General features: G+C 43.2%; 2 protein-coding genes and 4 non-coding genes across 6 annotated transcripts; 5 read left to right on the plus strand and 1 right to left on the minus strand.

The window, feature by feature from the left end:
* The first annotated feature begins 27,967 nt into the window (after window positions 1–27,967).
* On the plus strand, window positions 27,968–31,869 carry LOC103639924 (heat shock 70 kDa protein 4). Its single transcript, XM_008662604.4, has 2 exons — window positions 27,968–28,342; window positions 29,969–31,869. Exons 1-2 carry the CDS (start codon window positions 28,129–28,131, stop codon window positions 31,702–31,704), a joined length of 1,950 nt encoding a protein of 649 aa, XP_008660826.1. The 5' UTR covers window positions 27,968–28,128; the 3' UTR covers window positions 31,705–31,869.
* Window positions 28,851–28,952, plus strand: LOC111590730 (small nucleolar RNA Z194). The gene has a single exon (XR_004855771.1). It is a non-coding gene; the product is annotated as a small nucleolar RNA Z194 (small nucleolar RNA).
* On the plus strand, window positions 29,017–29,098 carry LOC111590684 (small nucleolar RNA Z195/SNORD33/SNORD32 family). The gene has a single exon (XR_004855726.1). It is a non-coding gene; the product is annotated as a small nucleolar RNA Z195/SNORD33/SNORD32 family (small nucleolar RNA).
* On the plus strand, window positions 29,390–29,473 carry LOC111590686 (small nucleolar RNA Z196/R39/R59 family). Its single transcript, XR_004855728.1, has one exon. It is a non-coding gene; the product is annotated as a small nucleolar RNA Z196/R39/R59 family (small nucleolar RNA).
* Window positions 29,530–29,669, plus strand: LOC111590745 (small nucleolar RNA F1/F2/snoR5a). Its single transcript, XR_004855785.1, has one exon. It is a non-coding gene; the product is annotated as a small nucleolar RNA F1/F2/snoR5a (small nucleolar RNA).
* A 2,013-nt stretch (window positions 31,870–33,882) lies between the features above and the next one.
* LOC103639934 (uncharacterized) lies at window positions 33,883–43,759 on the minus strand. The gene is made up of 7 exons (XM_035961605.1): window positions 43,639–43,759; window positions 43,039–43,295; window positions 42,745–42,957; window positions 42,551–42,643; window positions 42,320–42,445; window positions 40,699–40,912; window positions 33,883–33,908 (listed from the first exon to the last, which is right to left on the minus strand). The coding sequence occupies exons 1-7, from the start codon at window positions 43,757–43,759 to the stop codon at window positions 33,883–33,885; spliced, it is 1,050 nt and encodes a 349-aa protein (XP_035817498.1).
* Between the last annotated feature and the right edge of the window lie 28,330 nt (window positions 43,760–72,089).

Below are 72,089 nucleotides of genomic sequence, written 5' to 3' on the forward strand. Positions count from 1 at the left end.
ATTAGCAATTACTAGATGTAAGTAAATACCAAACCTTAAATAAAGTAATAGAACAAATTTAATAATAAACCCATGCATATGCAAATGACAAAATTGAATTTAAGTTCCATAATTTAATCATCAGAGAGTCCTGAGCTGCTCATGACCGTGAGCTCGGCTAGTATACCAGTTTTACACTCTGCAGAGGTTGTACCCTTTACCCACAAGTCGTGTATCCCATGTCGCCAGGGTTAGCTAGGCCCTTAGACACTACCGAGGTGAATGGCTAGGGATCCACTACGAGGCCTTTACAAAGTTCCACTAGCTTCCGAAAACCCGCTACAGTTTATGGGAAGAGCACTTGCAAGAATCCCCCGTCCGACCGCCATCGCAGCTAAATCAACCCGAGAACCTCCTTGCATGCAACTCCCCTACTGCCCTTGCCCCTTTCGGGTAAGGTAGTCTTCCACTAGCTTTCCTAATTAATCAGCCAAGGGCGTCCATAAACCCTTGTGGTGGCACGTGTTTCTCAAGTTAAGCTCTATGTTCCAATTAACATTAATGATCTTGACATGAACATAAATAGAATAACAACAAGAATTGGAACATAGATATAATAAATGATTATCCCAAAACCATGTAAAGCATTAGCAAAACTACCCAAGTGATTCAGGGGTAAACAAGGTAATGAGATAAACAATCTAGGGTGTCCTATTGGGTCCCATCAAAATTAACCTATGCATGGATAAATGATATTAAAGAACATTATTGGGTAAAAAGTGGTCAAGGGCACAACTTGCCTTCAATGAGCTCCTGCTCAGCTACTTCAACCTGCTGCTCACCAGGATCCTCAGCAACGGGCTCTTCTACTCGCCACAATACAAACAAGCACAGTGCATATAGAGAAATTAACATTACACCAAACATATAAACAAAATACACAGAGATATTCTACACATTAAAATAAAAGTCTAGGAACAGTAATCATAATTTTTGGAGTTATAGAATTTAAGTTACGAATTTTCAAAGGTTTCATGTGTTTTAAATAGGATTAAGTGAGAAATAAATTCTCTTACTGTTTTCATGACAAAATAGAGACTCTAAGTGTTAGAGAATTAAATTACAAAAATTTAGAAACTGGAATGGATTAATTTGGAGTTAGTATGAATTTTCTATGAATTTATTAAGTTCTAGTAATTATTTTCATATTAAAAATCCATTTTCTATTTCATTTATTCGAATTAAACGGGTTCTGGACTGGGCCTCATTTTCTGCAAAGTATAGGGGGCTCGGGGTAAGTATTTCTAGACACAGAGAACAGTTGCGTAGGACGGCGGGTTAGTTATACAAATATATAGGGGCCAAAGTGTAAATCCGCGCCCGCGAAGGGGTATGGGAGGCTCTGGTCCACTGGATCTGACGCGGACGGCTCAGATTAAGTCATCGTGGTTAAAGGGCCCGCGCTACCTGAGCCCCACGATCCGCGATCAACGGTTCAGTTTCTATGAAGCTTGTGCAACCCGGAACCGTCCGATCCCATCCTACGGCTCCGATCTAATCGCCTAGGAAACACTCCCAATTCTAATCCAACCGCCCACACATCATCCTACGGCCCACCTGGCACCCGCCATTTTGTGACGGGGAACAGTAGCGACGCCGCTGCTTACGGCGGAGTTTCGCCGGAGCCGCGGGTTTTGGCGACCCCGGGCTTGATTCGAAGCATAATTAGGTGATAAACAATGCAGAGGAGGTATCGAATCGGTCCAAGGAGCATTACCGATGGATGGGAGGCTGGATGAAGCTGTCCACGCGGCGTCGCGGCGAACAGGGTCTCCGGCGAGAAATCCCCGTGGACACAGCAAGGTACTCCTCGATTGCCCCCCTCCCACCGCCTCTACACCGTCAGTCCGAGTTCCGGGTGGCCACGATGGAGGACGAACCCCACTGGGGGCGGTTATCCACGGCGGCGGTGGATAGTCTTTGTGTGGAACGCGGCGGCGCAGGTGTTGGCGTGGCGTGGGGGCAGCGAAGCAAGGGGGCTCGTGCGGACGAGGTCGTGTGCCGATACTTATAGGCGAGGCGGGGAACTGGGCGACTGAATGGTACTTGATGCATGCGGCGAGGTAGCGGCAGGTGCGGAGATTCAACAGGCGAGCGCGGAGGATTTGGGGAGGAGATCAGCAGTGCCGCGCCAACCGGGTGGTGGAGCTGAGTCAATGGGCCCACAAGCCAGTGAGCCAAGGCGTTAGGGGAGACCGGCCAGGCGCGCGACAACATCGCGGTATTCGTTGGCGCAGGCCTCGATGGAGAGGATGAAGACGGAGTCGCGCGCGTCTTCGCCGCTCCGTTCGGGGAGAAAGACGGTGACGCCCACCTCCCTGATGTGTGGGGCCGCGGTCCAGTGAGGAGATGAGAGCGAGCGCGAGGAGAGACTGCCCCGAGGGCCCTCGTGTCAGCGCACGCCCGCGCGTGAGGTATGGGCCGCGCGAGGGAAATCCCCTAGTGGGCCGAATAGCCACCAGTGAGCCCATTATCCGTTTTTTTCCTTTTCTTTTTATTTTTCCTTTAATTTCCTTTTTCCCTTTTATTTCTATTTTACAAATTCAAATTCCAATTCAAATTAAATTTCAACTTGTGGCAAATTCACTCTCAGATTATCAGTACAATTTGGACATACCTAAAAGTGTGATGAATTTATTTATTTATAACTTTATTTTGTGTTGTATAATATTTCTCTCTTTCTTTCTTATTTCCAATTCTATAAATTGTGCCTTTGGGATAAATCTAAATTCTCAAATTATTACTATGTATTTTTTTTTAGTGTCACCATTATATTTACTCAATGCACAAACAAAACTCCAATATGATGCATAGCTTTTCTTTTTTTTTGTTTTAGTAAAGAATTATTCTCTTTTAATTAGGTTTAGTCACATGACTCAAGGAGTAGATGGCGAATCACATAAGGAGGTCAACTCTTTTATAAGTCTTATAATTTGGGTATTACAAATCCTACCCCCCTTAACAAGAATCTCGTCCTCGAGATTTAGGAAGGACTAGGGAAAAGATGGGGAAAGTCTATGCGAAGCTCTTCTTCTCTCTCCCACGTGGCTTTATCTTCGTCATGGTGACTCCATTGTACTTTGCACATCTTTATCACCTTATTTCTTGTAACTCAAGTCAAAGTATCAAGAATCTTGATCGGATACTCTGTGTAAGTCAAGTCACCCTGAACACTAAGCTCTTCCATTGGTAACTGTTCCTCGGGGACACGGAGACACTTCTTCAGTTGGGATACGTGGAACACATTATGCACATCAGATGGAGTAGCAGGTAACTCGAGTTGGTATGTCATCTCCCCAACTCGCCTAAAGATCAAGAATGGTCCAATATAGCGAGGGGACAATTTGCCCTTGACTTTGAATCTCCTCATTCCACGAAGTGGTGACACCTTGGGGTACACATGATCACCTTCCTCAAACTCCAGTGGTATTCTTCTATTATCAGCGTAGCTCTTTTGCCTGGTCTGAGCTACCCTCAAATTCTCTTGAATTATACGAACTTGTTCTTCTGCCTCTTGAATAAGTTCAGGTCCAAAGAACGGTCTTCTTCCAGTCTGATCCAATATAGAGGAATCCTGCATTTCCTGCCATATAGAGCCTTGAACGGTGACATCTTCAGACTGGCCTGGTCAATATTATTATATGAGAACTCAGCATAAGGTAGACTTTTATCCCAACTTCCACCATGCTGAAGGGCACAAGCTCTCAACATATCTTCCAATACTTGATTAGTCCTTTCAGTCTGTCCATCAGTCTGAGGGTGATAAGCTGTACTGAAATTCAACTTTGTACTCATATTCTCATGAAAGCTTCTCCAAAATCTTGAGGTAAACTGTGAACCTCGATCAGACACGATCTTCTTTGGTACTCCATGTAAACACACAATCCGAGCCATATATAACTCTGCTAGCTGAGAACCTTTATAAGTAGTCTTGACAGGAATAAAGTGAGCCACTTTAGTCAATCTATCCACAATCACCCATATAGCATCATATCCTTTCTGGGTGCGAGGCAATCCAGTAATAAAATCCATACCAATCTCTTCCCATTTCCACTCGGGTATCTTCAGTGGATGCAGTAGTCCGGCTGGCCTCTGGTGTTCAGCCTTAACTCTTTGACATACGTCGCACATAGCCACATGTGCAGCTACATCTCTTTTCAATCCATACCACCAATACTTCTGTTTCAAATCCTGATACATCTTAGTACTACCAGGATGAATAGAATAGTCCGAGTCATGGGCCTCCTTTAAAATAGTCTCTCGAATGCTTTCAATATCAGGAACACATATCCTGTCCTTGAACCAAACAGTGCCTTGCTCATCTTCCGTGAATTCCGGAACTCGACCCACAGTAATCAGATCCTTAATTTCTTTTATTTTAGCATCATCAAGTTGACCTTTGCGGATTTCTTGCTCCAAAGTAGGTTCCACATCAATCGTAACTCCTTTAGTATGAGCAACTATCCCCAGGTTGAGTCTCCTGAAGTCCTCAATAATCTCATCAGGTAGCTGGGCAACAATAGCTGAATGAACATGCTCCTTTCGACTCAAGGCATCTGCAACCAAATTTGCCTTGCCCGGGTGATAGTGAATCTCCAAATCATAATCCTTAATAAGCTCCAACCAACGGCGTTGCCTAAGGTTGAGATCCTTCTGAGTGAATATATACTTCAAACTCTTATGATCCGTATATACTTGGCACTTGGTCCCCATGATATAGTGTCTCCAAATCTTAAGCGCATGCACAACGGCTGCCAATTCCAAGTCATGAGTGGGGTAGTTCAATTCATGTTTCCGTAACTGACGAGACGCATAGGCAATCACATGTCCTTCTTGCATGAGCACACATCCTAAGCCTTGGCCACATGCATCACAATAGATATCAAATCCTTTCTGTAGGTCTGGCATAACCAATACTGGTGGCGACATCAATCTTTTCTTCAATTGATCAAAGCTGTCTTGACACTTCTCGTCCCACTTAAATTCTCTTCCTTTCTCCAAAAGCGAAGTCATAGGCTTAGCAATCTTAGAAAATCCTTCAATAAATCTCCGATAATATCCTGCTAATCCTAAGAAACTCCGAATCTCAGTAACTGTAGTGGGTACTCTCCACTCCATTATCTCCTTAACTTTAGCAGGATCCACTGAAATTCCTCCATTAGAAATAATATGACCAAGAAATGGCACCTCGCCAATCCAAAACTCGCACTTGCTGAACTTGGCATATAGCTGGTTATCTCGTAGCTTCTGTAGCATCAATCTCAGATATTCCTCATAATCACTATCACTCTTAGAATAGATAAGAATATCGTCGATGAATACCACGATAAATCTGTCCAAATACTCCATAAACACCTTATTCATCAAGTTCATAAAATAAGCTGGTGCATTGGTTAATCCAAACGACATAACAGTGAACTCATATAATCCATATCGAGTCGAGAATGCCGTCTTGGGAATATCCGATGGTCTAATCCTCATCTGATGGTAACCGGATCGGAGATCAGTCTTCGAGAATACCCTTGCACCTCTCATCAGAATAAATCCTCAATGCAGGGTAATGGACACTTGTTCTTCACAATGGCATCGTTAAGGGACCTATAATCCACGCACATCCCTTGCGATCCTTCTTTCTTCTGTACAAATAGAACCGGCGCTCCACAAGATGAAGAATTCGAACGAATGTACTTAGCCTCTCGTAATTCTGTTAATTGCTTCTTAAGTTCCTTCAATTCTTCTAAGGACATCCTGTATAGTCGTTTAGAAATAGGAGCAGTCTCAGGTAAGGGATCAATGGCGAACTCAACTTCCCTATCTGGTGGCATCCCTAATAACTCCTCTGGAAAGACATCCGGAAAATCCTTAACTGCACGGATGTTGTCACCCACAAACTTCTCATCTACTAAGAATGTCGCTAGTCTGATGGTGGTAGTTACTGCAACTTCAACTTCAAATCTTTGTCCTTTGGAACTGGTGAGTTCTACGGTTCCCTTAGCACAGTGTATAAACCGCCTTTGCCTTTCTTAACCATGACATACCAAGGATCACGTCTATAGTGCTCTCTTCTAACACTATAGGGGTAGCCTATCTGGGTTAGAAACACAAGGTAAGAAAGGAAGAATTGTTGACAAGGCGAGTAATTACGAGAAATGTTACTGCGAGGGATTTATTAGCTAAGCGGATTAATATTTTACCTACCATAGCTAATTTAATACCTTATGGTGGTACATGCTAAGATGTCCATATATAATATATCAATCAATCAAAGAAGCAAATCAGACAATTAACATCAGAACAATCAAACAACATTTTTAAAGAAAGTAGTTTTGAATTCTGTCTTAGGTTCCCTATATCTTAAAAGATCATAGTGGTAGGATTCCAAGGTGTGAAATCCATCTTGTCTTAGAGTAGAAAAGATAAGATCAACCAGAGTAGAACAGTAGAAGGTGAGACAAGATCAAGATGAGATAAGTATAGAATGAGTCAGGGTAAGGTAAGTAGGAGAGGGTTTGTCCATTTCTATCTAGGTTTCGTCCTACAGTCAACATTTCCTCTGATACCACTTCTGTCACACCCGGCTTTAAGGAACAAAGCCAGGTGCATCTCATACATGCGCCAAGAAGACAACACATATAATAACAGAGTGTATAGAGATAAATGTCATAAAACATCAGAGTATTTATTACATAGCGGAAGACTTATTACAAAATAAAATAATAAAGATAAAACGAACTAAGGATCGTCGGCGCCAATGTCAACTGAGAAACGCCACCTAGATCAGATCATACTCCTCGCCTTGTGGCTCCTCCTGAACCATCTGCTCTTCTCCTGTGGGGGGTGTGAGACAGCAAGGGTGAGCTCACACATGATCATCGCTCAACAAGTTGTGGGGAATAATGTGACATGAACTCACCAAAGGTGGGAGCTCATGGAGTGTAAGGCTTATCAAAGAGAATGGTTAAAGCTGAGCATTGCTTTTAATGTTGGTCAAACTTTTATTAGCAATTACTAGATGTAAGTAAATACCAAACCTTAAATAAAGTAATAGAACAAATTTAATAATAAACCCATGCATATGCAAATGACAAAATTGAATTTAAGTTCCATAATTTAATCATCAGAGAGTCCTGAGCTGCTCATGACCGTGAGCTCGGCTAGTATACCAGTTTTACACTCTGCAGAGGTTGTACCCTTTACCCACAAGTCGTGTATCCCATGTCGCCAGGGTTAGCTAGGCCCTTAGACACTACCGAGGTGAATGGCTAGGGATCCACTACGAGGCCTTTACAAAGTTCCACTAGCTTCCGAAAACCCGCTACAGTTTATGGGAAGAGCACTTGCAAGAATCCCCCGTCCGACCGCCATCGCAGCTAAATCAACCCGAGAACCTCCTTGCATGCAACTCCCCTACTGCCCTTGCCCCTTTCGGGTAAGGTAGTCTTCCACTAGCTTTCCTAATTAATCAGCCAAGGGCGTCCATAAACCCTTGTGGTGGCACGTGTTTCTCAAGTTAAGCTCTATGTTCCAATTAACATTAATGATCTTGACATGAACATAAATAGAATAACAACAAGAATTGGAACATAGATATAATAAATGATTATCCCAAAACCATGTAAAGCATTAGCAAAACTACCCAAGTGATTCAGGGGTAAACAAGGTAATGAGATAAACAATCTAGGGTGTCCTATTGGGTCCCATCAAAATTAACCTATGCATGGATAAATGATATTAAAGAACATTATTGGGTAAAAAGTGGTCAAGGGCACAACTTGCCTTCAATGAGCTCCTGCTCAGCTACTTCAACCTGCTGCTCACCAGGATCCTCAGCAACGGGCTCTTCTACTCGCCACAATACAAACAAGCACAGTGCATATAGAGAAATTAACATTACACCAAACATATAAACAAAATACACAGAGATATTCTACACATTAAAATAAAAGTCTAGGAACAGTAATCATAATTTTTGGAGTTATAGAATTTAAGTTACGAATTTTCAAAGGTTTCATGTGTTTTAAATAGGATTAAGTGAGAAATAAATTCTCTTACTGTTTTCATGACAAAATAGAGACTCTAAGTGTTAGAGAATTAAATTACAAAAATTTAGAAACTGGAATGGATTAATTTGGAGTTAGTATGAATTTTCTATGAATTTATTAAGTTCTAGTAATTATTTTCATATTAAAAATCCATTTTCTATTTCATTTATTCGAATTAAACGGGTTCTGGACTGGGCCTCATTTTCTGCAAAGTATAGGGGGCTCGGGGTAAGTATTTCTAGACACAGAGAACAGTTGCGTAGGACGGCGGGTTAGTTATACAAATATATAGGGGCCAAAGTGTAAATCCGCGCCCGCGAAGGGGTATGGGAGGCTCTGGTCCACTGGATCTGACGCGGACGGCTCAGATTAAGTCATCGTGGTTAAAGGGCCCGTGCTACCTGAGCCCCACGATCCGCGATCAACGGTTCAGTTTCTATGAAGCTTGTGCAACCCGGAACCGTCCGATCCCATCCTACGGCTCCGATCTAATCGCCTAGGAAACACTCCCAATTCTAATCCAACCGCCCACACATCATCCTACGGCCCACCTGGCACCCGCCATTTTGTGACGGGGAACAGTAGCGACGCCGCTGCTTACGGCGGAGTTTCGCCGGAGCCGCGGGTTTTGGCGACCCCGGGCTTGATTCGAAGCATAATTAGGTGATAAACAATGCAGAGGAGGTATCGAATCGGTCCAAGGAGCATTACCGATGGATGGGAGGCTGGATGAAGCTGTCCACGCGGCGTCGCGGCGAACAGGGTCTCCGGCGAGAAATCCCCGTGGACACAGCAAGGTACTCCTCGATTGCCCCCCTCCCACCGCCTCTACACCGTCAGTCCGAGTTCCGGGTGGCCACGATGGAGGACGAACCCCACTGGGGGCGGTTATCCACGGCGGCGGCGGATAGTCTTTGTGTGGAACGCGGCGGCGCAGGTGTTGGCGTGGCGTGGGGGCAGCGAAGCAAGGGGGCTCGTGCGGACGAGGTCGTGTGCCGATACTTATAGGCGAGGCGGGGAACTGGGCGACTGAATGGTACTTGATGCATGCGGCGAGGTAGCGGCAGGTGCGGAGATTCAACAGGCGAGCGCGGAGGATTTGGGGAGGAGATCAGCAGTGCCGCGCCAACCGGGTGGTGGAGCTGAGTCAATGGGCCCACAAGCCAGTGAGCCAAGGCGTTAGGGGAGACCGGCCAGGCGCGCGACAACATCGCGGTATTCGTTGGCGCAGGCCTCGGTGGAGAGGATGAAGACGGAGTCGCGCGCGTCTTCGCCGCTCCGTTCGGGGAGAAAGACGGTGACGCCCACCTCCCTGATGTGTGGGGCCGCGGTCCAGTGAGGAGATGAGAGCGAGCGCGAGGAGAGACTGCCCCGAGGGCCCTCGTGTCAGCGCACGCCCGCGCGTGAGGTATGGGCCGCGCGAGGGAAATCCCCTGGTGGGCCGAATAGCCACCAGTGAGCCCATTATCCGTTTTTTTCCTTTTCTTTTTATTTTTCCTTTAATTTCCTTTTTCCTTTTTATTTCTATTTTACAAATTCAAATTCCAATTCAAATTAAATTTCAACTTGTGGCAAATTCACTCTCAGATTATCAGTACAATTTGGACATACCTAAAAGTGTGATGAATTTATTTATTTATAACTTTATTTTGTGTTGTATAATATTTCTCTCTTTCTTTCTTATTTCCAATTCTATAAATTGTGCCTTTGGGATAAATCTAAATTCTCAAATTATTACTATGTATTTTTTTTAGTGTCACCATTATATTTACTCAATGCACAAACAAAACTCCAATATGATGCATAGCTTTTCTTTTTTTTTGTTTTAGTAAAGAATTATTCTCTTTTAATTAGGTTTAGTCACATGACTCAAGGAGTAGATGGCGAATCACATAAGGAGGTCAACTCTTTTATAAGTCTTATAATTTGGGTATTACAGTCATACTATACAAGTAAGACCTAACATACCTGCATGGACACCTCCACCTCCATATCCACCTATGCCATATCCGTACACATATTTACCTCCGCCATATGTCCCAAATCAAATATGGGGCATGCCACCATATCCATTTGGGATGCCACAGTACCCCGCCTGGGGGGCACCCCAAACATCTGTTTTCAACAGGTTGACGCCACCAGTACAAGACCGATTGAGCACTGCTCAATCCGGTCACCAGGCACAAACCCAACAGGATTGCCGGACTACTCGGCCTTCAAGGCCGACCAATCCGGCAGGGGGGCATATGCCTGCAGCAACTCAAAAAACAACAAAAGGGGACATCATCAAAATAGGCACCGCAGATGTTGTCATACAGGGAGACAATAAAGGACCGATGATTTTCGGCGAATCGGCCAACGCAACCGAAAAGGATACGGCTACCATCAAAACAGCCGATCCAAAATACTCCATGCCTCGATGGTGCCCAGCGGGATTGACACGATCCCAAAAGAGAAAATTACAGCGCCTAAGAGCAAAGGAGAGCCAGGAGAAGGAGGCGGAAAAGACATTCAATGACACACATCCATTATACCCGCCACCGCAAAAGAAATGGAGACCGAAGGCCGTTGAGAAAAAACAAACGGCCACGGAAATAGAAAGTCAACCTGCACCAAGCGCGGACCGTCTGGCCTCTGCGCGCGGACCGTCCGTCCCTCACCAGGAAGCGTCTGGACAACCTGCACCAGGCGCGGACCGTCCGGCCTCCGCGCGCGGACCGTCCGCCGTTCACTAGGAGGCCTCCGACGACACGACAACATCAATGGAGGAGGATGACCTGCTGGGAGAAGACCTGGTCGACTACGAGGCTTCTCCAGAACGCTCAGGTATGGATGTAAATATCATTACATTTTCTGCCGATTGTACTATTATCGGCGATGATGAACCTGTTGTTGCCCAGTTTGATTTTGGTCCTAAAGAAGCCGCCTTTACTAAACCAAAGGAATCGGTAAACCATTTAAAGCCGCTCTTCGTGCGTGGCCACATTGATGGGATACCGATTGCTAGGATGTTGGTAGATGGAGGGGCGGCTGTAAATCTAATGCCTTATTCATTGTACAGAAAGTTAGGTAAACAAGATGACGAACTTGTCAAGACCAACATGACCCTCAGCGGTGTTGGAACTGATAGTTCGATCAAAGCCAGGGGAGTCACGTCCGTTGAATTAACCATCGGGACTAAGACCCTTGCTGCTGCATTCTTCGTCGCTGATGTAGAAGGAAATTACAGTTTAATCCTAGGCAGAGATTGGATTCACGCCAATCAATGTATACCTTCTACATTACATCAAATGCTGATACAATGGGTAGGCGATGACATAGAACAAGTACATGCTGATGTATCGGCCTGCATCGCTGTGGCCGATGCCCCTGTACTCTGGACTTATGAGACTGCTACATGTCTCACAGGAGTAGACTTTTCTGATTATCAATTCATAAGTATAGATAAGAAAGGTTTCATCCCTGTAATGCTAGAGCCGATGGAGAATCGGCTAAATCCTAAATAAAGTTAAATGATGAATACACACAAAGTTCATGAGTCTTTGGTCACGGACAGTTCGGCCGCCAAGGCCGGATGGTCTGGTCTTTCACAAAAGAGTTCGGACTTTAAGACCAAACATCTACCACAACGAAAAGACAGTATTACGGATGATCCGGTCCCCGAGACCGGAAAGTCCGCCATCACACAAAGATCATCTGATTCCTCTGTGGGGGACATGATAGAGGAATTCAGAGATCTTGATAAACTAGGACAGGGGTTTACATCGGCCGATCCTTTGGAGGAGATTGACATAGGAGATGGTAAAACTCCACGGCCGACTTTTGTAAACAAGACCCTGGAGACCGATTCTAGAAATGAGATGATCGGTCTATTGAAGGAATATTCAGATTGTTTTGCTTGGAATTATACTGAGATGCCTGGATTAAGCCGAGAGATAGTAGAGCATCGGCTGCCTATTAAACCTGGTTTCAGACCTTTCAAGCAAAGAGCCAGAACATTTCGTCCGGATCTTCTCCCACGCATCAAGGACGAAATCCACCGGCTACTAGAAGCTGATTTTATCAGACCTTGCAGATACGCAGAGTGGGTCTCCAATATTGTGCCGGTGGAGAAGAAGGAGACAGGTAAACTTAGAGTATGCATTGATTTTCGCAATTTAAATAGAGCAACTCCTAAAGACGAATATCCCATGCCCATAGCCGACACATTAATCAATAATGCATCGGGAAATAGAATTATTAGCTTCCTTGATGGTAATGCCGGATATAATCAGATTTTCATGGCCGAAGAAGATGCGTCTAAAACGGCCTTTATATGTCCAGGCTTCATTGGTTTATTCGAGTGGGTTGTCATGACATTTGGTCTGAAAAATGCTGGTGCTACTTATCAGAGGGCTATGAATTTGATCTTCCATGAATTGTTAGGAAACACCGTGGAAGTTTACATTGATGACATTGTAGTCAAATCGGCTGAGTTTAGTTCTCATATAGCTGATTTGCGCAAAGCCTTTGATAAAATGCGCCGGTATGGTTTAAAAATGAACCCACGTAAATGTGCTTTTGGAGTGTCGGCTGGTAAGTTTTTAGGATTTGTCATCCATGAACATGGTATAGAAATAGACCCTGACCGAATCAAGTCTATTCGGAATGTGGGGCCTCCGACGTGTAAGGTCGAAGTGCAGAGGTTTCTCGGCAAGGTGAATTATTTACGAAGGTTTATTTCTAACTTAGCCGGGAAGATTGATGCCTTCACCCCTATCCTTCGGCTTAAGAATGATGCTGAATTCACTTGGGGGGCAGAGCAGCAGGAAGCATTTGATCTCATTAAAAAATACTTGTCTTCGGCTCCCGTGTTAAAAGCACCACAAGTAGGAGCACCATTCAGATTATACATTGCAGCTGAAGACAAGGTTATTGGGGCTGTTCTGACACAAGAAACTGAGGGGAAAGAGCATGTGGTGACATATCTAAGCCGAAGGTTGGTGGATGCTGAAACAAGGTACACTTTTATTGAAAAGTTATGCTTATGCTTGTTTTATGCATGCACCAAATGTAGATGTTATTTACTGTCTAGTCATTGCACTGTTTCTGGTCAAGCCGATGTAATCAAGTACATGTTGCATAACCCAATTATGAGTGGTAGAATTGGTAAGTGGGCTTATGCACTCATAGAATATGACTTGGCCTATGAACCATTGAAATCTATGAAAGGCCAAGTCGTAGCGGACTTTATTGTAGAACATCGGGTTAATGATATTCATGAACTAGACATATCATACCTCACTATTACTCCTTGGACTTTATATTTTGATGGATCGGTTTGCAATGAAGGGCAAGGAATTGGCATTGTGCTTGTTTCACCAAGTAATGTCTCCTTTGACTTCTCTAGCCGATTGAAAACGTATTGCACTAATAATCAAGCTGAATATGAGGCCCTCCTATTCGGTTTAGAACTTTTAAATGGTATGGGAGTAAAACATGTGAAGATATTTGGTGATTCTCAGCTGGTTGTCCAACAAGTGTTAGAAGAATATCAATGTCTTGATGGTACTCTAAATAGTTATCTTGAGAAATGTCGGAGCATAATCCATTCTTTTGACGAATTCAGTATTCGACATATCTCTAGAGTTGAGAATCATAGAGCTAACGACTTGGCACAAGATGCATCGGGTTATCGGATAAAGAGAGGGAAATTTCACAAAACTGAAAATCTGATAACCAGTGCAGAGCCAAATTCCCAGGTCGTGGACCGTCCGCGTGATGACGCCGGACCGTCCGAGGTTACCAGAAAGGTTCTCTTAATCGATTCGGCTGACAATGAAGCCGATGCAAGTGATTGGAGGACACCTATACTTAATTATTTGCAAAATCCCAATATCAGGACAGATAAGAACATTCGGCGAACAGCTTTCAAGTATGTTTTGATGAGTGATGAACTTTACCGCCGAACGGTTAATGATGTCCTGCTTAAGTGCTTGGGCCCAGATGATGCTATATTAGCTATGGCCGAAGTACATGAAGGAATTTGTGGTACCCATCAATCAGCTCCAAAGATGAAGTGGTTGTTGCGAAGGTCTGGTTTTTATTGGCCTAGTATGACAGCTGATTGTTTCAAGTACTACAAGGGGTGCCAAGTGTGTCAAAAATTCGGCGACCTACAGTTGGTCCCTGCAGCCGAATTACATCATATCATCAAGCCTTGGCCATTCAGAGGATGGGGATTAGACTTTATTGGAGAAATTCATCCTTCATCATCAAAAGGGCATCGGTTTGTGTTAGTTGCCACTGACTATTTCACCAAATGGACTGAAGCCGTTGCTCTAAAGAACATGACGCACAAGGAGGTAATTGAGTTCATAACTGAGCATATTATTCATAGATTCGGCATTCCCCAGACCTTGACTACAGATCAAGGTACTTCTTTTATGTCAAAGGAGGTACGTGAATTTGCTGAATTATACAGAATTAAGCTGCTTAATTCGTCTCCATATTATGCTCAGGCCAATGGACAGGCCGAGTCTAGTAATAGGACGTTGATTAATTTGATAAAGAAGAAGGTATCTGATAATCCTAAACATTGGCATAAGATTTTGTCTGAAGCTTTATGGGCTCATAGAATATCTAAACATAGTGCTATTAAAGTATCTCCTTTTGAGCTTGTCTATGGGCAGGAAGCAGTGTTACCTGTGGAAATAAGTTTGAATGCTGTCAGGTTTGCCAGACAAAATGATCTAACTGCTACTGATTATTATAATTCAATGATGGATAATATTGATGAGGTGACCGACAAGAGGATGATAGCTTTGGGAGCAATAGAAAAGGACAAGATCATGGTAGCCAGGGCCTACAACAAGAAGGTCAAAGCAAAATCATTCCAAGTAGGAGACTTGGTGTGGAAGACCATTCTACCTCTAAGGAATAAAGACCGAAAGTTCGGGAAATGGTCGCCAAGCTGGGAGGGTCCTTATAAAGTGAAACAGGTGATGTCTGGTAACGCTTATTTACTACAAACATTACAAGGCAAGGATTTACCTAAGGCTTTGAATGGGCGTTTCCTCAAACAGTACCATCCTAGTATGTGGCAAGATGCCTAAGAAAACCGATGTGATCACATCGAGTTAGTTGCTTTTGGTTCGCCCAGCTCCACCAAAAGGCAGGGGGGCATATGTTCGAACCGAAAGTGAGCCGGCGGACTGTCCGGCCCTGAGGCCGGACGGTCCGCGGTCCGGACGGTCCGCGCCTGTGGGCCGGACGGTCCGCGCATGCGCAGAGCAGATTAGGGTTCCGAGTTTTGTGCTACGGTTGTTAGCTATATTCGCGGGATTAGCTCGGAATCAGTTGTGTAAAGGGTCCAGCCCCCCTCCTCTATAAATAGAGAGGTCTACGGCCGATTTGTAATCATCAACAATCGAATCAATACAACTTCTATTTCGCATTTTATCTTAGGAGTAGTTCTAGTTTAGCCCTAGTTTAGCCTTCCAATCCCCAAATTCTTCGTCTCTCTTCGACTCTACGTCGATTAGAGGAGTCTAGGTCGGCCGGCCCGAGCCTAGACACCACCTAGGATCTCTCCTCCCTGACGGGGTCCCTCCCGGGAGCGAGATCCAGGTGTCGCCGGCGAACTTCCGCCGCCCCTGCACACGCGCGGACCGTCCGGCCTCAGGGCGCGGACCGTCCGGCCGTCAGGCAGGAAACCCTAGCCCCTGCGCCAGGTCGTGGACCGTCCGGCCCCAGGCCGCGGACCGTCCGCGCCTGACCAGAGAGCACCGCCGCCGGTTCTTCTTCAGTATTTGGCGCTCCAAAAAAGCGTCAACAATGTGAAATAAATGCAGTAGGTTACTCTGACCAGTGTTGCGCTCGCGCGCCAGCATGCTCGGACTAACCAACGAAAAAGGTGAAGTGGGATGGTATACCATTTGCAATTGACATTTATGGTTTTTGCTACACTGGCACTCAGTGTTTCCAAATATCTATTAGTCAATGTGCGATCGTACCAAATTCAACAGGGCTCTCTACATATGGTATGTATAACTATCTCAATTTGAACTGCATTCTGGTGGGAGTCGCTCTTGTTGTTCAGTAACCATTTTTCTCAATGTTATGTCTAACCGTGTTATTCAGTTTTGCAATATGCACAGCAATTTATGGTGCTATGAATGTACATGGCTACCTCATGTTTGGAGACAAGACGCTCTCACAAATAACTTTGAATCTTTTGAAAGATTCATTTGCAGCAAAAGTTGCACGATGGACCACGATAACTATTATTATCGGTTTCTCTGATTCAATTAAGTGGGAACCCTTGGTAGTGATTCAATTAAGTGAGAAGTGAGAACCCTCATTGTGCTATTTTTTGTTTCAGGTGATCATTCCTTTCACAAAGTATCCTTACACATCATAGTTATCAACTCTGTAAGTTGAGGTTTTTAGGATGGTGTTACATTCCTGAAATTGTTTGAATCCTTTATGGGATTTCTTCATCCTTAATCACTTGCAGATATTCTTTAGTGATAAAACCATTAGCTTAGAGTATGGAAGAGTTGTGTCCAACAAGGTTTATGACGGATAGTCTTCGCTGTTATGTTGCGTACTCGATGCGTTGCCTTTCTCCTACCATTCTTTGGTACATAACTAACGCATTATGCTTAAACGTGGAGTCAATATCTTATAAATTCTTTTTCTATCACTACTCATTGTTTTGGTTCCTATTTGGCATAAATTGTCTGAATACCTTATAAATGTGTTGTCCTATATTTTTTGTTCTAGACATTGTTTGGTTCCCCTGCTTCCAGAATTTATATGACTTGTGAATTTTAAATAAAGAAAAGAAAGGAAAATTATGAATCCTGGATTACCGATTCATGCCATAACATTGACTTTTGTGTAGGGTTGTTATCTGTCTTTAGCCGAAGAAACAATCCTGAGAAAGAATGGAGAGCTCCTTGGCTAGGAGTAATGTTTCTAAGTGGAATTACCTAGTTTATGCGAGAAGCACATTAATGGATTCCACTGGTCCTCTGTTAGCTGGTAGGAGAAGTAGCAAACATGGCTCAAGTGAGATGGGGGACTGCATATTCAGCTCAATGAGACATTTTCTTCAGTTGGTGAATCAATTACTAGGAGAATTTGTTAGATATTAAGATTAATAGTAATATGTATTAATTCGTTTTTATATAATTGTTGTGCACCAACATTTTATTTGAAAGAGAGAAATAAATCCTAGCAAAATTGACTATGGGAGAAGGGATATAGGAACGGAAATGGAATATGGGAGAGGGAACAAACTCATCGGCCTATGCGCCTTGATTAGAATGTCTCCTAAAAGTTTTAGTTATTGAAAATATGACAGGACATTTATTGTAATATGTTTATTTTCTGAAATACTAATTTTGATGTATAGAATATTGACAGGATCTTCATGTCAGTTTCCCTTCCCAAGTAAGAATAGAGCAATGCACTTGTTCTGCCCGTAAGGTGGTTGTGTGATAAGTCAATTTACTCCAATGCTTGAAGCTTGCATATCTCACTGGAATCTCCCTAGATAATTTGTTCATCATAAGAATGAGGAACTCAAGTTTTTGCAGGTTAGAGGTATCTGGTGGCAATGGTCCAATCAAAGAATTGTTGGACAGATCAACAATCCTGAGACCCGGTTGAGATGAAAGAAATATTTATTCCATTGAATGGGTGCTCTGAAATGGAATAGTTCTAGAAAATTTATTTCTAGAAAGATTTAACGCAGTTTAAGTTGGTGACATGAATAAAGTAGGCAACACAATTCCCTCGAGTGTGTTATGACTGAGATCAAGGATAGATAACTTCTGGTAGGTACCTAACACCGAAGGGAGAGACCCTGGCAATGAATTGTTTCGCAATTTCAGTGACATTAAGTTCTGAAACTAGGAGGCATCATTTGGGTAGCTTCCCATCAATTTGCTTGAGCTCAAGTCAATGACCTCAACAATGATTGAGACACATCCTCCAATATATTGCTTTTAGTCTGAAATAACTAACTGATGCCCGTGGGTTTTCCCTTCGCATTGAAGGGGTTTTCACGTAAATTTGTGTGTCATGTTTTGTGATTTGTTGGTTGATCTACTTTGTTTTCCTACGTTTTCTGCTAACATCTCACATTGTGTAGACAAGTTTCCCTCTGTGCATTATTTATTGCCTTATTTACCTCCGTGCAACAAACAAATGCGATGTACAACCACCAAATTTTAGGCGAGGTGGATCCCTTCCTATATTTTACTCTGCTCTGTTTTCTTGAATGTGTGAATCTCTTTCCTTCCCAAATTTCTCCATTGATGAAAGGTGGAAATCGGCAGTGCCCTCGCCAGCTATAATGGAGCCACACTAATCTCCCTTTCTATCTGCTCTCCCTCTTTTCTCAGGTAATTGTGTTGAATTTGTGATATATCAGAGTATGAATCCCACACACGTTTCTTGTGTTTTTTATTCCCTTAACTATGCGAGACATCAGTGCTTACATTCTCCGGGTTTCTTTCATTAAGAATATTGCAATAGAATTCTAACTGCTGAGTTTTGGATTTTTTTTCTTACTCTGGGGCACATATTGTAGTCGCTGGTGCCTAATCTCGGCAGAAACAAGATTGATCATGCATATCTGGGCCAGGCTTACCCATGTCGGCGTCTAAGAAATAACACACAGAGGGATTCACTATCGCGACACTGACATCCCTCTGTGTGTTATTTATAATAATATCTGGATCGAAATATTTATAATAATATTATGTATTTATATCGTTATATATCTATGTTTAACTATAAATTTTGTCATCATCTTTGTAATTTCATAGCATTGCACGGTCACATAACTAGTACATGCATAGATTTCTCGCCGCCAGACCGGATCAGGCGTTGCATGCATGGATGCGAGCCGGACTTCACGTATGGGCGTTGCATGGCTGCAGAGAGTTTTTTTTACTGACTAGCTTGTCCACCGAATGGTCTCCTGGCCAAACGTCCACTCAAGCGCTGACCCAACAAAAAAGAGAAATAGACAATAGGGGCAGCGAAGTAGCGAACGATGTGGGTCCGCCTCGAGCTGTACTTGCCGAGCGCTTCGCCGTGAGCGGCGGGTAGCTTTTTGACATTTTCACATAGATGATAGATAACCTGTATTTGAGTGTCCGCAGCGTATCCTCACTAGAACTTGTTTGAGTGCTCTACCATTTATCTCAATACTTATAGATTTAGGAAGATTAAGTGTAAATTAAACTAATTTATATTTTAATTCTTTTAATCCATGTATATTAGAATGAATACTAGAGTATCTAAACATAGCCTTACGGGGAGGTAGAGAAGGTGGTAGACTCCCGGTTTGTCGGCACGTATGACTGTGTCCTACGACAGCCTCAACGGCGATCTTCCAATCGCGCTACTTGGCAGCAGCGATGCACACCTGGTGGGTTGGCCACGCGGCGGCCACCACCCTGCCGCTGCTTCAATGCGTGTGCTTACTGCTTAGGCTATCCGTACTCATACTACCCTATTTCTCTACCCTAAAAGGAATATTCCATCCTGGTCAGCGAGGTTTTCTACTCTATCCAACAATTCTCTGCGGTCACAATTACTCTATATATCTACCCTATACCGACTACCATATATTATATTATATTTTTTCTCACTCCATCCACATCCATCCACAGCAAACAGCAGGGGAGCTGGGCCCGCCTCCACCACATCCCGCCGTCCACAGCAAACAGCATGCATGTGCCTGGGCCCGCTCGGTTTAGCGTAGGGGAGCTGGAACGCTATATTTGGCGTAGCATCTGTAGGAGAGAGAGTGTGGAGTTTGCTTTACAGTCCACCGCTGCAGCACATATACTCACTCTATATCTTTACGGTTGCGTTCGCAGTCCGTGACTGCGGACAGCCTTAGGTCACGACTATTGCTGTTGCTTCTCGAGGAAGCGAAGCCAGAAGACGTCGCAGAGCGCGATGATGGCAGCAGCCTGGAGCAGGTGATGGGCGTGCTCCGCGGTGATTGGTGGCCCAGACGGGACAACTGTCATCGAGTTCTTCACGCAGATCAGATCAAGAACAAATATACTGATCACCACCGCTCGATTGTGTAGAGGAATCGAAGGTTGTCGCGTAGGACAGTTCGGTATGGCCAGAAGACCTGCCGGCTTAACGAAGAGTTGATATAGGTCAGATTCCACAGCAACATCGAGGTAGAACGTGCTGATAACGTGTTGAATAACTACGTTATCACGGATCGCTAGATCCACTCACTTCCCTCCTGTCAGCAGATTAGGTGCGGAGAAGCTGTAGGTCCTGTTTCCCTTCCAAGAGCACGACAGAGGAAGCACACAGGACACACGATGTAAGGTTGGACATCTAACCTCTTTCTTTTTTTTCTATATTATGAAGGGGTGCATGTTTCTTTATATAGAGACATGAGACTTCTTAAAGACAAAGTCGGTATTTGACCATATAACCCTAACTAGGTTACTTAACACTAAGGGTGTGTTTGGTTTGAGGAATGGAGTGATCCATCTTCTTCTCACTCCTTACTTTTTTATTTGGTTTGAGGAATAGAATGAGTTGATCCATCACCACCACATTCCTTATAAACTAATAATTAGTATATATATGAGTAGTGGATTGATTCCACCAAAATTGATGGAGTGAACCTATGATGCATCACCTCATGAAGCATTGGGTGACTCCACAAACCAAACACACCATAATATCTTCGCGCTACCCTTTCCTTTTTAGAGTTTTTAACACTTCCTTTGCTCACGTGAAAGCACTTTGGCCTTTGCTCACGTGTAAGCAAGGTTTACAAAAACGGTCAGTTTTGGTAGTAAACCGCTCGATTTACCAAAATTGTTGAGTGGTGGTTTCGGTTAAATCATCGGTTTTTTTCTTAAATTTTACGTTAAATTTATTTTTTTGGAAAAATTATAAAAAACGAAAATTGTCGGTAATCGATATTTTGAACCGGTAAACCGACATTTTGGATCGATAAATCACCATTTTTTCGGGAAACCGTATTTAATGCCAAAATTGAGTTTCAGTTTAGGAATTTGGTAGCCAATTTAGACATGTTGGTCTTGTTTAATGTTATATGTGAAGATGTTATATGCTATATATGAATATCATTTACTGTTAGATGCTATTTTTTGTCCAGTTTAAGTGCTAGTTTAGTGGCCAGACATTGTTAGTGTTTAACTGTTTATACGTGTCATATTTGTGAAGATATTTTATGTCAACCAAGTATTGTTCTTGTAAGAGACATGCCAGACATAGTTTGAGAGCATGGAGAAAAGGTTGGCACGAGTTTTAAGTGCAAGTATTGTAGAGAAACGAAAAACGGAGGGGTGGTACACATTTGAAGAAGTATCTCGCACATAGAAGTGTAAGTATTCTAGATGCATGCACATATAATTAAAAGTAGACCAGTGTGTTATTTTTGCTTCCTGTAACACCCATTTTGTAAGAAAATCGAAAAGGAGAAAATTATATCCCTTTGTATACATGAGTGTGTCATCTCTATCTATCATTTCATGTGAACACATTACTTACACAAATAAACCATTAACAAGAGACACCTAAATAAATTGTGCATCATGCTGGAGTTTATGTGATTGTGCATTTGTGGATAATAAAAATAAAAGTGTCCATAACAATATATAAATGGGTCCATAGAATTTAAACCCTAATTTGAAAACAAAACCTTGAAAATTGGAGAAGAAGAAAGAAAGGTACAAAAATTATACAAAATAAATATTATAAATAAAAGTAATATGGGTATGTTCAAATTATGTGTTAGTTGAGAATAATAAAACCACAACAATTGGTGAAATCAAAATTTAAAGTTCAAATCAAAAAGGCAAAAGAAAAGGAAGAAGAAAAATAAAAGAAAAAGGGCAAATACTACCTGGGCCGGCTGCTACCAATTCGGCCCAGTTTCGCATTCCCCCTCCGCGCAGCCCAGGCGAGAACATTGCTTGCGCTGCTGGCTTCGCTGCCGCGTGGGACCCACCTGGCGGTCTCTCGCTCGCGCTCAGCATCTCACTGCATTCGCGGGCCCACTCGTCTGCCGCTTCTCCACGCGCGCGCCACTCACTCTGACCGCGCGGGTCCGGCAACTCGCACTTCACTCGCGGCGCGCGTGGATCGGACTGACCCGATGGGACCACCTGTCTGCGTCTCCTTTCCTCTCCGCATTTGCTGGTTCGTGGGACCGCGCTGGCGGCTTCGTCCTCATCCTGGCGCCGCAACAAACTCCTCTGTGGTCAACGCGAGGAATCCGGCCACGAACCGAACGTCGTGGATCCTCTCCCTGCCCGGCTATAAGCCCCAACCTCCTCCTTTATCGCCTGGGTAACAGATCCCCTCTCTGTCCGCCATCTCGAGCCGTCACCTCCTCCCAACTTTGCCTTGAACTATCTTCGTCGCGATGGCGTGGGCGGAGCTGGGCGTGTATTCACCGGACTGGTAGAATCGCGGCGGTGCTTGCAAATCGAGCTGGGCTGCGTCCCTATCCGCAAATGGGAGTCCCAGGGCATCGCGGGTGTTCACCGCAACCGTGTCGGGTCTTCCCTGATGCGGTGGGATTTCATCGAGGGCAGAATTTTTTCGTCGTCGGAGTTCAATGCCCTGGCGGATCTCGATCTGTTCGCGTGGTCAAAGGCCTCTGCGCCACCTCTGTCGGTAAGTGACATCCCCTCCAAGCCATTGACTCTACTCATGCTCTACCATGGTTAGATTCGAACTTGGGGTAGCTGGGCGCCTGCTCGTGTATCTCCGGCGAAGGTATCGCTGGGCGATTTCTGTGCACCGCCGTGACATCACGCAGTGTCGTAGTCGGGAGTTTGAGCTCGTGGTAGGATTTATGCGGTAGGCCATATGATTTGGGGTGGTCATGGCGTCGTTCACCTAAGATCTGGAGAAAGGTTAGGACCCGGTGTCGCTTATCCGTGTGCCTCGTCTGGGTTGCGGCGATGCTCTAGCTCACTGTCGCGGTGGACGGAGGAAGGAAGAAGACGCGACTCGGATCGTTGATCCGGTGATGGGCGGACCAGATTAGTGGAACACAACACTTTGGCCAGGGGAAATGGAGTCCGTAGATCATCTAGCGAACGGATGAGATGGGGTTCTAGTGTATCTGTTTGCTCATTTTGATCGAGCCGTAGATTCTGGGCTCGATGGTCCGGGTTGGGCGGGACTTGCACTGCGCCTATAGGTGTACATTCGGGCCGCCCGGCCCGGTCCGGCCCAAGCCCGAAAAGGCCCGGCACGTTTAGTTTTGGGCCGGCCCGGCCCAGTATTAAATTCGGGTCGTGCCGTGCCGGCCCACGGGCCGACCCCTCGGCCCACGGCCCGGCCCGTATTTCACTAAACGTGCCGTGCTTTAAACGGGCGGCCCGAAATACAAAAATGGCCTGAAATACACATTTGGCCCGAAAATACACATTTGCTGGAGTGCTGGAGCTCGTGGGGGCAGGGGCGGCTTTGGTAGCGCTCGCGTAGGCCGCAGGGACGCAGGGCGCAGAGGCGGCTGTGGTAGCGCTCGCGCAGGGGAGGTCGCGGCTCCGGTCGGCGGTCGCCGGTCGCGCTCGGCCGCTCGCGCACTGCCGCACTCGCCGGTCGCGCTGGAGCCTGGCTGGCCGCCTTGGAGATGGGAGTCGGGATGGGGATGGGAGTTGGCTGGTCACACGAGACGGGAAAGACGGCGGCTGTCGGCCGGTCACGGGAGTAGGGACGTAGGGTTTCAGTTTCTTGGCATTTGGCAATTGGCATTTGGCAACAGCAACACCAACGGGCAACATCACTTTAGGCCTGTAGGCTGGAATCTGGAAATGGGCCGCGTGGCCGAGCTTTAGGCCTCTGCTGGCCTGCAGGCTGCAGCTGCCGAGGACGCATTTCAGGCCTTTTCGTGCCAGTAAACGAGCCATTTCGGGTCTGCTTAAACGGGCCGGGCTCGTGCCCGCCCATGGGCCTCGGCGTCGGCCCAAGCACGGCCCGATGCAACGGGCCGGCCCGGCCCGGCCCGAAATAATTTCGTGTCGTGCCGTGCTTTTTTTTCGTGCTTCGTGCCCGCCCATTAGGCCCGGCCCAAATGTACACCTATAACTGCGCCCAATTGGCAGTGGGGCACCGCCGTGGCCCGGTAATTCCTCGTCGTCGCGCAGCGACGCCATGAACCCGCTGAGCCGCTGTGGACTGCACCCGTGAAACTCCAATCTTGGGTAAGGACTAACTCATTCGATTCGTTGCACGCCCTAGATCGTTTAGCACCTGGTTGGGTTGTGGAACCAGCTCGGTAACGCCAATTCATTTGCCGCCGGTGATGCGCCGCCGCACAGCTTCGTCACCACCACGCTCGTCTGTTGGGATTGGGGAAGAAAGGAGACGGTCGCCCGACCGTTGGATGCCCAACGGATGGCTATAATAGGATAGAGGGATCCCCCTTCGTTCAGTTGAATCGCGCCCGTCGATCGGCGGATGAACGCCAGAGATTAGATCTTAGGTTATTTTAAATCTAGCGCGTTCGTTTGGATCGGACGGCTCTCCGGACCCGATACCGCTTCGCTGGCCATTTTGCTAAAGAGACCCTGGGGATTTCTGGAATCAACCCGCCATCCCCGTTTAACTGTTTCCTGAGTCTAGGTTATCTTACGCAGGGGCCCCTGACATTCCTGGAAAGTGAGGCCCAGTCCAGTGGCGTGATAAAATGAATAAATGAATTAGAAAATAGGTTTTTATTATATAAATGAGTGCTAGAACTTTAATAATTCATAGAAAATTCATTTGAACTCCAAATTACTCCATTTCACTTTCTAAATTTTTGTAATTTAATTCTCTATCACTTAGAGCCTCTGTTTGGCCATGAAAACAATAAGAAATTTAATTTCCCACTTAATCCTATTTTAAGCACATAAGACCTTTGGAAATTCATATCTTAAAATCTATAACTCCAAAAACTATGATTTCTGTTCCTAGGATTTTATTTTAATGTGTAGATTATTACTGTGTATTTTGTTTATATGTTTGTTGTGATGTTAATTTCTCTATATACACTGTGCTTGTTTGTATTGTGGCGAGTAGAAGAGACCGTGATTAAGGATCCTGGTGAGCAGCAGATAGAAGTAGCTGAGCAGGAGCTCATTGAAGGCAAGTTGTGCCCTTGACCACTTTTTACCCAATAATGTTCTTTAATATCACTTATTCATGCATAGGTTTAATTTTGATGGGACCCGATAGGTCACCCTAGATTGTTTATCACATTACCTTGTTTACCCCTGAATCACTTGGGTAGTTTGCTATTGCTTTACATGGTTTTGGGATAATCATTTATTATATCTATGTTCCAATTCTTTTGTTATTCTATTTATGTTCATGTCAAGATCATTAATGTTAATTGGAACATAGAGCTTAACTTGAGAAACACGTGCCACCACAAGGGTTTATGGACGCCCTTGGCTGATTAATTAGGAAATCTAGTGGAGGACTACCTTACCCGAAAGGGGCCAGGGCAGTAGGAGAGTGGTCAGTGTAGGGAGGTCCTTGGTTGATTTTGCTGCGATGGCGGTCAGGCAAGAACCCTGCATTGGAGCTTCCTATAAACTGTAGCGGGTTTTCTGAAGCTAGTGGAACTTTGTAAAGGCCTCGTAGTGTTACCCTGCCTCGCCTCCTCGGTAGAGGTGTATGAGAAGTCGCGATCCCTTGGCAGATGGGTAACATGACTTATGGGTAAAGGGTACCACCTCTGCAGAGTGTAAAACTGGTATACTAGCCGAGCTCACGGTCATGAGCAGCTCAGGACTCTCTGATGATTAATTTATGGAACCTAAATTCAATTTTGTCATTTGCATTGCATGGGTTTATTATTAATTTTGTTCTATTACTTTACTTAAGGTTTGGTATTTACTTACACTTAGTAACTGCTAATAAAATTTTGACCAACTACTTAAAAGCAATGCTCAGCTTTAACCCCTGTCATTGATTAGCCTTACACATCACATGAACTCTCACCTTTGTGAGTTCATGTCACATTATTCCCCACAACTTGTTGAGCGATGAACATGTGTGAGCTCACCCTTGCTGTCTCACACCCCCACAGGAGAAGAACAGGTGGTTCAGGAGGAGCCACAAAGCGAGGAGTTTGATCTGATCTAGGTGGCGTTTCTCAGTTGACATTGGCGCCGACGATCCTTAGTTTGTTTTATATTTATATTTTATTTTGTAATAAGACTTCCGCTATGTAATAAATACTCTGATTATTGTGACATTTATCTCTATACACTCTGTTATTATATATGTTGTCTTCTTGGCGCATGTATGAGATGCACTTGGCTTTGTTCCTTAAAGCCGGGTGTGACACTTCCTCGATAAGTATTTATTTGTCGTTCTTGTTTTTCTCGCTAATGTATCTCATACCTTTTGTATAATTGTGATATCCTGGCCCTGAGATGGTGATGTCCTGGCCTAAGGCTTAATAGAATTAATAGAGTATCCATACCAACAAGGTGCACATTCTTTTTCGAAAGCCTATCTCGAAAGAATCTCCAAGTTAAGCGTGCTTGGTTTGGAGCAATTTGGGATGAGTGACCGACCAGGAAGTTTTCTTGGGTGCGCATGAGTCAGGACAAAGTGCGCCCAAAAGACTCGTGTTGGTCTGTGGGGACGATATATGATTCTAGAGAGATGCCAAGAGTAAGTATCGTCGGTCCAAGGATTGAACAGGGTGTTACAAGTGGTATCAGAGCTGACCCTCGCGGTTTCACGGGCGTGTGTGGGCTAGGGGGTTCGGGTATATGGCGCATGTGGGTCCGGAGTGATCACATGACATGTCATATGACGACACTAGACACACAGACGTGGTAAGAGGGGAGGTTCCTGGATTGGGATTGACCGACGAGGACGTCTGTCTTATAAGGGGGTGGATGGTGATGTTCTGGCCCCTGGGATTGTGATATCCTGGCCAAGGTTTAATAGAATTAATAGAGTATCCATACCAACAAAGTGCATCTTTTTTTCGGAAGCCTATTTCGAAAGAACCTCCAAGTTAAGCGTGCTTGGCTTGGAGCAATTTGGGAGGTTGACCGACCGAGAAGTTTTCTCGGGTGCGCATGAATGAGGACAAAGTGCGCCCAATAGACTCGTGTTGGTCTGTGGGGACGATATATGATCTTAGAGAGATGACAGGAGTAAGTACCGCCGGTCCAGAGATTGGACGTGGTGTTGCAATAGTACTATGTATACGGAATGAGCCCATAACACGATCATTCCACACATGCCTTAGTACTATCATTATGACTCGAGCTGAATACGTTAGTATTGTGAAACATATCGACATATGTGTTGTAGGAGAACTCTAAAAGAACTTGTATTTGAGTATTGCACAATCCGATGATTGATTGTTACATGAGAATTGAAGTTTCTGATGTTATATATATGTCGTATGTTATTTTGGTAAACATATATTATGTGAATCAATTAATATAAATTATTGAACATGTATTGAGCAAATTATAAATAAATCATGTCATTTTTCTGTAAAGGATATAAAAAATCGGTTCATTTTGGTGGAAAACCGATGGTTTCGAACGGTTATTAGCGGTTTTTGCAGCAGTAAATCCGTAAAAAAATTAATTTATTCTGGACAAACAGGTCGATTTTACCCTAAACAGCCGGTTTACTGTTACCGTCGGCGGACGTTTTTTTTTACGAATCGGTTTAAGCAACCCAGAAAGGAAAAAGAGCCGTTTGAACTGGCTAAGCCGAATGGCGCCCGCGGAAAGGCCTCCGCCACACGCCCTGGGCTGCACGATCACATCTCAACGGCTTGGATTTTTTCTCGATGCGTTCAGGAACATTCTAGAACACCACAGCCCACCCGCTGACGCGCTCTTTGCTCCCTATAAAATGTCACTTCCCCGCATTCGTCCCACTCCCTCTCGAAACCCTAGTCCTCTGTTACTTCTCCCGCCGCCGCCAATCCCCTCCCGTTCTCCGCCACCGCCAATCCCCTCCCGTCCTCCGCCACCTCTGCTGAGAGCGAGAAGAGATGGCCGGCAAGGGTGATGGGCCGGCAATCGGCATCGATCTCGGCACGACCTACTCTTGCGTCGGTGTGTGGCAGCACGACCGTGTCGAGATCATCGCCAACGACCAGGGTAACCGCACCACACCCTCGTACGTCGCCTTCACCGACTCCGAGCGCCTCATCGGAGATGCGGCCAAGAACCAGGTCGCCATGAACCCCATCAACACCGTCTTTGGTGAGCACGCCCTCGTTCTCGGTTCTTCTTACTCCTGCTGCTCTAGCTGAGATCCGTTTTGTTCACCGTGATTAGTTGTTTGGTCTGGTAGATGTACCGCAGGTTAGCTGGATCACTACGTCAGTGCTTGATTTGATTTGTTTAACTTCCCGTCGTAAAAGTTGCTCAGATCCCATGTAGTTCAGCTTTGTTTTCTTATAGATCAGTTGGATCTGAAGGCGATTGTTGCTGGTAGTAGTAGTTGCATAGTTATTTTTACTCTCGCTGAGCTGAGATCTATCACTATTTGTCCGATTTAGTCTTGGGTCCGAGATCCGCTAGTTTTTAAGACTCTGTAGCCTTACAGCCTGGTGCCTTATTTTTTATTACTTGGCACTAAAATTATATACAAATGTGTTTTTAGATCCATGATATGTTGTCGGTCTGTTGTTCGTAGTCTTAGATATCTTCGTTTTTGTCACTACTAAAAACACCGACTGGTTCTGTTGTACTTTTTGTCACTCGACGTGGCAGATTGATGATGAAACGATTACCCCAAGCGCTTAAATCCACTTATGCCAGTGATGGAAAGCTATGTTCTCATAGTTTTCGTGGTTTTCAATCTGAAACTGCAGATGAAATGTTTTTGTTCTATTTTTTTTGTTGTTTTTGCTATTTTCTTTTGGATAAGTAATGAGAGAAATGATGAGATTATATCCACACGAGATATCTGCATTCTTTATGATGACAACATCATGCATCACCATCTGATCTCTCATTGTTTTATCATATTGCTTTTACCTGAACTATTCGCTGCCTACTTTTACATTCTAGCTTTTACTATATTTGTAGCTGGCACCACTGCACATCAAGCATTGCTTTCAGTGTCATCTTTTAAAAAAGCTGTACTGCTATTTATTGCTCTGATATTTTGGTCATGTCTGTCATTGATGACTTTGGCTTTACCAGAGAAACATTCGTGGTATAGTTTTGAAGGGAGAATTGAAGTCATAAAATTAGAGATATCTGCATTCATTGTAGACTCTTTTCAGTTTCATAGTATCTATGTGCAATCCTTGATGCAAGAATTCCCATTTCCTGAATCATTATGATTATTACAACAAAAATCACCATCTTTCGGCTGAGATTGCGCAGCCATTTTGGGAGGTTGTATCACATTTGTAGTACTTTTTGTGTACCTATGTGGTAAAAGCCATTTGGTATCTGACTTGCAGTCATTTTTTGTGATTGTGTGTCTCGAAACATGGCAAAAATCAAAGGTTAACGGTTCTTGCGACACTGGTTGCTCACTTATGAGCTTCGAGTTACTATATGCCCGTGTACATGTTTCTCATTGTGCTAATGCATCTTGACTGAAAGGTGATGTGTGTGTTTTCCTAGTTATAGGTCGTTCTGTTTTGCAAAATCAGTTTGATTAACTTGATCGCCCATTATGCCAATATTATCTTGTCTGTAAGCTGCAGTGTTATTTATTTCTTTGTTAGATTGGTGTAATTTGTTTTGCGAATCCAGTTGGATTCTTAGATTTCAGATTGATCACACTTGTGTCAATGAAAGGGTGATTCTGTAACACTTCAAACTGTATGATTTGGAATGCATTGCTGACATGATTGCTTTCATATGCAGATGCCAAGCGTCTCATTGGCAGGAGGTTTAGTGATGCCTCTGTCCAGAGTGATATTAAGCTGTGGCCCTTCAAGGTCATTCCTGGGCCCGGTGAGAAGCCAATGATAGTTGTTCAGCACAAGGGGGAGGAGAAACAGTTTGCAGCCGAAGAGATCTCCTCCATGGTTCTCATCAAGATGCGTGAGATCGCTGAAGCTTACCTTGGCAGCACGATCAAGAATGCTGTTGTCACGGTCCCTGCCTACTTCAACGACTCACAGAGGCAGGCCACGAAGGATGCTGGGGTGATTGCTGGCCTCAATGTGCTGCGTATCATCAATGAGCCAACCGCTGCTGCTATTGCCTATGGTCTTGACAAGAAGGCAACCAGCGTCGGTGAGAAGAATGTCCTCATCTTTGACCTTGGAGGTGGTACCTTCGATGTCTCCCTCCTTACTATTGAGGAAGGTATCTTTGAGGTCAAGGCCACAGCTGGCGACACCCATCTTGGGGGTGAGGACTTTGACAACAGGATGGTCAACCACTTTGTCCAGGAGTTCAAGAGGAAGAACAAGAAGGATATCACTGGCAACCCGAGGGCTCTCCGGAGGCTGAGGACCTCTTGTGAGAGGGCCAAGAGAACTCTGTCTTCCACTGCCCAGACCACCATTGAGATTGACTCGCTGTACGAGGGCATTGACTTCTACTCCACCATCACCCGTGCCAGGTTTGAGGAGCTCAACATGGACCTGTTCAGGAAGTGCATGGAGCCTGTTGAGAAATGCCTGAGGGATGCCAAGATGGACAAGAGCAGCGTCCATGATGTTGTCCTTGTTGGTGGCTCCACTAGGATCCCCAGGGTGCAGCAGCTGCTCCAGGACTTCTTCAACGGCAAGGAGCTGTGCAAGAACATCAATCCTGATGAGGCCGTTGCCTATGGTGCTGCTGTCCAGGCTGCTATCCTCAGTGGTGAGGGCAACGAGAAGGTGCAGGACCTGCTTCTGCTTGACGTCACTCCTCTCTCTCTGGGTCTGGAGACTGCCGGAGGAGTGATGACCGTCCTTATCCCGAGGAACACCACCATCCCCACCAAGAAGGAGCAGGTGTTCTCCACCTACTCGGACAACCAGCCTGGTGTGTTGATCCAGGTGTACGAGGGCGAGAGGACCCGGACCCGCGACAACAACCTGCTTGGGAAGTTCGAGCTCTCCGGCATCCCACCGGCTCCCCGTGGTGTCCCCCAGATCACGGTCTGCTTCGACATCGACGCCAACGGCATCCTGAACGTGTCTGCCGAGGACAAGACGACGGGGCAGAAGAACAAGATTACCATCACCAACGACAAGGGCCGTCTGTCCAAGGAGGAGATCGAGAAGATGGTGCAGGACGCGGAGAAGTACAAGTCCGAGGACGAGGAGCACAAGAAGAAGGTGGAGTCCAAGAACTCGCTGGAGAACTACGCCTACAACATGCGCAACACGATCAAGGACGAGAAGATCGCGTCCAAGCTGGCTGCCGACGACAAGAAGAAGATCGAGGACGCCATCGACGCGGCCATCAGCTGGCTGGACGCCAACCAGCTCGCCGAGGCGGACGAGTTCGATGACAAGATGAAGGAGCTGGAGAGCCTTTGCAACCCCATCATCGCCAAGATGTACCAGGGCGCGGGTGCCGACATGGGAGGCTCCGGCGGCATGGACGAGGACGCTCCGGCTGGAAGCGGTGGCCCTGGCCCCAAGATCGAGGAGGTGGACTAAGCGGTTTGTGTCAGTCTCGTGTGTCTGCTGCAGTGGCTGGCTGGCCCAGTCGCTGCTCGATTTATCGTCGTCGTCGCGGTGTATCCGCGTTAGAACCTTTTGTTGGTGAACAATATTATCGTGGCACGCGTTTTAAGTAATACGGTATTCTGGTTCGGTTTCGTATTGCTGTTTCTTTTCTGCTTTATTTCTATTCTTGTCTTGTTTCGCGTGCTTAGCCGTCTTATTAACCGAAGGCTGAAGCAAAATACGGAGTAGAATAAACAATGGGTGGGGCAAGAAATTAGTCCGTTAATGATTTCGTAACGTTCGTTAGAGATGAAGTTGGCCAGACGCTCGACAGCCTGGTTTGGGTGGGACCTACTGGGGAGAGGTCGGCCGCTCTATCTGCAGTTGCCCCTCCTGTTCACACTTCACACTCCAGTTCTTTTCTCCTCGATTCAGCTCCTCCCCTCTGCAGCCCGCGTCCGGTAAGCACCGAAGCGCGGTGGGAGGCTGTGGACGCGAAGGTCAGAAACCGAACATCGAATCAGAAGGAATTCCGGCGCTAAAAGATAGTTACTACTCCATCTCAAATTATAACTGATATTCATTAAGTCAGTTAAATAAGTGTCGACAGAAAAATAGACTAAAAAGAATTATATTTTAGAACATAGAGTGCGTTAATTTATTGAGTCAGTTAAATGTGACAAAACATAGTTGTGAATTTTTTTGGAGGAAACTATTGTAGTTGAAATGGAAATTATTTTATATATGTGGATTTAAGAGGATGATGATTTAAGTCTTGTTCCATTACATCGAAACTGATGGGGATTAAATCTTTTTTTTATTCAATTTTAACTAGCAATAGAAAAGAACTTCAAACGAATAATTCTTTTGACAGAACCTATAAATAGAGAAATCTAGAAGGAAGCGTGGATAGCCTAAGAGCATACACATTGTTTATAGTGCGTTTAGGCTGTTAGCTAGCTACACTATCCTTACCTCATTCTCTATTTTAATCCCTATTAGGGCCTGTTCGGTTAGCTCTCAATCCATGTGGATTGAGTGAGATTGGATGGGTTTGAATCCCAAATAAGTCAAACTTCTTCTCAATTTTTTCCAATCTCATCCAATCCATGTGTATTGGGAATAACCGAACAAGCCCTTAGACTGTCTTCAGCGGTTACCCTTAAATTTCTCCCCCTATATCCCACTCACGTGCCACGTCAGCGTTCTGTTCCCCCCTATATCTTTACCTTGTACAGCGGTTCCCCCTAAATCCTTCCCCTATACCCCACTATAATCATAAAATACCATTTTCCATACATATTCACCATCTATTATCAATTTTTTCTCAACTAATAAATACTGCTATACACACAAACCGAGGCAAGGGGAGCCCTTGGGGTACCTCTTGATGTAGCGTGCTCATCCACCCGCCGCTAGTACTGTAGCACCGGTAGGGGCAACCGTTGTAGCGTTTAGGGGTGGCCTGTAGCCGTCACAGAGAGGGGAGGGGGACGCTAGCGTCTACCGTTGAAGATAGTCTTAGCAGGCGGTGGTTTTCCTTGGCCTCGAAGCATGCGAGGCCGGCAATGGCACTGGTGGCCTTCCCATGCCATCTGTGGCAGGCAGGGCGGTGCTGCTTTGCTGAGCCGAATTTAGCCCTGGCCCCGGCAAAAGCCACGAGCACCCTTGTTGGGGCCTCGGGGTCAGCGTCGCCTTGCCTGTTCTCTGTTCTGTTCCCGTCGGAATCTCACCACCTCGGCGTGGCCGGCCGCATCGCGCGCGTCGGCGACGTCGCGTCACATGGTGGTTGTGGTGGTGGTGTGGGTGGGGGGCATGGAGCGCCTTGGACCGCCGCTTTTACTCGGTCTCTCGGCGATCTTTGACCGCGCCTGCGCGTAGATTTTTGTCCGGGTCTTTTGTTCCCTGGAGAGGAGAGGAGTCTTCAGCGCCAAGTTTTACACGAGCAGAGCTGGCTCTGCTGCCTGTCTGTCAGAAGATTCGGTGACTGGACTCGTCGTCCTCTGCCCGCCCGGCCGGCGTTGGGAGTGACTGACTGGTGAGGCTCCGGGTAGGTTCGGTGGTAGGGGAGGTGGAATATCTGGGATGCCGACAACTCGGCTTTTCTTGTTCGTTTGCTGCCCTTCTTTTACTTTCTTCGTCTTCATATTTCTTTCATTAGAGCCATCATCAGTCGTATTCGTTATCCTCCTCGTCTGTGCGATCAAACGTGCAGAAAATACCATCGATGGAAGTAAAAAATAAACCCAGTGATTATTATACACATGCCGCTGCTGTTTTACGCCTTTTGAGTTCCGGAGACTACGCCCTCGCTTAGTCGTCTGGCCATGCATTTATTACACCACCAGTTTTCAAAGTTTGCCTGTTTTCATCTCGCAGCTCCACTGTCCACGTCCACGATTCTCGTCGCTCCTGGACACTTGATCAAATTCAAAACCGATGGCTCCACGACTCATTCACCGCTCCTATTTCCCCATGCTCGGCCAAGTCTGCGTAGACAATGTGTATGTATGTTTATATGCAAGCAAGCGATGAACATGTCGATTTTCAAACTAAATATTCGAGAACGGAGGTACTACATAGTTTAAATTAATGCTTTAACTAAACGTATGGCCAACCCACATTGGGTGGATGGGTGGAGTGGTCAGATCGATCCTACATGTTCAGTGAACCATTTCATCAATCGACTTGTGTTCCCCCGTGCTCTACATAAAATGGTTAACCTTGATGGTACGGACTCTAAAGACCTTATATCATTATATGTTGGTAGAGGCCACCATCGTTCATCAAATAAATGTGCTACTAAATCCGCAACATATCATACCAACATATACATGGGCCTAATTCAAATTTGAGTCGTACGAGAGAAAGTGTAAATAGAGGAATTGTTAGCTAAACTTATGCCATAGTTAGAAAGTATATCTACATATGTATCGCGTACGTAGAGCGGCCGAATGGGCTGGGAGAGTGCAAATTAAGCAAAAAAAAACAAACAATAGGTTCGACTATATTTTTAAACATGAGTTTATCTTTAAGTTTACTAGCATATATGCAGACCGGTTCTTTAATCTATAGGTCTTGTTACAATATAGAATGTAAATAATGTTGCATTATTAGATTTATGGGTTTATCCAATCGAAAAAATCACTATCCAATTGAAAAAAATCAATTAAATTATAGGAAAATCACAAAAGCCTATGCATGGCAAGGAATAGTTGAACTAATAGTCCCACACTGCTAGTCTAAGTGAAATGAGACTAGTTTATATGTGAAGACTTCCCTCTCCCACTAAGTCATGGTTGAGGGAAAAGAACGGAGTGCCACACATGCGCGCTCGTTGGCCTCGCTTGGCCTGTGCAAAGAGCGTAGGCACACGACATGCGCTTGAATGGTTCGGCCCCTCACTTTGCAAGGGACTTCCTTTTGCTATTTTTTTTAATTTTTGGTTACTTGGCTGTTACGTCTAGAGCGCTTATCCGATCGTAGCCAGTTAAGGATCAGAGTCCTTATCATATCATGATTAGATCGAATCGCAAGCTTATCAGCTCGTGGACGCGACCCTATATAAGTTTTCTTTATAGCTACATCTTTCTGAATAGAAGTTTTAGCCTTCTTTGTTACCAGACTCGAAGGTGGCTCTTCGTCTGCCTCACTCTTAGCAGCTCTCTTCCTTTTCTATCTAGCTCCGACATTGGGCGAAGGATCTTCATAATCTGGGTATTCAAACCCTAGATGTAACATCTTGAATTTTTGGATATAAAAATTTCTTTGCTCTATACTCAAATGTTACTCGCTCTTTTCATTGCTTTTCTTGTCTCTTTACTAAAATATTGGAGAGTTATTTTGTTATATAGTGAAGTGAGACCTAGAGGTGCTTTGGTTGTTGCATTCATGCTGTTGTATAGTGTTTATAAGTGCAAAAAGTGTTTGAAACATATTAATATACCTTGTAGAAGTTTCTGGTAAATATACCTTGTAGAAGTTTCCGGTAAATTTTCATATTTTGAGTTCATTGGATGCCAAATCATGTCTGGAAAGTTTTCTAGAATTTTTGGAGCATTTGAGATTTTTTTTCGAACATTGAATATGATTTCAGCCTTTTCTGGAATTATTTTAATTTTAAAAATAGATTTATTACAAAAAATAAAAGTATCTTCAAACCCTAGCAATATATATATATATATATATATATATATATATATATATATATATATATATATATATATATATATATATATATATATATATGACTGGAACCCTCTCGCCGAGCCCTTTACAAATCTTGAAACCGTTTCCCCAGATTTGATGCACAATTCCCGGAATTGCTCGCTGAAGTTCGGGGCGGTTCCAACTCCGACGACAACTGAGGTGAGCAATTACTTTCAATCCATGCGTCGTTGGCGAAATCCGAGAGTACTGTTGCGTTCGTCTCGTCGACGGCTTAGTCCCAGTTCTTTTGATTCATTGTCGAACCTCCGATTTGACATAAATCGATGGATTTCTCCTCGGTTCCGGTGAGGGTCTTCTTCTGCTGTGTGGAAATCCATTGCTTCTTCTTCCTGTTCTTCGTTTTCTTTACAGTGAAGTCGCAGCCCCCTCTCTCTCCCTCCCCCACGCCCCTCTCCCCTCCCTCCCCCACGCCAGATGCCCATGGTGGTTGTAGGAGAAGAAGAAGAAAGAGCTTTTTGCAAGACAAACCCTCGATTTTTGTGTATCTGCACGCCGAAATTTGATTGATTTAAATATTTGCTATATTTTGCGTTATAAATCCGATTCGGTCCGTTCAAGTCGCATTAGATTCGTATTAAAGTTGTTTACATGTTAAAAATATTATTCCATGCTGTTACATGTTTTAAATAATTTATTAAATATTTGTTTAGACAACAATTATTAAATTAGCGTTCCAATTAAATCTAATTTATAGTTTTTAACTTGCGTTTTATAAATAAATATCAACATGGTTAATATTAACTTAAATACTTATTCATTAATAATTGTTTAGTATAAACGCGTCATCTATTTAGTAGTTCTCGTATGTCGCATTTTCCGTGCGTCGTTTGCACGTGCCGTGCGCGTGCTGTCGTGCTGTTTCACACATCGCGCGCTTTGTCTTGCGCCGTTAATTCGCCTCACTTAGAATCTCTTATATTAATTAAATTACTTATTTAACCGAGAGTTGTTAGTGTAGCAGATTAATCGAAACTAGGTGATAGCTCTAGTTTACATTCGATAAATGTCAAATTAAATGTTCTAGTTCATATTTGCATAACGTAAACGCGATAACTTCTCAATCATAGCTTTGATCTCAGTGTTTCTTTTTCTCGTGTGACCGTAGAAGCGAGCTCTATTTCGTGTTGCGCGTTTTTATAATGTTTTCCCTTGTATGGTGTACCGTTTCTTCCTGTTTCAATAATATTGAATGTATGTTCACACTCGCCTAGATAACGTTCCGCCCGCGGAATCTGAGAAAGTTGCAGAAGAAGCCCTGAACAGCAGCTGTTTGGTGAAAGCAAGTGTCCTCTGACCTATTATATCTTATTTACTTTATAATTCACCTTCCTGCATACTATGAGTAACCTAAGGATTGACTAGCTTTCTATTTATCCTATAATTGATTATCTTTTTGGGTTGGGCTATTATGATCAATTACATGCTAGCTTTACTTTAATCAACGAACATTATGAGAATTGCTTTATGATATGATGATTCATTTTGATTATGATTATGAGCATGTGGCTAGGGCTGGAAAAAAAGCTCGAGCTCGACGAGCTGGCTCGGGCTCGTAGCAGCTCGGCTCGGCTTGGACCGGCTCGATGCCTAGAACGAGTCTGAGCCGAGCCTGTTTTTGTGGCTCGTGAAAAGAGCGAGCTAGCTCGGCTCGCTGCAGCTCGCAAGCTGGCTCGTGGCTAGGCCCAACAACAATTTGTTACATAAAATTATAGTTAGCGTATAATATTAGTACCGAGTTGACAATTAATTTATGTTATTTGAGATTACTATACAAAATTAATCTATTATCTATATTATATTAGTGATATATCTATTTAACTAATTTAAAGTATGTTATTTAAAATTTTATATTATAATTTAGAGAAAATATCTACATTTATGGGTAGGCTCGTTGGCTCGACGAGTCGGCTTGCGAGCCAGGAGCAAGCTGAGCCGAGCCGCTCTTGCAAGCTCGGCTCGGCTCGGCTCGTTTCCACCCCTACATGTGGCATTTTAGGGGGCTCGGGCTGATTCCCGAATACCTCTCCGTAAGGACCTGTTCATTAAGAGACCACCCTGGAAAATATTACAACCATGAGGGTGGTATGGGACAGCCTTAGCTGATTAATTCGAGGAATCTAGGGGTGTAGCTTGCTTCGCCATTGTGCCGTCAATAGAGGCTAGGGCATAGTGCTTGCTATGCTAAGGGTGGGTGCCAAGATTTTCATTCGATTTGGTTTTCTTAGTCTCCCCTTAGGGAGGAGTACTATGTTTGTACGACCGACGAAACCTATCAGGCAACTACACACCAGGAGAATATTTGTAAAGGCTACGTAGTAATACCCTACCCAACCACCTAGAAAGTGATCAATGGGGAGTAGTGCTCCTCGGACAGAAAGGGAATAACAGCTCATGGGTAAAGTGTGCAACGTCTCCATAGGGTTAGAAACTGGTATATCACCCGTGCTCACAGTTCAGAGCAGCCTTGAGATCCTATTTGATTAGAGATACTCTGGATACATTTATGTTGATGGTTCAATGATGATGGCTATACTTATGATATCTGGTACTTTCCTAAATGAGTAGGTGCTTTCTTTTGGGATATCAACTTGGGTTCCACTAATGATAAATACCTGACAAACTAAAAGCAACTGCTTTGAGCTTACCCCACATACAGCTAGTCCACTTCAGCCAAACGAGACATTTTCTGAGTACATTGGTGTGTACTCACCCTTGCTTAAACACCAAACACCGTGCTGTCCACATTGCAACCATTGCTCAGGAGAAGATGAATGCAACACGAATGACTTTCAGAAGTTTTAGGACTTTGAGGAGTTCTAAACTAGATTAGCGGCAAATCCCCAGTCAGCTGCCTATGAAGGCCTTATCTCTACTTCGTTTCGTTTAGCACTTTGATTTCTATTTAAGTTAATGACTATGTGGATGTTCCAGCCATCATGATGTAATAAAAATAATACTTCTTCATGTTATTATTTGAGCACTGTGTGATGATGTTCAGTTATGTAATCCCTGTATACGTGAATTTATGATCCTAACACGTACATGGTTCGTATTCGGTGTGCCTTCCAAAACCGGATGTGACGCTAGAGCATCCATAAATTTGTTAAGCCGAAGTTTCCCTCGGCTCCCGAAGACAGATTTCATATCTTCGTGTTCTCTAATAAGGTAATTTCCACACATTTCGTTACACTTCTCCTCAATAAACCTCAACCATCCATCCGAAGGAGCCTTATATGAAGACTGCTCTATGAAGTCAAAAGCCAATGTAACAAGTTCGTCATCTTTTGATTTCACCTCCTTCGAAAGTTTCCATCCAGTCCGAGTCAGATATATATAAAAAGCAAGAGACTCTTGAATTAGATCTCGACATCCAATCTTTCTGATGACTGTATTGAAGGCTTTGTAGCATTCATCAGTAGCTTCGTTCATCTCACACTTCAGCCTCTTTAGGGAAAAGCTAACCTCCAAAGGGCTCATCATTATACCCTTAAAATCCTCACGTTGCTTAGAGTCAACTTTGGCATAAAACCATTCCTTCGTCTAGTCGCCATGCCATTTGGTTCGGTAGGCCAGAACTGTACCAGTTGTATCCTTGCGGCATGCGAAGTTGTAGCACTCGAAGTTGTTATGAAGGGCTGATCAATCTTTTGCAGTTGTCTAATAATGTAAGTCACGAACTTTGCAGAATGCACCAGTGTCGGTACGGCCCCCTTGGCTTCGTACGTCCTAGATGAAAATGCTAAGGCAAACCATTGCATTTCACTAGTAGAGATCTTATCATCGATGACGTTCGTATTGCGTCACGAAATCTGTATATATCGTCACCGATAAAGATTTGTGACGAATTTGTGACGAGTTCGATTTGGTCATAGGGGTCGCGTCACATTTGTTGTGTTGTGACGGACTACCCATTTTCGTCATCGATGTGTATACATTCTGTGACGAAATACGCGTTGTCATGGAAGTGAATTCATTCTATGATGATCAGGTTTGGTCATAGAGGAAGGCACTTTTCCGTCATAATTCATCGTCTGCCCGAGCAACCTGACGGCGTTGTTAACGTCGTTTGGTTTCTGTGACGGTACGGTATCGTCATAGATAGAGCCGTGGTTTGGTCATTAACAGCCGTTTGGAAGGTCCCAATGGCGTATGACGTCAGCGCTGATGTGGCAGCTGACGTCAGCGCTGACGTGGCAGCTGACGTCAACGCTGACATGGCTAGTACCGTGGCAGCTGACGTCAGCGCTGACATGGCATATGTTTTATTATATGCCACCAGTTTGGTCACAGATGTGCAGAGAATAATTTTATTGAAAATTGCAAAAGATACTAGAACAGAGGAATGAGCACACAATTCCATATTCCGTAGATGAATACAACTAGTATTCTAGTGAGCATACAAACTAAGTGGACAACACTAAACTCAGTTCACAGCATCACCACTTGACTTCACATTTCAGTTGAGTTTGCACAAACATAATAGCATATAATAAAAAGTTGACACCCACGAGCAACTAGAGTTTTTGGGTACCCTCATGTCAAAGAACAGGCCAAAAACAGCAGCTCTGACTAGCAGCCCTCATGTCGAAGAAGAGTTACCATGCAAGGACAAGAGCTTCTTGATGAGCACATTGGTCTCCTCCATCTCCTTGCTGTTCTTCTCTGTTATCTTCTTGTACTCCTCCAACTCCCTTTGTGTCCTCGCCTGCTGTTCCTCAGCTTCTTCACATTTCTTCCTGAGCTGGTCGAGTTCACCTTGAACAGCAGCCGTCGCTTCAGCTGCAAGTTGTTCCCGAAGCTCACTTTGATTTGATGATGATGCCTTGGAGGATGCCGATGTTTTGATGCCGACGCTCTTTAGGAATTGGTGTGAGCTGCTCTGGGACAGCACCTTGGACACAAGGTGCACACTGGATGCTGGCATCTCACCTTCAGCAACAGGTTCAGCCCTCAAAGCCTCCATATGAGACTGAAATATCATGGACAGAAACAGTTACATGTTAATGCTAATGAGCAACAACAAGATGCCAATTGTTAGTTATTGCATTAATTTGAGGCATGTAGAGATGACAAATTATACCAGATTTGTCGCTGACAATAATGTGAAAACAGTTACTGAAATATATAGTTTCTGAAAATTTAAAACTGATAAGATGTGACATCTAGTGATGACAAATTATAGCAGACTAGACAAAGATAGCGCCCTATCGGGCGCTGTCCCAATCTCCTCAGCGCTTTCTTTAGTCTCTGAGAATGGCAATGTAACCACACCATAAGCACCTGGTTTGCCGTATAAACAATAAGAAGGTTCGAGGACAAAAAAGTAAGAAACCAAGACTATTTATTATTTTCAGGAATCAACAGTGAAAAATAGAACCAAACGATTTTTATTGAAAAGTGCAGATACATTAATGCTGGGCGATCTACAAACATGCCTCCATTAGATTAGAAACAGTACTCCCTTGAACAACAGCACAGATTCTTTTGAGTAAAATGGAAGCATAAGGGAAAATGGGAGAAGAAGGGATTTAATTAGTTATCTGTTTTAGTGATTAGCAAACCAACATTTTTACTCCAAGTTATGAAGAATATTTCTGTGCTTATACTAGAAGGGAATGGCTAAGTAGTGGGTTGCTTTTTGATGACTGACTTTTATTCTCTTGAGTCTTCACAAAAGTTGGCATACTCTGCATTTACAAAGAAGCAATAACAGGGTCACTGATAGCTTTGTCTACCAAACAACCTTCATAAAAACTCTGTATGCTAAAGACTGTTCTAGAGAACCATAGGTTTTGTAAGAAGATTTGCTTAACAAAGACTCTAAAAGCTATACATTTCTAGTGCACGAGTCCTACAAAAAATAGACTATGATATTTACTTTCATTTCAGAAAGAGAAAACACTAAAAAATAGAATTCGAAGAAGGGGTCCTAAATTAGTTAGCTGTTAAAGCGATTAACAAACCATAATTGCTCTTCAAGTCGAGGAAAACATTTGTTTTTTGAAATTCTAAGGGAATGGCAAAACATCGGACTGTTCATGATGGAGAAATTCTTTTTCTTTTGAAATAAGTGTATATACCCTACAATCTAAAAAAGTCAAAGCCAAGGACAACTTTATCTAGCAGACAAATGGAGGTAATAATTTGATGGCAGATCGATTCACTACTGGATGAAATTGCATTTTCACAAATTGTAGCCTCCCTAAGCTCTTGGCACGAACGAATCATACGAAGTCAAAAAATTTGAACTCCCCCGGGATGGGACAGGAGATCTCACTCATCGATCTCACTCCCCTTCCTTCCATCGACCCACAACCAGCCTCCCTCATATGATCTCATAAAAAATACACTAAATAAAGCAAACAAATGAACTTACAAGTGCTTCTTTTGCCGGTTCACCCAGGCCACGTTTGGAGCTGGTATGGCAGGTCTTGAAGGCGTCCACCGCATCTAGTTCTTCAGTCTGATCTAAGCTGGGTTCTTCTCTGTTTCTCTTCTGCTTCTGTTTCGTGGATAAACAATCACAGTGAAGTTTGCTCAGATCAAATGCAATAGAAGTTGTTGAGTGCAAAAGTGTAGGTAGTAGTACAAGGTAATATTTACTTACATATGCATGTAAGTGTGCCACATAGCAGCGAGAACCTGTAGCCTGATGAAACTTGACTTGACTGCAGTTCTGCTTGTTCTTTTCACTTATTTCCTACAAGAGAATGAACATGTCAGATTAGATCATAGGTTCAATATGCGAAGATCCTTTGCAAACTTATAGTGAAAGAACAATATATGACAAGATACCCATACCATGTTCTTTGGATCAGACCACTTTGCAACTAATGCCCTCCACTGTTCATCAGTCATGTAAGATACAGGAGAAGTTATCATAATCTCATTTGCAGGTACACCATTGAAGTATTTCTGCTTGAGCCGATAACACTGGTTTTTTACCGCAGAGCGTAGCATATCGGTGCAAGCTTCCTTTGTTGCCTTGTCCTCAGTGTTAACGGACAAGCGCCCCTATGCATATGACAATTCCATAGTTAGTCAATTCAGGTTAAGCAGTATACAAGTGAACCATAGAATCAGTAATGCACTTACATTTAGCTGTGACACAAAGCTGTTGTAGTATTTCTGGTCGTCCTTGTAATCTTTCCAATGAGTTAGGATAGGCATGGTTTCCCGAATAATGATGCCAGCCTCTGATGCAAACTTGGCAGCTTGAACAGGTTCATGTGGCCTTTTTTTGCCTTCCTCAACAGCTATGGGCAGTCTCCTTTGCATAACTTTAGTCATCCTGTCCAGTTGTTTTCCCTTAGTTGCTGCCCTGGGTCTCCTTGGTGCTCGCTGTGTAGGAGCTACAAAATAGAATTTGCATTTATTGAATAATGAAATTGTTTTGTTTCATGCAAATCAGCAAAAGAGATGCCATATTTGACTGAAAAAACTAGAACTTGCCTTCTGTTTCTTCATCTCTAGCTACATTGCCTTGAGCATCACCTGTACTGTCATGAGCAGCAGATGCCATGTCTTCCTCTTCAGCTCTGCTAAAATGATCAGCAAGTCCAGGTGTAGTATGGCTGTTGCCTTCAGCATCACCTGTACTGTCATGAGCAGTAGATGCCATGGCTTCCTCTGCAGCTCTGCTGAAATGATCAGCAAGTCTAGGTGTAGTAGGGCTGTTTGGTATGTCATCATTACCATATGTTGGTTCCTGTACATTGTGGCCATCTGTCTCTGTAGAGTGAAGCCTTTTTGAAGATTGCTCCTCTGGTTGTGGACCTGTCCTCACTCTCTTGCTGAACCTAATTCCTGGAGCCATGTTGGGGTCTATCTTCTTCTTTGAAGCAAGGGTTGTGTTTCTACCTCTTCTAGGATACTGTCCACAAAAAAATAGTCATGTGCATTTAAAAGCAAGACCATATATTAATTAAGAGGTATGAAATAAAGAAGATGAATCTAAAAGCATGAGCATATATTAAACACCAGATTTAAAACATTGAAATGCAATGCAACTATTTGCCATCCACTACTTTGAAGATAGAAGGAGCACCTTCATTGCCAGGGGTTTTGGCTGCTCATAAGATTCAGTGTCATCATCAGTATCTCCTTGATCATCATCGTCAAGGAGATAGAAAGAGACATATGAATCCGAATCTGAACTATTATTTATCTTATTTGCTGCATTTTCCCCTTTGTTGATGCAGATGGTGATACAGAATTATTTAGAACAGAAGTATATTTGTTCAGACCCAAATCTTGCATCTTCTTTATATTCTCCTCCACTTGTTTATCCCGTCTTCTCTCATAAGCAGTTCGCTCATGTTGAACTACTTGCAAGATAGATAAGAACAAGCATACTATGGGTATTAGATAATGTAAAGGATTTTACTAAAAGCTAAGAGGTACTACTATTTGCAGGGAAGGATTTTACTAAAAGCAAATAGATAAGATGTGTAGATTCAGTCATAATGAAGCTTTCTTATGATTGTGCAATTTCATAATTGTGGTTGCACTATAACTGTTGTTTTTCCCCTGATCTACGTAATTGTTGGCTTCTAAGTAAAGGAAAAAGGCATTATGGGACTCTTTGGTGGCTTGCATTAGCCTGTATCTAGGCTTCTGCAGTGTACTTCGCCTGTTTGGTTGTGGAAATCTTTATGCAGGCTTAAACAATGTTCAAAGTACTAGCTAGTACATTGATTAGGCGATGTAGATTTACACAAGCCGATGAACAAAAAAGTGGAGAAATTCTCATCTCTTTCTACCAGTACTAGAAACATAAGTTCTCTACTAAAACATGGATGTGACTGCATATAACACAATGTAAGGAACCAAACACAACTGTATCAGTGAACAATGATTACATAAATCAATTTACAATATCTCTGAGAACAACGAATGAATAATTAAACTAAATCTAGCGATGGTTAGGGTTTAGGGGTTGGACCTTTCTGACTTCTGTGCCTCCTTTTGTTCACCATCAAGGTCGTCTGCGATGACCCAAATCCAACGATGGTTAGGGTTTAGGGGTTGGCGAGAGCAATGTGATGGGGCGTGTTAGGTGGAAGGGGCGAGAGAAATGCGGATGGCAATGAGATAGAGCGGGATGCGGCGAGTGAAGTCGGCGACGACGCAGCTCATCGACGCGATGAGAGGTAAGGGGGCGACGGTGAGGTACCTTGTCGAGGGGGCAGGTCGTCGACGACGGATGTGTCCCAGCGGCGGCAGTGAGGTACCTGGTCGAGGGGGCAGGTCATCGACAGTGGTCGTGTCCCGACGGCGGCGATTAGGTTTGGAGAAAATAGTGGGGGAGAAAGAAGAGGAGTGGGGGAGATAGAGGATGAGCGGCGTCTGTTTTAGTGATGACGGCTAAACATGTTTTTTTTGGCGCCCAATGTGTTTGGCAATGCGGAAACTAATGCGTTTAAGTATATTAGCGCTGGGTATATATTGAAAACATGTGCACAACTCAATGGTTTGACCTGCTAACTATGAGATTAAGCTCCCAGGTTCAAGCACCTGCAAGGAGACATTTTTTGTGTTTTGCCTACCATTTTATATTAATTCTTTGTTTTTTTATTTCTCTCTATGTGTTTTTGCAATTATCTATTCATGGACACATTAGTTTGGTTTATGATCATGTTATAGTATTTTGAAATATTTTTGACATAATGGTACTATACATCTCTCACTTGCAATAGCATCTCTCACTTAGTAATTAGCCTTATATGAGAGATGTATGCCTTTCTTAGGATGTGTGTCACCACTTTGTCCGAATGAATTGAAACTATTTTGTCAACATTGTACACCAAAATGAATGGTCCATGCAAGTTTTTAGATTTTTCTAGCTAGGTTATGGTATTGTAACAAATATCTTTACGAAATGCATCAAATAATTACAGTAATTGGTAAACTAGGTCTGAAAAATGCATAACTGCACACAACATCATAGGTTGGTTCAATAAACATCTCATTAAAGTTTAAAATGATTTGGAGAAAGTGGTAGTATAGATCCATCACAAGCATGAACATCTCTCAGTTAGTAATTAGCCTTATATGAGAGATGCATGCATTTTTATAGGATGTATGTCACCACTTTGTCAGAATAAATTGAAATTTTTTTGTCAACATTGTACACCAAAATGAAGTGTACATGCAAGGTTTTAGATTTTTCTAACTAGGTTATGGTATTGTAACAAATATCTTTACGAAATGCATCAAATAATTACAGTAATTGGTAAACTAGGTCTGAAAAATGCATAAATGCACACAACATCATAGGTTGGTTCAATAAACATCCCATTAAAGTTTAAAATGATTTGGAGAAAGTGGTAGTATAGATCCATCACAAGCATGAACATCTCTCACCCAGTAATTAGGCTCTATGTGAGATATGTATGCATTTTTGTAGGATGTATGTCACCACTTTGTCAGAATAAATTGAAATTTTTTTGTCAACATTGTACACCAAAATGAAGTGTACATGCAAGTTTTTAGATTTTTCTAGCTACCTAAGGTTTTTTACCACTTATTCTTTAGTAAAATAACAAATAATTACATTAATAGTTAAACTAGTTCTAAAAATTGCACCGGCACAAAACATCATGATACACCTCCATCAACACCTCAAAAAAAAGTTGAAATGATTTGGAGAAACTGGTGCTATACATCTAAATAAATAAAAGAAAAATACAAAAATGATTGAAAAATGTCAACAAAACACAAAAAATCTACCTATCCCAAGCTCAAACACAAGACGCCATGGTTCACAGTAGCAAGGGGTTACCATTGCACTAGTCAAGTTTGTTCATTAGTAATAGAGCACATTTGTATTTAATCATCAACTGTACTCTGTCCAGGAGGCTAAAGTTCAGAGTTCTGAATGCTCTCAGTTCAGATGTAACCGAGCGCATTTGGTCCTGACATCTGCACAGACAAGCAGTAGACTAATAGCAGATCGATTTAACAATTTCGACTATGGTTTAGCTTACTCCATTCTACTTTAGCTGCTAGCATAATAGTGTTAACTACCCAGTTCATGTTCTGCACAAAATGTAATCTGAAATCTGAATTCTAAACATCTGAACATGTAAAGATGGTCATTTTCATTTACTGTCATTTCTAGTTCATGTATCAGTTCTGGACCATCTGAACATGACCATCTGAACATGAACTGTCATTTCTATTAGAAACAGTCAGTCTGAAAATGAACTGAAAATGACTATAAATGAACTTGTGAAAATACAGTCAGTTAATTTTCAGATGTGGTCAGTTTTCAGTTCATTTTTCAGATTTTCAGATGGTCAGTTCTGTGAAAATGACTGTATTCTGTGCATTTGAACATGAACTGAAAATTGTTTCCCATAAACCCAGCTTAGATCACATAAACCCATCTTCTATCCATCTATTTTGATAATAAATTAAAACTTGCTTAGATCACATGAACTGAAAATTGTTTCCCATAAACCCAGCTTAGATCACATGAACTGAAAATTTTCAGATGGTCAGTTCTGTGCATTTTCAGATGGTGAGTTCAATTTTCAGATGCTCAGATCAAATGCAAGTTTTAATTTATTGTCAAAACATGAACATGAACTGATTGTGAAGAAATAGTTAGTTCTGAAATACAGAAAATATAGAACACACATTCAGTTCACCACAAATTCAGTTCACCACAAATTCAGTATTTCAGACACACATTCAGTTCTGAAAATACAGAAAATACATTGTATCATCTAAACTGAACTGAATTTCAGACATACATTGAAAATACAGAAAATACATCCACACATCTAGTATTAATCTGAACTGAACAGTTCATAAATCAACTATCAATACTAGAAATCCTCATCTTGATCTTCTATGGACATGTCATCATTGTTGTCGTCGCCACCATCATTAAAATATTGAAGCATTGTATCATCTTCCTCCTCATCCTCACTATCTTCAAGAATAATAGCAGCTTCCTTCTTTTTTCTTATTAGTTTCTCTAAATTGCCTTCAATTAGACTGGCTTCTCCACCTTCAACATTGTGCAGAACCTGATTATCATCACCTTCTTGCACTATATGCTCAGTATCAGAACAATAATCATCCTGATGCACATCATTACTGCCCTCATATTTTTCAGCCACATCATAAATATTGCTATGTTCAAATTTCTGCACAACTCGAAAATCTTTACATTGTGGAGTTGTGTCTTGCAGGTAAAATATCTTTTTCGCTTGGTCCGCCAAGATAAAAGGATCAGACTTGTACCAAAATGACTGCACATTGATGGATCTGAAATGTCTGTCATCTCAAATGCCCACAGTCTTTCCTACTTGGTTGTACCAATCACATCGAAATACAACCACCGACCGACGAACTTGATAATTCGAGTTATATTGTAACTCAATTACCTCTTTAAGGACACCATAAAAATCTATGTTCTCCCCATTATGTTCACCTTCAGTCATTACACCACTATTTTGTGTCTGCATGAACTTCTCACGATCCACTGTGCTAAACCGCACTCCATTAATCTTGCAAGTTGTACTAGTCTTAACTCGCCGAGCTGGGCCACATGATAGTGCCCACAGTCCTTCGCTAACCAATTCTGGATTCTCATTACGCTTCTTCTCAATCTGTTGCAAAAAATTACTCAGCTGAGCAATTACATATGCATACCAAAAACTTTAGTAAACCTATAACATAAAAGTTTAGTGACTTACATGGGACATAAACCACTTTGCAAATCCTTGTTGAACCATTCGATCAACATCATTTGGACGTGCACCTTGCTGCGATAGCTCCTCCCTGTATAGACTGCATGGCATACTTTATTCATAAGAATATTTTCAAATTCAAGAAATATAACATAAATTATGTAGCACATACCAAACTAACTTACTTCAAATATTCCTGTACTTCATCAGCATTATGTAGCACATACCAAACTAACTTATTCATAATAGCATCATCAATGTACTCAGTCTTAGTAGCTCCAACAAGAGTAGCACCATGCTTAAAAATAGACATGTCATTAGGCAATGGCATCTCTGTATCACTATCATCATCCTGGTTAAATCTAGTGTCGACATCCTTCATGTACCTAGAACAAAATGTTAAGGTATCACTTGCCATATATGCCTCAGCAATTGATCCTTCCGGCCTAGCCCTGTTCCTTACAAAATTTTTCAAAGTGCCTAGTCGCCTTTCTATTGGGTACATCCATCCATACTGAATAGGTCCTCTAAGCATTGCCTCATCGGGAAGATGGACACTCAAGTGCACCATGACATCAAAGAAGGCAGGTGGAAAGATTTTCTCAAGCTTGCATAGGATCAATGGAATATCTCCTTTTAGCCGTTGCACAACATCTATCCGTAGATTTCTACTGCATAGTTCCCTGAAGAAGGTCCCCAGCTCTGCAATTGCTTCATATACATCCTTCCTCACCAGTCCTCTAAGGCCAGCGGCTATGATTCTCTGTAGGAGTATGTGGCAAGAATGTGTTTTCAGTTTTCCAACCACCTTTGAACCATCTTCACTTATGTATCTTGCTAGGTTATCCGCAAATCCATCAGGAAAATTGATACCTTTGAGGAACTTGCAAAACTCGACTTTCTGATCCTTCCCCAACACATATGGAGCAGGTGGAGCCCTGCAGGCCGAGTTGCCATCTTGTTGCAAGTGCAGTTCAGGTCTTATGCCCATATCATACAAATCTAGCCTTGCATTATGTGTGTCCTTGGACTTGCCTGGTATACTAAGTAGTGTGCAAAGAATATTTTCACATACATTTTTCTCTTTGTGCATCACATCGAGATTATGTGGAAGCATCAAATCTTTCCAATATGGCAATTGCCACAACCCAGATTTCCGGCTATAAATCTTTGGACCGTCACTACGCTTCCTTTTATTTCCAGTAATGTCAGCCTGCTTCCCTGGCCTGACATCTTTCACCTTCTCTAGCTCTTGTAGGACCTCATCCACAGTGAACCTGCCAGGCTCAACTTTGTTTTCACGCTTACCATTGAAATCCAAGCTATTCCGCCATGAATGTGTCCTTTTAAGGTAACGACGATGTCCAATGTAGCATAACTTGTTCCTTATTGCCAGAGACAACGGATTCTTGTCACAATAAATACATGCATAATACCCTTTTGTTGTTCGCCCAGATAACATGGCCAGCGCTGGATAATCATGTATACACCATAGTACAACAGCACGAAGGTCGAACTTCCTACCAGTACATGCATCATAGGTCTTGACACCCTTCCATAGCTTCAGCAATTCTTCAATTAGGGGCTCAAGGAACAAATCAAAATCCTTTCCTGGACATCTTGGACCTAGGATGAGTAAAGACATAAAGCAGTTTGTTGGATTCACGCATTCCCATGGTGGGAGATTAAGCGGTGTCACAAGCACTGGCCACATATTGTACTGGGTACTCATGTTGCCAAATGGATTGAATCCATCGGTAGCTAAGGCTAGCCTCAGGTTCCTCGGATCATTTGCAAAACCTGGGTACTTTCGGTCAAAGTCCTTCCACGCTTCCCCATCACCTGGATGGCTCATCACATTGGCGACTGACTTCCTCACTTTCTTGTGCCATTGTGTTTCCTCTGAAGTTTGTTTTGAAGCAAAAATTCTTTTCAACCTTGGCAACAGTGGAAAATGCCTCAAAACCTTATGTGGAACCCGCTTCGAACCAGTTTCATCTTTCCATCTAGACTCCTTGCATATTGGGCACTCATTCAATTTAGCATTAACATTCCGAAACAACACACAATTGTTCTTGCACACATGGATGTTTTCGTATCCAAGGCCCAATTCTTTAAGATATTTCATGGCCTCATTATATGATTTTGGCAACTCACTGTTAGGGTATCCATCGGACATCAGCTTCATCATTGCTGAAAATGCTGTATTGCTGATTCCATAACGAGACTTCATATACAACATCCTCACCATAAAAGAAAATTTTGAATGGCTAGAACCCGGACTAAGCGCCTTCTTTGAATCTCCAAGAACTCCTGCAAATCTTGGCTCTTCTCCATCAGCCTCTGCCGCTGCAAATAGTTCACTGATCATCTCAGGTACTCCATGATCATCATCGTAAACATCATCGTCCACATCCATATGTATCCCAAAGTCATGATCATATCCTTCGACATTCTTCTCTATACCCTCAACTTCTGTATCTGCCGACTCCCCATGATGAATCCACCTCGTGTATGTAGCTGACATTCCATAAATGTGTATATGAGTTTCTACTTCACTCTGAGGTCGCAACCTTTGATTAAGACAATTCACGCACGGACAACGAATGTGTGTGTCTTCTAGGTATCTTTCACTAAAAAAATTCATGAACTCTTCAACTCCTTTCACATATGCAGGTGTGAATTGTTTCCCATAAACCCATCTTCTATCCATCTATTTTGACAATAAATTAAAACTTGCATTAACTCCATAACTATGATTAAATTGAACAAAATTGAAAACCACATCAAACACATGCATATATGAAATAAATTCAAACGCACATGGAACCTTATTGTCAAAAACACAACACATCAAACCTTGTCTTTTCTGCTGCCCTGCCGCTGTTCTGTCCATGCCCGCCGTAGCTCTGCGCACGACGCCGCTGCTTTGCCGCGCCCGAAGCTTCTCTGCCCTCGCTGTTTTCACGACGACGCCGTTCTTCCAACTGACCAATGGATCAGGCGACAAGATCGCTCGTTCGCTGTGACGCTACCCAGTTGCCGATCAAGCGGACGACAGACGCCGGCGTCGTTGTGTGCCGTAACCTGAGGGCCGATCGCAGAAGCGCAGATCATAGAAGGCAGAAGCAGAACAGGCGAACAACCATGCAGATCGCAGAATGGCGGCTGGGAAAACCTGTTAACAGAACAACAGATGGGAACACCTGTTAACATAATGATACTTTCTTTATTTACAAGAACAAGCGAGTAGTCTGGTGGTAACACCGATTCGAAGAAAGGCACAGGTCTCTGGTTCGAAGCTCCACGGGCGCAAGTTTTTTTGCCAAATAAACAAATACCGCTTCCAGTTGGTGGGCCGGGGCCGCGTCGCCAGGCAGGGGCTGTGTCCCAAAAAACTGCGGCCCATGTAGGCCAAGGATCCCACGCCGTCAAGTGATGTGTACACGTGGGGCGTTTTTTACTAAAACTCATTTGTGACCAATTTATTTCATCATTACGTCAGCCGATCAAGGCAAATTAGCGATGACGATATCAAATCTAATCTGTGACGAACTTGTTGCATCCAAACTTTGTGTCTATGACATTCCTTTCATTTTCGTCCTTAATATTCAAGTCTAATCTTCGTCACTTGTAAGTTGACGAAGATGTAAATTTGGTCATAGAAATGTATCAATCTGTGACTGAAGTCACCAGCGTCACTAGAAAATCGTCACTGATGATCACATTCTTACTAGTGATTTGGAGTTAATTGATGCATGTATACTTCGTATCACTGTAGAACCTTCACAATCATCTTGTACATGGGTAGCCAAAGCACTGCCTTGAAAAAAACTCCTATAAACAACAACTTCGTCTTTTCCCGGCTTTGACGTTGTTTTTTCTGCAGGGAGGCACACATTCACCTTGCTGCTGAAATAGCCAAGCCTCCTCATAGATTTCAAGTCTCTCTGCTTTTGAGTAAATCGACCAATATCAATGTACCTTGGCTTCAAAGGTCTATCCGTCGGTAACTTTGCAGTAGGTCTTGATGTTGATGAATCCCTCATTGCCTCAGAAATAGGCAGAGTGTCTTGTCGTGTCTCCGAGGATGTAGGAGTAATCAACTTTGTGTTGGTTTGGATTCTGGCCATCTGAGCAAGAAAAAGAGGTTTTCTAAAGTGGTTCAGCCGAAACTGGTTTTTGAAGCACTAGTGGATGGGAAGCTTTGGAGGCACAAATTTTTTTGGCAGCATGCAGGTGAGGGCAGTAAATGTGATCTACGCTCATCCCCTTGGCTGCTTTTATACTGAAAAACGCGTGCGAAGCGGCGCGAGTCAATGAAAATGTTCCCGCGCAGCACCCCCAGCTTCTCTCTCCACCGATTTGACTTCCAAACCATCTATTTTCATTGAATTGAATCCATCTTCATAACAAGCTTAAGGAAGTTGTTTTTCGGATCTTCGACATAAGGCCTCCAAATTATATTTTTTGCGATCTGAGCTCGTTACAAAGAAATGAACTCATCCTGCAAGGGGCTACTGTTGGGGTCCTTCTATGCCGAAGATCACTCGTTTAATCTTTTGCTTTGGCACAAGCAATTGTATTTTAGGAACATTTCTACTGATGGATGAAGCAAGCCTTTGGCCGGGTAAGCGTGCAAAGAAGCATCACCCATATGCATAAAGTGAAAAAGGTGCTAGCTAAAGTCGATAGTTTAAGTAGCAACAAAGGAACTTTGGATGTAAGCCAAAGGAGAAAGTGACGAAGGCTCGAACCCGCGTAGCCGAGGATGGAGAAAATACATTATTTCCCTAATGTAATTTGTAAACAATGTGTGTAAGACCCTAAAGGGCATGGTTGTAATTATGTAAAAAGGTGGGTTATCTTCCCTATAAATAGATGAATAGTGCCCTACATAAGGTACCTTTTTTGAGGGTTGTAGCTTCGTATTGCTTAGCATTCGAAGATCCTTCACACCACCTTGTGTTGAGGATCCGAAGGTATGCTTGTAAACTCATAGGAAGATGGAATAAAAATGATAAGGAAAAGAAGATGAGTTTTCATACCCCATTGCACAATGCTGTATCATTTTACACCATTTCACTTGCATTTCCTTCTGAAGACCTTCGTCCTTCACATTAATATTTTGAAGAAGTGTTAAGTCAAGGACGAAGGTCCACATTCCTAACTTGTGTTGCCTTGATTTTCGATGTCTTCAGGGATAGAAATTAAGTATTCAACACCTGTAATATATGATACCTAATGTTGGACTAGTCTAATGCCCCATTTCTCTCTCTGTAATTTTTTTGTGTAACCATTAGACTTTGTTCATAATGGTACAAAGATCATTGAATAGTTGCGGTCTGATGCCACCATGAGATGAACAAAGCGACCATATGGTTTGATGCTCCTGTGGCTGATGGTCCAAAATCGTGTCCAACACCCTATTCTTCAATTTGTTAGGACTAGATTCTTGGGGTATAGTTTGAGTCATTCCTCAAGACGGTCTAACACTCTTAAACCATTTTTAATATTTATTTCTCCATTATCCTCGCATCCAGCTTGGTTCCATCTTCTTAGACTCTTGCATGATCTTGTAGGTATTCACCAGTTTGCCTTTGTCCAAGTCCATGTTGCATCCTTTTGTAGGAAACAATGACGCCTATGGGGGGGGGGGTGAATTAGGACTTCTAAAAACTATCTTTCTAAACCAGACCACAAATAATTCCTTAGAATAAAAACTATTTTAAATAAACAATTTAGAATGTGCAAACTAGGTTTCGACTAAGTGTTACTATCTCTACCGCAAAAGGAGTTTTGCAACCTGAGTTCCAATCCTAAATATTCTAACTAGAAAGGAGAGATTGAAACTTAAGTACTTAATGTAAGTGCGGAAGGTAAAGAGCAAAGATAGAGCTGCAAAGTCTCGTGGACGACACTGATATTTTACCGAGGTATCCGGAACCATGCAAGGTCTCGACTAATCCTCGTTGGTGCCCCTACGCAAAGGGTAGCCCACACGAGGGCCAAGCACCACGGATGAGTAACTCCATAGAGATCCACGGGCCTTCTCCACGCGTGTGTTGCTCTACTTCTAGCCTCCTCTCGAATGCTCCCCACCGTCTTCACTATCGAGCTTCCGGCCAAAACGCAAACTCGGTTGTCACAGTCTCATAAGACTCTCGCCACACTCGATACAATATTACAATGGCTCACGCAAGAGCTTAGGGGTTTTGTGGGTGTTTTCTAAATTCACTCAACTAACTAGGAACAACCTAGAGCAAGCGCATAAGGGGTCTAACTAACCTAAGCACTTCACAAAGCACCTACACTAATCATCGAGTGATTCTATTAAGCACTTGGGTGTTTGAGAACATGGAAATGTCTATAACATGTATTGGTATGTTGCTTGGGCTCCCACACCTTTCTAATGGATGGTTGAGTGAAATATATTTAGGCCCCAACACAATTATAGCCATTGGAGAAAAGCTATTGCTCTCTGTGGTACACCGGATAGTCTAGTGGTAGGCACCGGACAGTCTGGTGCTACTAGCCGTTGCGATCTGACCGTTGGATTCGACCATTGGCACTGTGTAGCCTCACACCGGATAGTCCGATGGTTCACCGAGCAGTCTGGTGGCTCTCATCCACAAAGTCACTAGAACTAGCCATTGGGCTACAGTTCTCTAGCGCACCAGACAATCTCTTGGGTGGCACTAGACTGTCTGGTGGGCCACTGGACTGTCCGCTGCACATAGGCAGACGATCCATGTGTGGCTATATTTTCTTCATGTCTTGTACTTTGCTTGATACTTGTTGATCTTCTCTTATAGTCTTCATAATGTCTTCTTTTGAGGTGTTTCTTCCTTAATGCCTCAGTCCGAGTCATTTTTGCATCATTTGAACTACAAATACAAACACTAGCAAACACATTAGTCCATATATTATGTTGATCATCAAACACGAAAATCATTTAGTCAAATGGGTCGAGATCCATTTTCCTTACAATCTCCCCCTTTTTGGTGATTGATGACAACACAACAAAAGCAAGCAAATATAACAAATAATCTGATGAAAATTGTGACGGAATCTCCCAAGATATTAGGCCTACCTACAGTTGTCCTTGTCCATAGGACCTGAGACAATCATGCAGATGCACCCAATAGCTTGACATGACCTAATTCCTGCATCTTCTTCGACTTCTCTCCTAAGTGCGCATATCCTATTTCACGGACATTACACATATCGGAGAAAAATTAAAGAGTTATAATAACTTAATTTACATTGATAAGTTAACGTAACAATATAGAAAGAGTACTTATTACAACATAAGCTCAGTGGCGATGGTGGAACGGCCTTCGCAACGACGACGACGCTGTTGTGTGCTGGGTGGGAAAAACAAGTAGGGCTAGGATTGGGGGGGGGTTGGGAGTCCAGGGTCCTTATACGAAGCCCAGACGAGGCACGCGAGATGGGGGCCGAAGGGTGCTGGCGATGGTTATCCACGTTGAACTTGCTGGGCGGGCGCGGCCTCTGCGGAGCAGACTGTTGCAGGGGAAGAAGTCAGGGCTAACAAGTGGAGTCGACTTGTCAGAGAGAAAAGAGGGAGAGCACGTGCCTAAGCAAGAGTGCGGTTGAGGGTGGCGCGCTGATAGGGCAGGCCCACAAGGCAGAGAGAAGGGGAACACACACGACGGAGCGCGGCTAAGGGCTCGGCTGGCTAGGCCAAATGACCGAGGGCTTGGCATATGGTGGAAGGGCTAGCTGGATCGACTGACTCAAATTCAAATATGCCCCTAATTCAAGCATGCATCAAACAAAGACAAACGTTGGGGTTCAACATGATGCAACATTTCATACTTCCTTAGGGTTTTGTCTACTAGAAAATAAATACTTCTCCAACTAAAACAATGACTCTCTTTCTAAAGGAAAAAGAAATGGGTTAAGAGAGAAGAGAGAAGAAGAGTAACACTTAAATTTGTGGATAGGAGCAACGAAATTTTATTCCCCCAAATTCAAGGCGTTACAGTAATGTGTGTATGTTTTTATTTGTAGAACTTCTTATATAGATCAAGCGATGTGTTGAGTGTACAAGGAAGGCATTGAGGAACAACGAAGTTGATTGGGGTCCAAGTAATGATATTTTCAACATTCCCAACCAGGCAACCATGTCATCAAATTTGAAACCATACTTGGGTGAGGACTACACGTTGGAGTCGAGGGCGACTCTACTACAAGGAGTGGATGATGAAGATATCACTTCTATTGATACAAACACAACGACAACCCCTCACAATTTATGACTAAGCAAGGACCCGCACCCGTGCACGTGAACTTAATTATCAGGTGAAATCGTTTCTTGCTGTTGAAACTAATTCTCCTCTAAATGTGGTACTAAAGCCTTGTGGTCACTTTATTATTCTTAGGTGATTGGGAGTTGAACCATCTTGAAGTGGAGAAGGCAACAAGACAATAAAAGCTGCTGCACCTGAGTGGATCTCATAACTGAACAAGTACAAGTTTAAATGGGACATAACTTTCAACACGCAAGTCCATTTAATGCAAATAAGTACTCATTGGAAAGGTCTCTTTGTGTACTTTCTAGTGGATCCAAAATCAATGAGAGATCAGACACGAAGGATCTAGGAATTGCAGAGAGAAATTCGTGCCTCCACTAGGGTTACTTTTTCTTTGCCTCTATTTAAGGAGTTAGCTTCCACAAAAGAACTTGGGTTTTCTTTTATCTAAGTTTAGCCTTTGTTACTTCGTTGTAAACGCGTATGTTGGCTAGACCACCTGGATACTTGTATTTTGTTCTTGCTTGTTCTCGATTGCTTGCAGGTTCAACTGCTTTTTACTAGAGAGGTTCCTTGCCAAAATCAGTTGAATCACCCATACGACCGGTTCAACCGCTTCTCACTATGGAGCATCTCGGTCCAGTGAAATCTAGGGAGGTTGAACTGTGCACTTCATACTACAAAGACCAAGTTTGAAAAATAGGTTTTGAAATAGAGTTTTTTGAGCTAATTCCAAACATCGTTACCTCTATGTGGATTCCTCTAAGTATTATGATGATTCCTACAGCTTAAAAAGAAACATCAAATATAATGTCTTGATCGCCTGGAACCACACAAATTAAATGAATCGATCTTGAAGAACTGTGTGATTCCGTTATGTCACACGCTTCATTTTTTATTCGACATGATCTCGAATACTCACTCTTGAAGCACACTGTACAACACCCCTAGTGTCACCACAACTAAAACTTGGGCATGGCATCATATGCATTGGCATCTCATTATGTATGTTACACCTAGAGTGCATCCACTAGGCTAAAATCTCAAAACAAGCTTGTGATGTGATGACTTGACTTGATTAAAGAGGTCTTTGACCCTAGGATAGGATACCTTCCCAAGGATTAGAAGCATGTGGGTGTGTGAGATGAGAATTAGATTATGATCCTAAAAGTTAGTAAAAATGTTCAAGAAAGACTAAACTTACAGAGTTTAAGTGCCACTTAAACCCTAGAATACTCAAAATCGTAATAGATACCCTAAAACACTAATTGGTGCTCTATAAGGTGACTTCAATTTCTATGCACTTTTGGACCAAAGTGCATATATCAAAGTGGTAGGTTAACAAAAACTAAGAAACTTTTATATTAGGAGATTTCCATGTTTTGTGGAAAAATTAGGAGTAAATTGCAAAAGATCCCAAAAGTAACCCTATACTTAACCCTAAAATACAATGTCAACTGGTCGAGTTTAAGCCCTTATATCTCCTGATCTATGAGGGTTTTGTCATGAGTCACCACAACGAAATTGTAGAGCTATTATAGTAGTTCAAGTTTGATTAAGTGATCTAGCCCAAAAATGGTACAGAAATTGGAGCAAAATGGCCTAGAAGATGGGTTGTCAGTCGAGTTTCGGGCTGAAGACCAAACTGACAGTGGCATCCAGCTAACTTTGGAGCCAATTTGTGCTTGATCTAGTGAGCAAATGACCAGGGTTCCTATGACCGAATTGAAGCTGGTATATAGGGCAACAACTTTGATGTAGTCAGCTTAGTGGTTCATCACATGAAAATCAGAGAATAAAGCTTCTCAGGTTGCTCTGTCAGGTCACTGAATGGGGCTGGCAATGGTACAGTAACCGAAGAAGATCAGAACTTCAGAGGGTTTCGCCGCCGATGATCGTGCGCTGTGATCCGCGTGGTGGTTGAGATGTGTGCGCGCAGTAACGTGCAAATATCGATGTGGGGAGTGAAAGGATCGCCGACATGGTGAACTTGGCGCTGAAGCGAGTCTGTCGTACCCACTTGTCGGCGACGTGGCCGCACGGCCGTCACCGTGGTGGCCGCCGTAACCCCGGGTGTGCCACGCTACCGACCAAGTTACCACGTCGTAGAGAGTCATGTGAGATGGTTAGTTACCACCCCGGGACTCTACCCTAGTAAACGCCACGTCTGGCGAACTCCGATGACTCACCTTCTTTCCGGCCGCGAGATCATCTCATCCCAATTTCACGAAGCACTCGAGTGGTCACTATAAATTGAAGGCCCTCCCTGCTCCACCTTCTTGTTACATGCCCAGTGCACCACTCCTCCCCTCAATCTCTCCACCGTAGCCCGAGGAATCGAAATTTCTCGCAAATCAGTCATCTGCGCCGCCACGAGGCATCTCGCCGTGGCCAGAGCCCTCTAAGGTAACTATGGTCGGGCTTGAGAGTGTTTTGAGTTCTCTTACATGTCGCGATGCTCATTGACCCGCCCGATTGAACTCTATCATAGCCGGAACCCCGGAACACTGTGTTGCCCCATGGAACGCCGCCGTGGACAGTCCCTCCGTCGACTCCCTGCTCTGTCCTTTCACCCGTCTTCCGGACCATCGTCCTTGAGTTCGGGTGAGTTACTGAAGCTTATCGTATTCTCACTTCGAACGCTACCTCACTATATCACTGGGAACGAGTCCGTGAAGATTTCGAGTCCGTGGGTGCTCATAGACTGAGCTCTAGAATGGAGTTCGTGCCCGATTCTTGATCCTTGGTGTAGTGCCAAGAGTGGAATTAGGAGTAAGAGCAAATTTGAGCGTGGATTATGGGATATGGCGGTCTATGTGAGTTCGTCGGAGTATTTGCACCGCCCGTGGTTGGGGACCCGGTTGTGTGAAGGAGGAAGAAAGGGGGGACCTCCTTGTAAATGTTAGTGACTCAGAACACAATGTATTGGATTAGTCTTCAGTTATTCAAATGCTCAGGGGGTTCCATGAAAAAGAGCTCGCGCGAGCGAGGATGCAGGCGCGTTCTCCCATTCGCGGGCCGACTCGGGCTAAATTAGGCCCGTTACTATTTATGTTTTCTTCTTTTCTTTTTACTGCCAACTTGAAAAATCTGTAGAAAATAGTAGAAAAATGGTAAAATCATGATACCAATTTTGTTAGATTCCTAAAATCACATAGTATTTAATAAAAATAATTTCCAGATTATTATCCCAACCTTGGAACTATGTAGCATTTAAAAGCGCTTAAACCAAGACTTTTAGAATTTTAGAAATAGTTTAGTAATTCCAAAAATCATAAAACTTTTTAAATAGGCATAATATGATGATTGGAGCTCCTGAGTGAAGTTTGAAATGATTTGGACACTGTTTGCTCAGAAACCCAATAACTAGCCTCCGAGGGTTAATTACTTAATACTAATCCTAAAGGAATACCAAAGTAGGAAACCCTAGTGATTAGTTTGTATCATGAAGGAAAGTTGTATTCAAGATGCAACTTAATATGTTTCTATTATGTAACTGCATATTCATGACATAGCATAAGCATTCATGTACATGTATTATCATGTATAGAACACAAGGAAGAAACCATGGTAGAAGAAGAGGTTGTCTCCCAGACTGAGAATATTCGAGCGGAGAACAACTTTTACTTCGACATCTACGGTGTGGACCCCGAACCTCCTGCAACACAAGGCAAGCCCCGGTGAATTATCCCTTTCCTTGTTGTTTTAAAATCTTTATCACCTTATATGATGCATTAGGTGATAGGAGTTGTGTGCTAAACAATTGCTGCATTCCCTTCCTTGGAAAACTTATTACTATTCCTTGTTACTCGATTTATTCAAACAAGTTTTCTGATGCTTAACCTTTCTTTAGAAAACAAATTGTTTGTTTTCAAACAAAAGGTGATGCTTCACACTGGATAGGGATTTTCATAAAGAAAAGACTTATGATGGTGAATCCATCATGGCCGTGATGGGTTCAACATCTAAAAAGAAGTATCTCTGTCAGGTACCAAACTTTGGGTTTTAAATGATAAAGACGAGACCTGGCGGGTGACTTGCACGAGAATGAAGTCTCAGTGTAGTGTCTCCGTCTGAGTCGCTTAAGGACCGAGCCGATGTAGGCCTGCTGACCGAGAACCTTTTAACTGGCCATATGCCTCATCATGGGTAAGCTTTGCCTCGGTTGGACCAATACCAGAAAGGCTACCACGCAATGGGAGTGGAGAGATGGCGAGAGTAGCGTGTACCCTCCGTGGCAAGAGGCTAGACTATGGTGTATTTGTGGTCTCGGTTGGTGTGAACCCATTATGGTCTTGAGAAACCCGGTGGTGAGTTGGCATATGCAAGGGTTAAGTGCTACATATGTCGTGTGGTTGGAGATTCCTAGCTGGGTATTAATCGATTCGGTTCTCCGTTACTTCTCGGACATGAAGACTTGGTCACTGACTTACACGTAACATCAAGTGAACTGAAGGGGGATAAAAGAAGGCTAGTATAGGCCAAGTGCTTGATCTAGAATAGAAAGGAATCTAGATGCAGGTAAATACTTAACCTGATAATGAAAAATGAATTTTTAAGGATCCACTCATAGTAAGCTTTTCTACAAAGAAAGTCTTTGAATCTTGTTGAGCTTTACCTTGATTCCCAAAGGCCAGCATATCCTTGAGAGTCTTTTCCTTTGACGGGTAAGACTTGCGAAAGTACACTCCGTACTCAGGGTTTTCAAACCCATGTTGTTGTAGGTGATGAAAAGGCTGAGTTCTGCTGTTTCTGTTCCAAGGTGGTTCCCAAGCAGGAGGATAAAAACTAAAACTTATTTGGGGAGGGTGTTTTGCCTCCCGGTGATGTAATAATAAATTTACGCACTCAAGTACTCGGATATGTAATAACTACTCTTTCTATATTTTCTTATGAATGTACATTATGTTATTGTAATCCGTTCCGCTTATTCCTTACTCCGATGTTGTGTAATGTCTGCGTGATGGGTTAAGCGCTCTTGGGCGATGAGATGGCGATACAGACAACCGAACTTGCCGAGTCGTTATGCATGCCTGCATGATTGTCTGAGGTCCTTAGGACAAGGGCATCTGTAGGTGGGCCTAATACCTGGGGAGGTTCCGTCACAGCTAGTATCAGAGCGAAGCCCATTTCTTCGGACATTACTTAGTGTTTCAAAATATTTTAAAATACTTATCTTGGAATCTTCTTTCGTACTTACCTTGATCCTTTCTTGTAGTAACTTATCTTTTGAAGTCGGGTAATACAATGCCAAATAATAGTATACGTTGGAGGTAGGGGATCAACAAAAAGTTGATTCCATAATCATAGGTCATGCATGCATCATGTCTAAACTATACTAAATAAATTTTCCCCTCTTATGGAGGTATGGCACATTCCAAGACTACCCAGCGGAAGGCGACCGGACCTCGAGGTGTGCCTCGACACTAGTTGGCTCCTCGACATGAGGGGTGCAGTAGCAGGAGTAACAATCCCATAGGGGATCTAGAGGTTAGAGTTGAATGACTCACGATGGAAATGCACCATGGAAGCAGGGAGCGTGCACGAGATAGCCACCGTATTGCTGAGCTGTCGGCGGAGGTTGATCGGTTGCAGCAGGAGATCATGGAACGAGACTGGGCTATAGACTGGGCCGTAAATTCACGATCTATAGCCTAGGATTGCGAGGCGAATGCTCGAGCCCGGGTAGTGGAGCTAAGCGTAGCCCTGGAGAATATGCAAGCATACAATAATACTTTGCATGAGGAAGTGCACGTGTTATACGACCAGCTGCATCCAAACGTACCACCGGAGGTTGCAGTAATGGGAGTCGGAACGTCAGGAGCAGTTGGTAGAGGACCTTATGGGGAGTTGGATCCCTTTGGAGCCCCTTCTTCCATGAACTTCGCTGATGATCGTTCTCCCAAAGCTAGCAGTGGAGCGGGTACCACCAAGGATGAAGATAACTAGAGTAGTATAGTAGTAGGTGGTTTCCTTATGTAAATTAAATAAGGAAAGTGGAGTTGTACCAGGGAGTATGTATAGTTAGTACCAGTCTGACATAATGTAATAAAGGTGGTGTACTTGTGGCCTGTAATAATCGAGTATGTTTTGTTGTTTCTTCTTCAGATGCCATCTAAAACTCGTGCTCAAGACGGGGCGGGAACTTCCCGTGGTGGGGTGGAAACTCCGAACCCGCCATCTGTACCTCCCACGTTGGCTGAGGCTATCACTCCCTTAGTTAATGCCACTGCTGATAACACTCATTTCCTGCGAGAAATGACTGGGAATCAGTTTCATTAGTAGGGAGGCAGAGGTCAACCCCAAGGCCCTTGAGACACCACGTATTTGGAGTTTTCAGAAACTCGTCCACCGTTTTTTGTTAAAGCAGAAGAACCTTTGGAAGCGGATGAATGGATTCGGGTCATGGAGCGGAAATTCAGATTAATTTTGTGTACAGAAACCTAGAAGCCCCTGTTCGCTGCCCAGTAATTGAGAGGTCCTGTCAGTACCTGGTGGGAAAATTTTGCATCTATTCAACCTGAAGGACATCTTGTCACATGGGCAGAATTCAAATAGGCGTTCAAGGAACACTATATTCCAGAGGGGGTTTTACAGATGAAACTTGAGGAGTTTATACGTTTAAAGCAAGGAGGAGACTCGGTGATGCAATATCTCGCCAAATTCAATCATCTCTCCCAGTATGCTATAGAGCAAGTGGACATGAATCTAAAGAAAAGAATTGCTTCATGAGAGGTCTCAATGATCGACTACAGCGAAAGATGGCTACTTGCCTGGACCTCACTTATAGTAGAGCTGTGAGCACAACGCTTTTGGTGGAAGCCAAGAATGTGGGACAATGAAAAACAAAGAGATATGAGAGTGAAGGATCTTTTCAAGGATCCGAGAAGCGATCGAGGTTGGCGATTCGTCCTGTTATCCCAAATCGCTCTTTTCCTCGTCCACCCGCCTATCCTTTCAAGCAACCAGTTTTTATCCGTCCCACTCCTGCCCCCACCCAAAATAATCAGTCGAGTGCCCCTAGTACTTGTTTCCCCGCCTTACGCAGTTCATCAAATGGCTGCTTCAACTGTGGGAAGTCTGGACACTTCATCAAGGACTGTCCCTATCCAAAGTAGAATAAATCTAATTTCCAGCAGACTTCTGGGAGCACGTCTCAAGGCAAGGGAACTGTGGCCAACACTCCAGCGGGCAAAAATACAAGGAAAGCTAGGTGAGTCTACTACACTCAAGTGGCTACCACCCCGGAAGGAGAACCGGTGATGATGGGTACGTTTTTCGTTGCCAACTATCCCGCTGTCATCCTTTTTGATTCTGGTGCATCACATACTTTTGTGAGCAAGACTTTTGTTGAGAAGCATTGCATACATATTATTGAATCAAAGGAGGGTTTTGTTATTCAATCACCTGGGGGTCAAATCTTTACTAAGGAAGTAGTCTTCCACGTACCCGTGAGATTGGCCGAACATGATTTCCCTACCAACATGATAGTTATAAAGGGGCAAGATGTAGATGTGATTCTAGGCATGAATTGGTTAGCCTAGAATAAGGCTATCATCAATGCGGATCAAAGGACTATTCAACTATGTCATGGACAAGAAGAAGTCAAGTTGTCCATCCCTGTATCTGTCCCAGTTAAAGTATCTGGACAAGTTTTTGAAGCCGTAGTGCAAGAGATACAAGACATCCCGATTGTGTGTGAATTCCTGGATGTAATCCCTAAAGAATTGCCTGGATTACCTCCGGAGAGGGATGTGGAGTTTGTGATTGAATTGAAACCCGGTACGACTCCTATTTCTAGAAGATCGTACCATATGCCACCCAATGAGCTTGTGGAACTCAAGACACAATTACAAGACTTATTGGAGAAAGGATTTATTAGACCAAGTTCATCGCCATGGGGATGTCCAACAATCTTTGTCTAGAAGAAGGAACAAACCCTTCGAATGTGTGTGGACTACAGACCCCTTAATGATGTGACCATTAAAAACAAGTATCATCTTCCCCGGATCGATCTGTTATTCGACCAACTCACTGGAACCCAGGTATTTTCTAAAATTGATCTCGGATCGGGCTGTCATCAGATTAGAATTCGACCCGAGGATATACCCAAGACCGCTTTCACCACTCGGTATGGGTTATTTGAATATTTGGTTATGTCCTTTGGATTGAGAAATGCTTCGGGCCACTTCACATACTTAATGAATTCGGTATTCATGCCCGAATTAGACAAGTTTGTGGTGGTCTTTATTGATGACATTTTGATCTATTCCAAGAATGAGGAGGAGCATGCAAAACATTTGCAGATTGTTTTAACACGCTTGAGAGAACATTAACTTTATGCCAAATTCAGCAAGTGCGCGTTTTGGTTGAAGGAAATCCAATTTTTAGGACATGTTTTATTTGCTAAAGAGATTGCGGTTGATCCCATCAAGGTTAAGGATATTCTGGAGTGGAAATCTCCTACCACGGTACATTAGGTAGAAGCTTCCTTGGACTGACTGGTTATTACTGTAGGTTTATCCCAGATTTCTCCAAAATTGTTAAACCTATTACTGAGCTACTGAAGAATGATGTTAAGTTTGACTGGTCTCCCAAGTGTGATGAGGCCTTTGAACAATTGAAAACCCTACTGACCACTGCATCGGTTTTGGCTCAATCGGATATTGAGAAACCATTTGATGTATATTGTGACACATCAGTCATTAGGCTTGGTTGTGTTCTGATGCAAGAAGGACGAGTAATAGCGTATGTTTCAAGGCAGCAGCGCCAGCATGAGGAACATTACCCAACACATGATTTGGAATTGGCTGCGGTAGTTCATGCCCTTAAAATTTGGCGTCATTATTTACTGGGAAATGTATGTCATATCTATACTAATCACAAGAGTTTAAAGTACATTTTCACCTAGTTGGAGTTAAACATGAGACAGAGAAGGTGGCTTGAGCTGATCAAGGACTATGACCTAGAAATTTATTATCACCCAGGAAAGGCTAATGTGGTGGCGGATGCTTTAAGTAGTAAAGCCTTTTGTCATTGTCTCACTATGGGATTGCCTGACACCACTTTATGTAAAGAAATGGAAAGATTAAATCTGGGGATTGTGCAACAAGGAACCTTAACGCATTTGAAGTTTGAGTCAGTTATTCTACAAAAAATTATTGATGCTCAAAGGATTGATAAGGGTATGAAGCATATTCATGAGAAAATGGAGGCCGACAAAGCTAATTGTTTTAGGAAAGATAACCAAGGAGTATTATGGTTTAAAGACCGCATAGTGGTGCCTAAGAGTGCCGAACTCCGTCAACAAATTTTAGATGAAGCTCATCTTAGTTGGTATTCCATTTCCCTGGAAGTACTAAGATGTATCAAGATTTGAAACAACATTACTGGTGGACTAAGATGAAGATGTATCAACACTTGTAGACGAGTCAAGGCGGTGCATATGAAAACTGCTGGACCTCTACAATCATTACTGATCCCAACATGGAAATGGGAAGACATCAATATGGATTTTGTTGTGGGATTACCCAAGACATCTAAAGGGTATGACTCTATTTGGGTGATAGTGGACCGACTTACAAAGACAACACATTTTCTTCCGGTTAAAACGGATCACCCAGTCGTTGTTTATGCTCAGTTGTACATTGCTTGTATTCTCAGCCTGCATGGAGTTCCAAAGACGATAGTGTCGGATCGAGGACCACAATTTATATCCAAGTTTTGGGAAGAGCTACACAAATTTTTAGGCACTAAATTGCTCCATAGTTCAGCCTATCATCCTCAAATGAGCAGACAAACTGAAAGGGTAAATCAAATATTGGAAGATATGCTACGAGCTTGTGTCTTGGAGTTCCCACAAAAATGGGATGATTGTCTGTCACTGGCAGAATTTTCTTATAATAACAATTATCAGGAGAGTATTTAAATGGCACCGTTTGAAGCTCTGTACGTACGGCGATGCAGAACACCCTTGAATTGGTCAGAACCAGGAGAACAGTGGTTCTTTAGGCCTGATTTGGTTAAAGAAACAGAGGAAAAGGTCCAACGCATAAGACATAACTTCAGGGAAGCTCAAGCCCGACAGAAAAATTATGTGGATAAATGACATCGACCATTAATTTTCCAAGTCGGAGATCATGTGTACCTGAAAGATCACCAATGAAGGGTGTTAGTCGATTCGGGGTTAAAGGAAACTTAGCACCCCGATACATTGGCCCGTTTCTTATTCTTGAACGATGTGGGCAGGTTGCGTATAGACTTCGGTTGCCAGAATCACTGTCTATTGTGCGTAATGTGTTCCACATATCTCAATTAAATAAGTGTCTTTCGATTCCTGATCGAACTATAGATGTGGCTGATGTTAATTTGGAACCGGACTTAACCTACTCAGAACATCCCGTTCGAGTTTTAGATCAGAAAGACCGAATTACTCAAAGAAGGACTCTCAAGTTTTACAAAGTGTAGTGGGACCAACACCCAGAAGAAGAAGCAACATGGGAATCTGAAGATTTCTTAGAAAAACATTTTCCCAAGTTCTTAGCCTCCCGTAATCTTTAAAATTTATGTACTTTGTTGTAAAGTTAGAACAAACCCCCACACCCACCCCTTGCTTTGTACGAGAAAATTGGAAGTAAAGTTGTGACGTGTTTCCTTTTCCATTACTTACCCTAGAGCCTTAAATCTCGGGACGAGATTCTTTTATGGGGGGAAGGATGTAACACCCCTAGTGTTACCACAACTAAAACTTGGGCATGGCATCATATGCATTGGCATCTCATTATGCATGTTACATCTAGAGTGCATCCACTAGGCTAAAATCTCAAAACAAGCTTGTGATGTGATGACTTGACTTGATTAAAGAGGTCTTTGACCCTAGGATAGGGTACCTTCCCAAGGATTAGAAGCATGTGGGTGTGTGAGATGAGAATTAGAGTATGATCCTAAAAGTTAGTAAAAATGTTCAAGAAAGACTAAACTTAGAGAGTTTAAGTGCCACAAAACCCTAGAATACTCAAAACCCTAATAGAGACCCTAAAAAACTAATTGGTGCTCTATAAGGTGACTTCAATTTCTATGCACTTTTGGACCTGTTGGGGGTCTGCTTCGTCACCGAAGGTCCCATAAGAAGAAACACCTTCGAAAGATGGACACAAAGCCGAAGCTATCAATCAAAGAGCTTCGGAGTATATTTTCAGATGCACCGACTTAAAGATGAAATGACCAATCAGCCCATGATAGCTTGTATTATGATTGTAATCATTTGTAAAGGGCACGAATGTAATCTCTCATAGGCTGCGTCCTGTGCCTATAAATAGATGAACAGTACCCCTGTACTGTTCACACGATCTTGTATTCGGTCGTGCGCAACGCTCGGATTTTCACCTTCTGTCAAACCGAAGGTACAAATGTAATTAAAATATTGTCTTTATATTTATCCAAGTTTACATAATGAAGATATATGGATGATGTTATATGATTATTCACATTATCTTTCATATTTCGTATGCTTTGTCTTTCATTAATGTATACCGTGATGATGAAGGTACGTCCTTCATGACCTTCGTCCGAAGATGGTTATATCCTAAGGGAAATAATGCTTCGAAGGACATTAACATTTAATACTTCGTGTTGCCTTGTTCTTAACTCATAGCATTTGAGAACAAGTCCCCAACATTGGCGCCCACCTCTGGTGAACTCACTTCCACTTTTGAGCTGCTGGCTTCGTTCAACAATCAAGCTGAAGTTGCTTCGGCTACGAAGCTGGTGCTCCCGATAACAGGCGGTTCATGCTCAGAACCGGCCAACAAGAAGCAGAAGGAGGCTCAGAGAAGGGTGCAACATGTTGGGGTGCAGGGACCCTTCATCAAGTCAAGATGGTCCCACATCCCAATCACCTTCTCCCAGGAGGACCTTCAGCTCAAGGATTACCCTCATAATGATGCTATGGTCATATCTTATGTCATCAAGGGATTTCTGGTTCACAATGTTCTGGTTGATACAGGCAGTGCAGCGGATATCATATTTGCCAAGGCCTTCAGACAGATGCAAGAGCTAGAGGACAAGATTCATGATGCTACACACCCTCTTTATGGCTTCGGAGGAAGACAGATTGTAGCACTTGGCAAGATCACAATGCCAGTGACCTTTGGATTTGTCCACAATACAAGGACTGAACATGTTGTGTTTGATATTGTTGACATGGAATACCCCTACAATGCAATCATTGGTCGTGAGACACTTAATGCTTTCGAAGCAATTCTTCGTCCAGCATATCTATGCATGAAGATACCTTCGGAACAAGGGCCTATTGCTATTCATGGAAGTCAGGAAGCTGCCAGAAAGGTTGAGGGAAATTGGACAGACTCAAAAGCGATCCACAATATAGATGGAGCTGAAGCTTGTGAACAGTACAAGTACAGAAGAGAGAAGGCTGCTTCGGCCGATCAGCCGAAGCCCATGCTTCTATGTGAAGACGTAGCAGAGCAGAAGGTATTGCTGAGGTCTCAATTATCTAAAGAGCAGGAGAAAACTTTGATAAGGTTTTTATTCAACAACAAAGATATTTTTGCATGGTCGGCCAATGATCTCTGTGGTGTCAACAGGGACGTCATTGAACATTCACTCAATGTCGATCCATCCTTCAGGCCCAGAAGGCAAAGGCTTCGGAAAATGTCTGATGATAAAGCTGAAGGTGCTCGGAGTGAAGTAAAAAGACTTCTCAGTGCTGGTGTTATCAGAGAGGTAAAATATCCAGAGTGGCTAGCCAATACTGTTATGGTGAAGAACGCCAATGGCAAATGGAGAATGTGTATTGACTTCACAAATCTTAACAAGGCCTGTCCAAAGGACAAGTTTCCATTACCAAGAATAGACTCTCTTGTAGATGTAGCAGCTTCTTCAGAGCTTATGAGTCTGCTGGATTGCTACTCCGGATATCATCAGATATGGATGAAGAAGGAGGATGAGCCGAAGACTAGCTTCATAACTCCCAATGGTACCTATTGTTATCTTCGGATGCCTGAGGGGCTCAAGAATGCTGGAGGAAGCTTCAGCAGAATGACGACCAAGGTCCTTCACTATCAGATAGGCAGAAATGTGCTAACATACGTTGATGATATCATAGTAAAAAGCACGAATCAAGAAAATCATATTACTGATTTGCAGGAAACATTTGCTAATTTTAGGCAAGCTGGCCTGAAATTAAATCCAGAAAAATGTGTCTTTGGAGTGAAGAAGGGAAAGTTCCTTGGCTGTCTAGTTTCAACGAAGGGGATCGAAGCTAACCCAAGCAAGATCGAAGCTATCCTTCGGATGGAGCCGCCAAGCACAAAGAAGAGGGCCCAAAGGCTGACAGGAAGACTAGCATCTTTGAATCGATTTATATCTAGATTAGCAGAAAGAAACTTACCATTCTTTGAAGTACTAAAGTCAGCCGAAGTTTTTCAATGGGGCCCAGCTCAACAGAAAGCCTTTGAAGAGCTGAAGCAATACTTGATTGATCTAACAACATTAACTCCACCTATGTCAGGGGCTCCATTGCTATTGTATGTGGCAGCTTCACACTCTGTAGTGAGTGCGGCGCTTGTACAGGAGAAGCTTGAAGGACAAACTAAAAAGCAAGTCCAAGTATACTTCGTCTCCAAAGTCCTAAGTTTATCAAAGAAAAACTATACAGAATTGGAGAAGGTGTTGTATGCTGTGCTAATGGCATCCAGGAAGCTTCGACATTATTTTCAAGCATACCACATAATTGTTCCTTCATCACAGCCTCTGAAGGATATTATGAGGAACAGAGAAGCTACTGGAAGGATTGGAAAGTGGGCCGCGGAGCTTAATGAATTCACCATTGACTACGTGCATAGATCTTCAATCCAATCCCAAGCGTTAGCAGATTTCATCGCTGATTGGACGCCAGGGGCTCACAAAGAAGAAATAAGCAAAGATACCGAAGCATGGACAGTGTTCTGCGATGGTTCTTGGGGAACCTTCGGTGCAGGAGCAGCTGCGGTCCTAGTGGCACCTTCAAAAGTCAAAACATGTTATGCAGCCAAATTGGATTTCAGTTGCACAAATAATATTGCTGAGTACGAAGCACTTCTGTTGGGGCTTCGGAAGTTAAGGGCAATGGGAATAAGAAGGGCCATCCTAAAGACTGACTCTCAAGTTATTTCTGGCCATGTGGACAAAAGTAGCAAGGCAAGAGATCGGAAGCTTGAAAGATATCTGGATACAGTTCGAAGGTTGGAGGCTTCTTTCGAAGGTTTTTCTGTCAAGAATATTCCAAGAGGTGAAAATGAGCATGCAAATTTGCTAGCCAAATCGGCGGCTTAGGGGCTCCCTTGACCTTTGAAGTATTTTTTGAAACAATAAAAGCACCTTCGGTTGAACTCATGGAGAGAGCAGTACTTACTATTTCTCTAGTACACAGTGAAGATTGGAGGACTGAAATTATATCTTTCCTCCAAGGCAATTGTCTTTCAAGTGATGAAGCTTATAACAAGAGAATGGAGGCAAGGACAAGACCATATGTGATAATAGAAGGGGAATTTTATAAACATGGAGTCTGTTCCCAACTCCTCAAGTGTTTATCAAGAGCTGAAGGTATTGAATTAATGAAAGAGATACACGCAGGTCTGTGTGGATCTCACATTGGGTCTAGGCCCTTGCTGGGAAAAGTTTTTCGACAAGGATTTTACTAGCCGAAGGCAGCTTTGGATGCAGCAGAGCTAGTCCAAAAATGTGAAGGCTATCAAAAATGTGCAAGAGACCAGAAGCAACCTTCATCTCTCACTCAGTTAATACAACCCACTTGGCCGTTGCAAAGATGGGGCCTCGATTTGCTAGGCCCACTTCCACCAACACAAGGAAATTTAAAATATGTTGTGGTGGCGGTAGAATATTTTTCTAAGTGGATTGAGGCGAAGCCTTTGGCCACAATAACTTCGGTCACAGTCCAGAAATTCTTCTGGCAAAACATTGTTTGTCGCTTCGGCGTGCCGAAGGCTATCACTGTAGACAATGGAACACAGTTTGATGCCGAAGCTTTCAAGGAATTCTGTGATAAGATTGGCACGAAGATTCATTTTGCATCAGTTAGACATCCAGAGTCAAATGGACTTGTCGAAAGTGCAAATGGCATTATAATGACGGGAATAATGAA

The sequence above is a fragment of the Zea mays genome, chromosome 1 (genome assembly GCF_902167145.1).
Source record: "Zea mays cultivar B73 chromosome 1, Zm-B73-REFERENCE-NAM-5.0, whole genome shotgun sequence".
Classification (NCBI taxonomy): Eukaryota; Viridiplantae; Streptophyta; class Magnoliopsida; order Poales; family Poaceae; genus Zea; species Zea mays.

What these genes read in the sequence shown, in the direction of transcription:
- LOC103639924 (XM_008662604.4), top strand. Translation starts at nt 28,129, where the DNA reads ATGGCCGGCAAGGGTGATGGGCCGGCAATCGGCATCGATCTCGGCACG. An exon ending in CCCCATCAACACCGTCTTTG is followed by an intron (nt 28,343 to 29,968) that starts GTGAGCACGCCC and finishes TTTCATATGCAG; the next exon opens with ATGCCAAGCGTCTCATTGGC.
- LOC103639934 (XM_035961605.1), bottom strand. Translation starts at nt 43,759, where the DNA reads ATGGCTCCAGGAATTAGGTTCAGCAAGAGAGTGAGGACAGGTCCACAA. An exon ending in TGTACAGGAACCAACATATG is followed by an intron (nt 43,296 to 43,638) that starts GTAATGATGACA and finishes TCTATTTTGTAG; the next exon opens with CTCCTACACAGCGAGCACCA. An exon ending in GGTCTGATCCAAAGAACATG is followed by an intron (nt 42,644 to 42,744) that starts GTATGGGTATCT and finishes ATTCTCTTGTAG; the next exon opens with GAAATAAGTGAAAAGAACAA.